At 40.0% G+C, this 72089-nt stretch overlaps 1 protein-coding gene across 1 annotated transcript; it reads right to left on the bottom strand.

Moving 5' to 3' along the window:
• Positions 1 to 25691: 25691 nt before the first annotated feature.
• SLC5A7 (solute carrier family 5 member 7) lies at positions 25692 to 58699 on the bottom strand (the record flags this gene model as incomplete). Its single annotated transcript, XM_079778370.1, has 8 exons — positions 25692 to 26321; positions 27306 to 27523; positions 31472 to 31625; positions 34766 to 34909; positions 41519 to 41667; positions 52949 to 53104; positions 53845 to 53958; positions 58522 to 58699. 8 exons carry the CDS (start codon positions 58697 to 58699, stop codon positions 25692 to 25694), a joined length of 1743 nt encoding a protein of 580 aa, XP_079634496.1.
• Positions 58700 to 72089: the final 13390 nt, after the last annotated feature.

Raw genomic sequence — 72089 nt, 5'->3', positions numbered from 1 at the left:
TCGATCAGCTGCCTCCTGCACACCCCTAGTGGGGATGTGCCCGCAACCAAGGTACATGCCCTTGACTGGAATCAAACCTGGGACCCTTTAGTTCACAGGCCGATGCTCTATCCACTGAGCCAAACCGGTCAGGGCAGGAACTTTTACAAGCTGTGGAGTTCCCACATGGCACTCAGCGGTGCTGGCCTGGGTGATGGGTTGATGCCATGAAGCTGTTTTTCCATCCCTTTTTGTTAATCCTCACTGGAGATATTTATTCCATTTATTTTTATTTTTTAGATAGAATGAAAGGGAGGGAGGGGGAAAGAAAGGAGAGAGAAAGAGAGACATCTACGTGAGAGAGACACATCGAGAGGTTGCCTCCTACACATGCCCTAATCGGGACTGGGGATCCAGCCTGCAACCCATGTACGTGCCCTTGACTGGAATCAAACCTGTGACCCTTCAATTCACTGACCGATATTCTAATCACTGAGAAATACTGGCCAGGGCTCATTCCCTTTTTGTGCAGTTATTCTCAGGCATTTCCACTGTGTTACTGAAATTACTTAAATGGACTCCTGAGCTCACACAAGGATGTTTTTGAAAAGGGATAGCTCCCTAACAATTTATCTTTGTTGGGGGATGGAGCCTGGGATCTTCTACTCTGCCATCTCCGTGATATTAAATCACCAATTTTTTTTTCTAGTGCAACTTACCAAATACGAATGCTCTGTTTCACAATAAATACAGTTAGAAGTATTACTATTACTTGATCTTTTAGTATGCCCCGCCAAATTGTTGCCCAGGCTCATAAAATTGAATACACAATTCTGTTTCCAATCCAAAAATACTCTTAAAGCCTCCAAGCCTTTTCCTTGGCTAAACAGTCATGGTAAGTGTGTGATCAGTAATATCTGGAATGATGGTTCTGACCCATGGACTTACTAATATCCCACTGAAGAAAGATATCTGAGGTCTCTGAGTCTCTAAGCATCTCTAAGTTTTCTTTGTATAATCACTGCATTAATATAGACACAATAGTGGTTTTAGGGCGTAGGGATTGGCTTTCCTTCCCATCTGTTTATCTATGATGAAGAGCCAGAATGGACAGTGTATACAGTGTTGTTTCTTCTGTATCTGAAATGAGCTAAAATACCTCTCATAAGGGAACTACAATGGGCAAAGGCAAGGAATCTCATGCTTTACTTCCATCTCTCTACTCAATTCAATTCTGGCATATTTATAAGGATCATAAATCAGGACATTTCCCCTGAATTATTTGAAGTCTTTTATAAGGTATGTTTGAAACCAACAGCATTTTCTACAGACAAGAGGACAGACAAAATAAGCAGACTCCACATAAATAATGGCGTTCACGTTCTCATGAAGGCTTTTCCTCCAATGGAGAGTGAGAGACTGTACACAGAATATGGTCTCTCATACCCACTCACATGATGACAGTCGTCTTGGATAAGCAATGCTTTTTGCTGCAAAATTAAAAATGTTCTCTGTTTTTGCTCTTATTTTAGTTTAGATTGTGTAGACATACCTAAATATGGTCTTAAAAGCCATGATAAAGTTATGCTGTTAGAATATTAGCAGAGTTGATATGCTCAAATATCAGGAACATACATTTTTATAAAAATGGAAGTGTGTATAGCATTTCCCTTCCTCTAATTCTCAAAAAGGGGCTTTTGTAGATTTGCCACATTTATTCTACTGACCCAGAAACAGAAGGAACACAGGACTGAGAAAGACAGAAATGACTGATCCCTCTTTATATAGGGAATGTCAAAAGAGGGTCACAGATAGACTCTGGCCAGAAACCTTTGGAGATAAATCAGAAGGGATACAGGTTAGGGCCAGGTACTGTGGGAATTACAGACATATTTTGATAAAATTTGACTATGTGTGAAGTGCTATAATTTTTTCTTTGTTACTTCTTATATTTGAATTTATATTTATCCTGACTGGAACATTATTCAATAACTAGAATACTCAACCTAAATACAGAATGACAAACTTTTAATTCTGAACTGCTATGCTGTCAGTTAGCCAACTCTCTACTACCTTAGCTACATTAAAAAAAAAGAAGAAGACAAAAGATGACAGGAATGCACTATCAGAGTATTTGCTACTACTCATAGGGATGTTATCCATAGCTGTTTGAGTGGCAAGAAGTGGTGCTCCTCTGTCACATTTTTCAATCAAAATTGGGGCATGGAAGGACAATTTTGCACTTTGTTATATAAAGTATTTTGTTTCAAGCTTAAGGGAAATACAGATTTTGCTTAATAAAATAAATGTGTCAAGTTGTAGAAACTTTGCAATGTTTAAGTAGGCTGACTCAGGAATTGGGGGCCTCCTTCACCAGTGCATTCAAATGTGCACTGAAGGATCACCTGATGGGAGGGAGTAGGCAAGCAGAACCTAGTGGTCCAGAAGTTTTTAGCAACTCTTGCAGGATTACAGTGGATCCCTTTTTCTGGGGGAAACTTTGAAGAGGAAAGCAAATGGTACGAACTACAGCTGCCACCACTGCATCTGGTTTCAAAGTCACAACGATTGCTCATTGTCTCCCTTCTCTGCTAACCGATCTAATTTCCTTCACCCTGAGCTAGCATGTCTTGATTTTAGTAGCTGACTTCATCCCCAAGGGCACTGAGAGTGAGCTGCCATGTGTCTTTTCAGGCTGATTTGTTGCTCTTGTCTATTTATCTTCCCAAATAAGCAAGGCAGTATCAAAAGGTGCCACAGTAATCACTTGAATGTCAAGTTGAATCGTTTCCTCTGAAGCAATGTCTCAGCTGAACGTTAAGCAGGCTGTCTCCATGCTCTGAGCACAGGCAGATTCTGGGTCACATGTTGTAAAATATGACCAAAGTATCACATCGTCACAGGTTTACTCCCTTGCATTCTTGGCTATAAAATCATTCTTGTGGTTTGATGTGAGGTTATGAGGGACCCAACGTTGGTGAAGCAGCACTCTATAAACCCTTAGATCAGTGGTTCTCAACTTTCCTAATGCCGCGACCCTTTAATACAGCTCCTCATGTTGTGGTGACCCCCAATCATAAAATTATTTTCATTGCTACTTCATAACTGTAATTTTGCTACTGTTATGAATCATAATGTAAATATCTGATATGCAATGCAGGATGTCTTAGGTGACCCCTGTGAAAGGGTCGTTCGACCCCCAAAGGGGTCGTGACCCACAGGTTGAGAACCGCTGCCTTAGATAGTAGTGCTATCAAGAGAGTCAACACATACCCAGAATATATGTATAGTCTGTTCTTGTCAGAACTAACTGCTTACTCTCCACAGTGAAAGAAGCCCTATGAAAAACTTGCCACCATGTGGCCTGTTGGTTTTCTCCAGGAATGATGCCATATCAGGACTCAATGTTGGTCTCTGTTACCAGCAGACTGAACATTTGGGGCAATAGTATCTATATTGGTCTTAGTAAGGAAGAGCTTGTGTTGTCAGTTTCATCTAAAGCCTCTATCTCTGCCAGTATGAAAGCTTCATTCATGCACTCACCATGCTTCACTTGAGTGGCCAATGACCAGGGCTGGCCGGTATCTTGTATACTTGATCATTAGTGTCTTTTCCAGAGTAAAAACTTTCTAATGAAGTACTCACCTGAGATACAGGATTTAACAGCCTGACAAGGTCCCCTGGAAATGGTAAGAACTCACTACTAGGATGGCTTCTAGAAAGAAAAAAAAGTTTGACATAACTCAATGAAGTTGAAATACTAGAACTGCCATGTGAGACAACCAAGGAAAGGGTTAAATCATTCTGGGAAGTGGCCTTACAGGGGTGAGCATACTAAATAGTGCTTGAAATTCAGTGGCACTTTCCTCTGTAGGCCAAGGCAGTGGTAGTAGGGCTCATTGATAGGAGATAGAATGAAAGGAGATAGCACTTAAGAGAAGATGCTTAACTATCAGAAGTCAGTAGACACAATTATTGTAATAAGCAGCGGGGTGGTCATGAAGGGGTATTGACTCACAGAGAGGTATGGAGGTAGTTAAGGCATACAACATTCCTGGGCACAGGACTTTCCTCAGGTGAAGGAGGCAGCTGACTCCTTATATCCTGAGTATCCTTGAAAAGATAACGGGCATGGATTTAATTCCCACCCTTTGGGTATTTTAATAAAATATGTCAAAATTCAGATAGTCCTGTGTATTTTCGTTTTTGTAACCTGGAGACTCCTCCAAGTTCTAAGTGTTATTGCTCCTGAAATATAAATATGTAGTAAGAAAACATTACAGTCTTCCTGACACCATTGGGTGACTAGAGCCCCATGCTGGGCTGTAGTCACTTGGTATAAAATAACTTTTATTATACTTTTGGATCAGATCAATTAACTAAAAAATGGCTACAGAGTTGATTTTCATGATATTGAGTCTCAGAAAATGTGGGTGGGCTCTCACAGGAGCACTGAGGTAAGTTTGTTTCCCAAACTCTACAGAATTGTGTCAGATGTGTAGATTTGCAAAACCACTGTCACAGTCGCAAAACAGAACAAATACAACCACAAGTTCTAATGCCATTCCCACAATGCTTCAGTTTACAGCCAATTCTACATTTGAGGTATTGGAATGCAATAATTTGAATAGTTTTTGAATGAGTAATGAAGTATGTCTCAACTGATATGGTGGGGAGATGTAGACTCATGTAGTTGTTAAATTCCAAGTCAGAGAGGTGACCTAAAGATAATCCTTAACAGAAAGTGACTTGCGACCAAGAAAGGTCAATTAGCTCACCTATGATCAAACAGGAGCAAAACCTGGAAAAAGGGGTAACATCTCCTAACTCTTCCCTTTGGGAGACGAATGTGAGAAAGTAGAATCCCTACTAGGTGTTCAGCATGAATGTTAATAACTTGATTTTACTTCAGACTTCATTGTTTAAAAGTATAAGTTTTGTTAAATTTGAAGGCAGAGTCAACTGAAGTTAAATTTAAATTGATCTCAGAATTATTTAATATAATAGGGATAAAATAATATAAAACTGAATCAAATATGTATGAAGCCATAAAAACATGTATTTATTTTATACTATGTTTTTTCAAGGTTTCCTTGTGTACTTTATTTGTGGTAGAAACACTTATGAGATCTACACTTCAAGCAACTATGAAATGCACACTCCACACTATGTTGTACAGGAGATCTCTAGAACTCAGTCACCTGATATAAGCAAAACATTGCATCCTTTGAAAAATTACTCCCCATGTTCCCCAGCCCACATCTCTGGCAACCACCTATGAGCTTGACTATTTTAGAAACTTCATGTAAGTGAAATCATGAAGCATTTGTCTTCCTACAACTGATTTATGTCACTTATCATAATGTCCTCCAACTTCATCCATGTTGTTGCAAATGGTAGCAGTTTCATATTTTTTTAAAGAGAAATAATGTTCCATTGCATGTATATGTCACATTTTATGCATTCATCTGTTGAAAGATACTTGGGTTGTTTCCATATCTTGGCTATTCTATCTAATAAAGAGGGAATATGTTAATTGACCCTCGTGCCATCACAAAGATGGTGGCGTCCACAGCCATTAAGGAGGGAATATGCTAATTGACTGCCCTGCCCTCAAATATAGCGGAACCCAGAGCCAATAAGGAGGAAATATGGTAATTGACCACCCTCAAAGATGGCGGTGCCCACAGCCAATAAGGAGGGAATATGCTAATTGATTGCTACACCCTCAAAGATGGTGGTGTCCACAGCCACAAGATGGTGGCGCCCAGTCCCCTCAGACCCCAGCCTCCCAGGGACAGCCCAAGGTGCAGGCAAGCCTCGATGGCGGCTGCCCAGCCACCAAGGGCCGCCCGAGGTTCAGGTAACCAGGGTCAGCTGAGGCTTGCGATGCCGGCAGTGGCAGCAGCAGAGGTGTGATGGGGCATCACCTTCCCCTGATTGCTAGGTCACCTCCCACTCCTGAGGGCTCCGGGACTGTGAGAGGCAGCAGGCTAGGCTGAGGGACCCCCCCTCCAGTACATGAATTTTCATGCACCGGGCCTCTAGCTATGAATAATGCTGCAATGAACATGGAAATAAAGATATATTTTTTGAGATCCTGATTTCAATTCTTCTGGATACATATACAGAAATGGGATTGCTGAATCATGGTTGTTCCAGTTTTAATTTTTTGAGGACCTCTATACTGTTTTCAATAGCTGCTTCACCTTTTTGGATTTTCATCAACAGTGTACAAGAGTTTCAATTTCTCCACATGCTTGCCAACACTTGTTATCTCTTTTTCTTTCCTTGAAGGCTAAAGCTAGACGTTTATCAACTTTATTGGATTTTTCAAAGATATGTTCATTTTCATCTCTCAATTTTACTTATTCTCTTTTTATTTTTATTTCTTATTCTTCTCTATACATTGGAAATTATCTAATTTCAGCCTAGTAACAGGTAAACACAATTCTGTTTCTAGTTATTTTTTAAATTAAATTTCTATTGTTTTAAAAGCTCTTGCACAAACTGACTTTCTGGAGTATTATAGTTCTCTCTGAAAAATGAAATATGAAAAATATTTACTAAACCTAGTGTTATTTAATAGAAGTTTTACTACATAAACTAAAATAAAATGAAAAGGATGTTGTTATAAAATGGAAACCTATATAGGTTAGAGTTTTTCTGAGGGCTAAATTTCAACTTAGTGTTGATTAACAGAAAATAGATCATGCGCATCCACTAATGCTATTCAAGCTCTGTGAACACAAACAAATGGGGTTGGGACTGCAATTTAAGTGCAGAGAACAACTCAGATTGTTCTCTGCACTTAAATCACAGCTTGTGCTTTATGCCCATGGCCAACTATGCCTGGGACATTTTAACCTATATAGAGTAATGTGTTTACAATGCTTTCTCGACCTTCATGTTTTTAAATTATATTTTAATTTTTATTTGCATTCGTCAGCACTTCTTCTCCACTCTCATTGCAACATATATAATTATGGGCTTTGAAGACCAGCTTTGGGTGGTTTTCAAATAAAATTTGATTTTTCAAACTCCTATACTTTTTACTACCTTTGTAAAAATTTTTCGAATAGTATTACACTTTTTTTTCTTTATTGATTAAGGTATACATATGTGTCTTTATCCCCCCATTGCCCCCTCCCACTCATGCCCTCACCCCCCTGGTGTCTGTGTCCATTATTTAGGCTAATATGCATGCACACAAGTCCTTTGGTTGATCTCTCCCCTTTACTCCCATCATCCCCTACATTCCCTCTGAGGTTTAACGGTCTGATTGAGGCTTCTCTGTCTCTGGATCTGTTTTTGTTCATCAGTTTATGTTGTTCATTATATTCCACAAATAAGTGAGATCATGTGGTATTTATCTTTCACTGACTGGTTTATTTCATTTAACATAATGCTCTCCAGTTCCATCCATGCTGTTGGAAATGGCAAAAATTCCTTCTTTTTTACAGCAGCATAGTGTTCCATTGTGTAGATGTATCAGGGTTTTTTAATCCACTCATCTGATGTTGGGCACTCAGGCTGTTTCCAAATCTTAGCTATGGTAAATTGTGCTGCTATGAACATAGGGATGCATATATCCTTTCTCATTGGTGATTCTAGTTTCTTGGGATATATTACTAGAAGTGGGATTACTGGGACAAATGGGAGTTCCATTTTTAGTTTTATGAGGAAACTCCATACTGTTCTCCACAGTGGCTGCACCAGTCTGCATTCCCACCAGCAGTGCACGAGGGTTCCTTTTTCTCTGCATCCTAGCCAACCCTTGTTTTTTGATTTGTTGATGATAGCCCTTCTGACAGGTGTGAGATGGTACTGCATTGTCATTTTGATTTGCATCTCTTGGATGATTAGTGACTTTGAGCATGTTTTCATATATCTGTTGGCCTTCCTTATGTCCTCTTTCTAAAAGTATCTACCTAAGTCCATTGCCCATTTTTTCATTGGGTTGTTTATCTTCCTTTTGTTAAGTTGTATGAGTTTCCTGTCAATGCTGGTGATTAAACCCTTATGAGTGATAACATTGGCAAATATGTTCTCCCATGCAGTGGGCTTTCTTGTTGTTTTGTTGATGGTTTCTTTTGCTGTACAGAATCATTTTATTTTGATGGAGTCTCATTTGTTTATTTTCTTTTTGGTGTCCATAGCCCTAGAAGGTGTATTGGTGAAAATATTGCTTCTTCTGCATATGTCTGAGATTTTGCTGCCTATGGATTCCTCTAAGATTTTTATGGTTTCCAGGTTTATGTTTAAGTCCTTTATGCATTTTGAGTTTATTTTTGTGTATGGTGTAACTTGGTGGTCTAGTTTCAATTTTTGCATGTATCTATCCAATTTTCCCAACACCATTTATTGAAGAGACTATCTTGACTCCATTATATGTTCATGCCTCCTTTGTCAAATATTAATTGAGCATAGTGGTTTGGGTCGGTTTCTGAGTTCTCTATTCTATTCCATTGGTCTATATGTCTGTTCCTGTTCCAGTACCAGGCAGTTTTGAGGATAGTGGCTTTTTAATACAGCTTGATATCTGGTATTGAGATCCCTCTTACTTTGTTCTTCTTTCTCAGGATTGCCACAGCTATTTGGGGTCTCTTTTTTTATTCCAAATTAATTTTTGGAGAGTTTGTTCTAGGTTTGTAAAATATGCAATTTGTATTTTAATGGGGAGTGCATTGAATCTATAGATTGCTTTGGGTAGTATGGACATTTTAATGATGTTGATTCTACCAATCCATGAACATGGTATGTTCTTCCATCTGGTTATGTCTTCCTCTATCTTTTTTTTTCTTTTTCAGTGTCCTGTAGTTTTCTGAGTACAGGTTTTTTACCTCCTTAGTTAAGTTTATTCCTAGGTATCTTAATTTTTTTGGAGCGATTGTAAATCAATAAACATGATACATCACATAAACAAATTGAGAGATAAAAATCAAATAGTCATATCAATTGATGCAGAAAAAGCTTTGGACAAAATTCAACACCCTTTCTTGATAAAATACCCTCAGCAAAATGGGAATAGAGTGACCATATCTCAACATAATAAAACATTATTCACACGTGACATAATACTGTACATACAAAACCTTAAAGACTCTATAAAAATTATTAGACATAATAAATGAATTTGGCAATGTAGCAGGATACAAAACTAATGCCAAGAAATCTATGGTATTTTTATATAGCAATAGTGAACTTACAGAAAGAGATTTTTAAAAATCCCATTTACCATTGCACCAAAAAATTAAGTGTTACATTTTTTAATGGAATGATCAGAAATCTACAAGGCAACTAAAGAAAATTTTACTGACTTTTGAAACCTGCAAAGCTTCTATATGCTTTCTATTTCTTACTCTCAGCACAAAGCACTCTTGGTAGATGGTACTGCCTGAAAACTCTGATATGAATAATGAGCCAACTTTTCCATAAACTTAGCCACTCCCAGTTAAGCTTTTCTTCATATATGGCCCACAATTTGGGTGCATGCAGAGCAGCACCAAAATTCTGTTAAATTAGGCCCTTGGAAAGTCAAATAGAGCAAATATGATCTATAGCTTAACATACTTTAAAACATGATTCCTTTTTCTTTATCCCTAATTTGGAATTCGCACTTAAAACTAGTTCAATATGACAAGATTTAAAGTAAAAATGATTTCCCCAAATAGCTAGATATGTTTTGTCATAAATTTCCCAGTTATAAAGCTGTGTTTATAGTCCTATAGCTTTACAATTAAGTGTGTTGGTTCCATGTAGCCTATTATGTATCATACTAGTAGCCCGTTTGCATGAAGATTCGTGCAATAGACCTTCGTTCACCTGGCTGCCTGCACCAGTTTTCTGCCGGCACCGGGGACCCAGGCCTTGGCTGTGGCCACCGCCTTCTGCCTTCTTTCAGGGTCAGGGCTTGGCCCCGGGCGGTGGCCTTGGGCTCGGCCGCACCCAACATCCCTGCTAAGGATCGCAGGAGCCAACCCCCAGTGGTTTCCTGCGATCCGTGCAGGCTCCCCGCTGGTGCCCAAGGCCGGGAAAGCCTCGGGCGGCTTTCCCGGCGTTGGGCTCAGCCGCACCCAGCATCCCTGCTAAGGATCGCAGGAGCCGACCCCCTGGTCATTGCCTGCGATCCATGCAGGCTCCCTGCTGGTGGCTTTCGGGCGGAGGCTTTCCCGGCCTTGGGCTCCGCCACACCCCAACGTCCTTGCAACGGTTTCCTGATGGGCGTGGTTGGTGGGCGGGGCTTGGGCGTAGCGAAGGTGCGGTCAATTTGCATATTTGTCTATTATAAGGTAAGAATCATACTAGAAGCCTGATGCACGAAGATTCATGCAAGAATAGGCCTTCCTTCTCCTGGCTGCCGACAAGCAAGGGGCTTGCTCAGGCAGCCTGTGCAGTGGTGGCGGAGGTGGCAAGCCCTGAATGCTCTGGCACTGCTTCCTCCTCTCCCTCCTTCTCTGGAGAGTTCCTCTGTGCAGTGCTGGCACTTCCGGGAGACTCAGAGGGGAAGAGGTGGGGGGAGCGAGGCAGGTGGGGAGGACTGGAGATGTTGGAGGCACTAGTGAGTTTCACTTTCCCATTGTGAAAGTGGGATGCAACTGGCCACCTTTCTCATCCTCTTCCTCCTCTGACCTCCGCCTCCTGCCTGCCCGCCCTCCCTCCAGGCCCATTGCCCCTCCCCTCTTGATTTGGCGAGATAGGGAGGAGGGAGATCTGATAATTTGGGTTAGTGTAAAGGTGGCCTCTTTTATCTATTCAAAACAAAGCTGAGCTACCTGCCGCTGCCGCCACCACCACCACCAGCGCCCCTTGGCTGGCCACGAGCTTCCGGGGTGGGCGTGCTAACTGTGCACCGAGCAAGCTCCCAAGCATATCCAAGCTTGTGGGGTTGCTCCAAAGCTAGGGTTTTGTTTACCAGAGCAGTGGGGCAGGAATGGGGTAGAGGGAGATGCCAGACACTGGAAGCTATGACCTCAGGCACCAGAGGTTTGCAGGGCCAGGGGCTGGGCCACAGGGAGGCTGCAAGGAAGGTTGACAGGTGTGGAGCATGGCAGGGAGGCCCTGAGGAGGCTCACTGTCCAAAGACCAAGAGTGGTCAGGGGGCGGGGCCACTGCCATCTTTGATGGGTTAATTTGCATACTCACTCCTGAATGGCTGTGGGTGTCATGAAGTGACAGTCAATTTACATGTTTCTCTTTTATTGGTATAGATAATTTCATCCTAGTAACAGGTAAACCCAATTCTTGTTTGGAGAACTGAATCCAGAGGTTGAGTGACATGGCTAAGATCATATGACTATGGAGACCCTCCACTAGAGGCAGATCTATTGGAAGATCTATGTGTCTCAGTCCACAGCCCCACTTTTATCTATTGTCTACCAAGTTATGCTACTGTTATCTAAATCAGTTTCCAACTAAGAGTGCAATAAAAATTTAGAGATATGAGAGACCTTAAAGATAATCTAAATCTGAAGCTTGCATTGATAAAACATATACCCAGAGAGTTTCAATAGTTCTCTAAGGTGCATTCTATTAGAGCCAGAAGCCCCCAAGTCTGATTCTGGAGCTATCCTGTGCTTTGGATCATGTCAGCTGGGTCATCGAGCACCGTCAGGGCTGCTTTTAATCATTTGTGTCTTTAACACCCTCTACTCAGTTCTATCATGAACCCTTAAGTCCCACCTGGTTTATGTTTTTAACTGCTTCTAGATAAAAACAATTAATCAACATAGAAGTTTGGCTTCAAAATACATAAAGCAGCCCTTCTTTTAAATAGTTAACCACAGTTTTTCAACAAAAAATCAAAACTAGTATAGTTTCCTCTTCTTTTTTCCTTCTATACTAGTTCTTTTAGCTTCCTCCTTGCTTCCATATAGACATTTTTTTGTATTATTCTTTTTCCCTTTATTCTTTATATCCAATCTAAGTTTTTGGTCACATATCTTTTAATATTCTTTTTATTTCGTTCTCCCCTTTGCTTTCTCTTCTTTTTCCTTCTTAGTCTTTCTCGTTGTTGCTGCATTGAGTAGCTTGATTTTCATGGTGGTTTTGGTTTGGCCCTGTTGTGTCTTATTCTGTTCTGTCAGCACCTGTATACCAGCAGGCTTGACAACAGTGTGGTTGAACTTCACTGGCAGCAAGTCAGAGGGGAAATCCCTCCCACAAACGGGACATCAACAATCAAGTCACAATTACAATAGGAGAGCCCAAATAACACACACAAGGGGCATTCCTAGAGCATATAGCTCATGTGAACAAAGAAACTACACCATTGGACCCCTCACACATTTTCTACATTAGGCCATCCCACAAAGACTGGGAGGCAAAATAGTTCTATGTAATACAAAGAGACAGCTAAAAAGGAGAGACAAAGAAGCAACCCCCAAATGAGAGCAAAGAAGAAATTTCAGAAAAATAACTAAATGGAATGAAAGCAAGCAACCTATCTGACAGGATTCAAAGCAATGGTTATAAAGATGCTTAAGGAACTTAGTGAAAATTACAACAGTATGAAAAGGGAAATAGATGCCATGAAGAAATGAAGAATGATATATCTGACATCAAGAACACACTGGAAGGTATTAAAAGTAGATTGTATTAAATAGAGGATCAAATTAGTTATTTGGAAGAAAAGGTAGAAATAAATACCCAATTAGAGCTGCAAATAGAAAAAAAATAATTAAAAAGCAGAAAGATAACTTAAGGAAGCTCTGGGACAACATGAAAACAACATCTGCATTATAGAAATACCATAAATGGTAAAGGGTGAGCAAAGAACAGAGAACCTGTTTTAAAGAAGTAATTTGTAACTTCCCCAGCCGGTGAAGGAAAATGTCACACAAGTTCAGGAGGCATATATAGTCCCAATCAAGATGAACCCAAAAAGGCCCACACCTAGACACATCATAATGAAAATGGCAAATGTTAAAGACAAAGAAAGAATCTCAATGGCAGCAAGAAAGAGACAGAAAATTACCTACAATGGAGTTCCCATTAGACTGTCAGCTGACTTCTCAATAGAAAAACTTCAGGCTAGAAGGGAGTGGCATGAAGTACTCAAAGTAATGAAAAGCAAGGGCTTAAGTCCAAGACTACAGTATCCAGCAAGTATCCTTCATTTAAAATTAAAGGAGAAATAAAAAGCTTTCTAGACCAAAAAAAAAGTTAAAGGAGTACATTACCACCAAACCAGCAATGTAAAAAATGTTAAATGGACTGCTTTAAGAAGAAGAAGAAGAAATGGAGAGAGAGAGGGGGGAGATCATAGGCATAAAGAAAATAAAAGTGGCAATAAATAAATACTTATTAATAACTAGAGGCCCGGTGCATGAAATTCGTGCACGGGGTGGGGGGGGGGGGCGCGTTCTCTCAGCCCAGCCTGCAACCTCTCCAATTGGGGGATGTTCCCTTAGCCCTCAGGGACTGGGCCTACACCGGCAGTCAGATATCTCTCTCGCAATCTGGGACCTCTGGCTCCTAACTGCTCACCTGCCTGCCTGCCTGATTGCCCCTAACTGCCCTCCCCTGCCAGCCTGATCACCCCTAACTGCCCTCCTGTGCCAGCCTGGTTGCCCCCAACATCCCTACCCTGCTGGCCTGATCTTGCCCTCAACTACCCTCCTCTACAGGCCTGATCTCACCCCTAGCTGCCATCCTCTGCTGGCCAATTTGGTTTTGATTGGTCGGTTTCAATACCAGTCAGCATCAAAAGCTCCACCACCTAGGCAGCCATTGGCTCCCCACAGCACCCAGATTTGGTTCTGATTGATCAGTTTCTATGCCAGTCAGCATCAAAAGCTCTGCCTTCTAGGCAGGCATTGGCTCCCCACAGCACCCAGGTTTGATTCTGATTGGTCGGTTTCTATGCCAGTCAGCGTCAAAAGCTCTGCCTCTTAGGCAGCCATTGGCTCCCCACAGCACCCAGATTTGGTTCTGATTGGTCAGTTTCTATGCCAGTCAGCATCAGAAACTCTGCCTCCTAGGCAGCCATTGGCTCCCACAGCACCCAGATTTGATTCTGATTGGTCAGTTTCTATGCCAGTCAGCATCAGAAACTCCGCCTCCTAGGCAGCCATTGGTTCTTCACAGCACCCACATTTGGTTCTGATTGGTCGGTTCCTATGCCTGTCAGCGTCTCTGAGCCTATCCACGGGGCCTGATCAGAAAGGTGGGGCTGGTCAGCAGCCCTGGTGGAGGCCTGGAGAGAAATGGAGGCAAGGCTGTTGGCATGACTGGGAGAGAAAGAGAGAGGAAGTGCTGCTCCAAAGCTGCCACGGAGACCATGGATCAGTCCCTGCTTCTCTCTTCAGGCCTCTCTTTGGGCCTGGTTCGCAGCCCCCTCAACAGTCAGTACTGGGGCACTGCACGTACAGTGGAAGCAGTCAGTGCTGGGTTGCCACAGCAACCCAGCGCTGACTGCAGGACTGACTTCTGGTTGGTTGAGCCTCGGTCGTTACTGGTCGTTATGACCCAGGGTTTTTATATATTATGATAACCTTAAATGTAAATAGATTAAATGTTCCAGGTAAAAGACGTAGGGTGACTGAATGGATAAGAAAACATGACACATATATATGCTGTCTATAAGAGAACAAAAGATACACACAGACTAAGAGTGAAGGGATTGGAAATGTATTCCATACAAATGGAAAGGAAAAAAATCTGGGTAGCAATGCTCATATCAAGTAAAGTAGACTTCAAAACAAAAGCCATAACAAGAGACAAAGAAAGTCACTTCATAATACTAAAGGGAGTGAATCAACAAGAAAACATAACTTTTGTACACATGTATAGACCCAATATAGGAGCACCCAAGTACATAAGACATCTTTTGATGAAAATTAAGGAAGAGATTGACAGCAATACAGTCACAGTAGGGGGATTTAACACCCCACTAACATCAATGGATATTCTTCCAGACAAAAAAATAATAAGGAACAGGCCTTAAATGGCATACTAGGTCAGATGGATCTATCTGATCTTTACAGAACATTTCACCCCAAAGAAACATAATATACATTCTTCTCAAGTGCATATAGAACATTCTCAAAGATAGACCACATGTTAGGGGACAAAATAAGTCTAATTCAAATTCTAGAAGATTAATATAATACCAAACATCTTCTCAGATCACAATGGCATGAAGTTAGAAATCAACTACAATAAAAAAAACTCAAAAACACTCAAATGCATGGACGCTAAATAGCATGTTATTAAACAATGAATGGGATACCAATGAGATCAAGCAAGTAATTAAAAACTTCCTGGGGGAAAAAAAAAATGAAAATGAACATACAACCACACCAAACCTATGAGACACAGTGAAAATAGTCCTAAGAGGAAAGTGCATAGCACTACAGACCCACCTGAAGAAATAAGAAAAAAGTACTAATAAACTATCTAACCCTACAGCTAAATGAATTAGAAAGAGAACAGCAAGAAAAGCCCAGATGAAGTAGAAGGAAGGAAATAACAAGGATCAGAGTGGAAATAAATTATATAGAGACAAAAAAAAAATACCAAAAATAAATGAAACCAAGAGCTAGTCCTTTGAAAAAATAAACAAGATTGATGAACCCCTAGCCAGAATCATCAAGAAACAAAGAGAGAGGACCCAAATAAATGAAATCAGAAATGAAAGAGGAGATATAACAATAGACACTATAGAAATACAAAGGATTGTAAGCAAATACTGTGAACAACTATATGCCAACAAACTGGACAAAGTGGGTTAAGTGGACAAATTTCTAGAAATATACAATCTTCTGAAACTCAATCATAAAGAATCAAGAAATCTGAGTAGGCCAATAACAACTGATTAAATTAAAGCAGTAAAACACACACACACACACACACACACACACACACAAACACAAAAGCAAACAAACAAACAAACAAACAAACAAAAACTTCCAGCAAACAAAAATTCTGGACCAGATGGATTTACAGGAGCATTTTACCAAACAGTCAAAGAAGAACTAACACCTATCCTCCTTTAAGAGGAAGGGACACTTCCAAGCTATTTTTACAAAGTCAGCATTACCCTAATTCCAAAAACTAGATGAAGACACTACAAAGAAAGAAAATTACAGGACAGTATCCATAATGGACACAGATTCTAAAATCCCCAACAAAATTATTTAGCAAATCAGATACAGCAATATATTAAAAAGATCATACACCATGATCTAGTGGGATTTATTCTGGGGATGCAATGCTGACACAATATTTGCAATTCAATAAATGTGATACATTACATAAATTAAAAGATAAAAACCACATTATCATATCAATTGATGCAGAAAAAGCATTCAACAAAATCAAACACCATATTTGATAAAAACTCTCAGCAATGTGGGAATAGAGGGATCATACCTCAACACAATAAAGGCCATATATGACAAATCTCCAGCCAACATAATACTCAATGGGCAAAAATAAAAGCATTTCCCTTAAGAATAGGAATAAGACAAGGATGTCTGCTTTCACCACTCCTATTCAACAGTACTGGAAGTTCTAGCCACAGCGTTCAGACAAAAAGAAGAGATAAAAGGCATTCAAATTGAAAAGGAGGAAGTAAAGCTGTCATTATTTGCAGATGACATGATATTGTACATAGAAAACCCTAAAGACTCCACCAGAAAACTACTAGACTTAATAAAGGAATTTTGCAAGGTAGCAGTATGAAAAATCAACACCCAGAAATTAATGGAATTTTTATATACCAATAATGAACTTTCAGAAAGAGAAACTAAAAACCATTCAATTTACCACTACAACAAAAAAATATGATACCTAGGAATAAACTTACCCAAGGAGGTAAAAGACCTGTATTTGTAAAACTATAGGAAATTGAAAAATGAAACAGAGGAAGATACAAACACGGGGTGTCTGTATGGGAAGCGCCCGCGACCCCACGCTGCCATCCCCTCCCAGAGGCCGCACGGGGTGTCTGGCTGGGAGGCGCCCGCGCCCCCACGCCGCCAACCCCTCCCAGAGGCAGCCCGGGGTGTCTGGATGGGAGGCGGCCAGGACCCCACACTGCCATCCCCTCCCAGAGGCAGCATGGGGTGTCTGGATGGGAGGCGCCCAGGACCCCACACTGCCATCCCCTCCCAGAGGCAGCACGGGGTGTCTGGATGGGAGGCGCCCTCAACCCCACGCTGCCATCCCCTCCCAGAGGCAGTCTGGGGTGTCTGGCTGGGAGGCGTCCGCGACCCCACACCCAACCCCTCCCAGAGGCAGCCCTAGGTGTCTGGCTGGGAGGCACCCGCGCCCCCCAGGGAGCGAGTCAAGTACTGATGATTCTACCAAAGGAAAAGTTTAGAGAAAGAGAGGATAGAAAAGGAATAGAAGTAGAAAAGTAAGAAAGGACAAAAGATGAAACATCAAGAAAAAGAAAGAGAAGAAAAAAAGGAAGGAACAACCACAGGATATCACCTTTCCAAGTCTCATGAAATTCCTGTTTAAGGAGTTTATTTTATGACTCTTTTAGTTTGGGTTTACATTTTTACTGTTTTGTCAAGACCACAGCAGGTACACTGTCCAATATGTTTTTTGAAAATAAATTTTATTGATTTTTTTACAGATAGGAAGGGAAAAGGATAGAGGCTAGAAACATCTATGAGAGAGAAACATCGATCAGCTGCCTCCTGCAGTATGTGCCCCCAACCAAGGTACATGCCCTTGACCAGAATCGAACCCGGGACCCTGAGTCTGCAGGCCGACACTCCATCCACTGAGCCAAACCAGTTAGAGCTGTCCAATATGTTAAAGAAAAAACCCTATCTAATAAAGAGAGAATATGCAGGGGAGGGCATTTGGGGGTGACCGGGCTGTCAGGGGAGAACAGTGGAGATTATCTGGCTGGCAGGGGAGCAGTTAGGCGTCGATCAGGCTGGCAGGGGAGTGGTTAGGGCAGTGATGGCAAACCTATGACACACGTGTCAGCACTGACACGCGTAGCCATTTCTGATGACACGCGGCAGCATGCCGAGGATGAAACATTTGCTGCTCCTGAGGATGAAACATTTGCGACTAGAGTCTTGGAGTTAGTTTTTTCCTCAAAGTGACACACTACCCGAGTTATGCTCAGTTTTTTGGCGAAGTTTGACACACTAAGCTCAAAAGGTTGCCCATCACTGGGTTAGGGGGTGATCAGGCTGGCAGGCAGAAGTGGTTAGGGGCAATCAGGCAGGTAGGCGAGCAGTTGGGAGCCAGCAGTCCCGGATTGTGAAAGGGATGTCTGACTGCCTCTTTAGGCCTGATCCCTGTCGGGCCTAAAGAGGCAGTCAGACGTCCCCCGAGGGGTCCCAGATTGGAGACTGTGCAGGTTGGGCTGAGGGACACCCTCCCCCAGTGCACGAATTTCGTGCACCGGGCCTCTAGTGAAACCATAAAAATCTTAGACAAAAACATAGGCAGTAAAATCTCAGACATCTCACATAGCAATATGTTATGGATACATCTCTTAGGGCAAAGGAAATTAAGGAGAAAATAAACAAATGGAACTACATCAAACTAAAAAGCTTCTGCACAGCAAAAGAAACCACCATCAAAATGAAAAGGGAATCTAATGTATGGGAGAACATATTTGCCAATGATACATCTGAAAGGGGTTAATATCCAAAAAATATAAAGTATTCATACAACTCAACAAAAGGAAGACAAACAATCAGAAAAAAAAAATGGGCAGAGGACCTGAATAGAAATGTTTCCAAAGAGGACATACAAATGGTTAAGAGACATATGAAAAAATTCTGAAAGTCACTAATCATCAGAGAAATGCAAATACTATATAATAAAGAGGTAATATGCAAATTGACCATCACTGCAACACACAAGATGGCCACCCCCATGTGGACACAAGATGGCTACCACAAGATGGCCGGCAGGGGAAGGCGACTGGGGGGACCAGGCCTACAGGGGAGGGCAGTTGGGGGACCAGGCCTGCAGGGGAGGGCGGTTGGGGGACCAGGCCTGCAGGGGAGGGCAGTTAACTGTGACCAGGCCTGCAAAGGAGAGCAGTTGGGGGTGACCCAGGCCTGCAGGGGAGGGCAGTTTGGGGGGACCCAGGCCTGCAGGGGAGGGCAGTTGGGGGGGACCCAGGCCTGCAGAGGAGGGCAGTTGGGGGGACCAGGCCTGCAGGGGAGGGCAGTTGGGGGGGACCCAGGCCTGCAGAGGAGGGCAGTTGGGGGGACCCAGGCCTGCAGGGGAGGGCACTTGGGAGGACCAGGCCTGCAGGGGAGGGCAGTTGGGGGCAACCAGGCCTGCAGGGGAAGGCAGTTGGGGGCAACCAGGCCTGCAGGGGAGGGCAGTTGGGGGAACCAAGCCTGCAGGGGAGGGCAGTTGGGGGCAATCAGGCCAGCAGGGGAGCAGTTAGGCGTTGATCAGGCTCGCAGGGGAGTGGTTACAGGCTGATCAGCCTCACAGGCAGAAGCAGTTAGGGGCAATCAGGCAGGCAGGCAGGCGAGCGGTTGGGAACCAGCAGTCCTGGATTATGAGAGGGATGTCTGACTGTCCGTCAGACGGGCAGTCAGACATACCTCGAGGGGTCCCAGATTGAAGAGGGTGTAGGCTGGGCTGAGGGACACCCCCCTCATGCATGAATTTTGTGCACAGGGCCTCTAGTTAAAACCTGTCAGATTGGCTATCATTAAAAAATAAACAAACAAGTGCTGGCAAGGATGTGGAGGAAAGGGAACACTAGTTCATGGCTGGTGGGAATGCAAATTAGTGCAGCCACTATAGAAAACAGTATGGAATTTCCTCAAAAAATTAAAATGGACTTCCATTTGACCCAGGGATTCCACTTCTGGGAATCTACTCTACCACCCTGAAAACACCAATCAGAAAGAATATATGCACTCCTATATTCATAGCAACATTATTTACAATAGCTATGTTTGAAAACAGCCCAAGGGCCCATGAGTAGATGAGTGGATAAAAAAGCTATGTGACATTAACACAATGAAATACTATGCAGCTGTCAAAAAGAGGGATCCCTTACTCTTTGGGCAGCATGGATGAACCTGGAAAATATTATGCTAAGTGAAATAAGCCAATCTGAGAAAGACAAATATTACATAATCTCACTTATTTGTGGAATTTAATGAACAAAATGAATTGACAAACAAAATGAGATCTGAAGCATGGAGGCATGGAACAGACTGACATACCTCGATGTGGGGTTGAGGGGATGAGAAGAGATAAACCAAAGAACTTAGATACTTATGTGCATAGGCCATGGACGTGGGCAATAAAGTATGAAGACATGGGGTGAGTGGGTAGGGGCTGGGAGGAGTGGGGTAAACAGGGGGAAATGGGAGATATCTGTAATACTATCAACAACAAAAAGTACATTAATAAATAAAACTAAAATAAATAAATAATATGAGATGACTGTGTTTACATTTTGGAGCTCTTTTCTGGGTAATTGTATAAAAATATAAACTATAGTCATTTATCATTATCTTGTAGCTCCCTGGATCTCTCTCAGAATATCTGTCTAAGGAGAATGCTAATGATCAAATTAAACTCTCTTAACACTATTGGGTAAAATAAAGAAAGCAAACACAGGCTTCAATATCATATTTTAGATATTCTTTTCTAGCTCCTAATAATTTCCCCTAGAGCATAGATTTGTAGTTAAGCAAAAATGCATGTTCTCCATAAGTGTGTCCACAATGGTAGACAAGTGATTGTGATGTCTCCTGCCACAACTACTTATGCTTCCCTTCATTCATCCTTAAGCTCTCTCTAGATCCAAGTTCCCTATAGACACCCAAAGGCACAGATGTTTATGATTAAGGTATACGAGGCTGCAGTTCACCCAAGGTTATATGTAATTACACTTTTCAAGACACCTTGAGAGTTTGGTAAGAGATATGAAGTACATACTTAAAGCCAAATGAGAACCAGTTTGTCATTTAGTGATTGTATATCCTACATCAATAATTATCAGACAGCTATTTGGTTTTTAACATCAGATCTTGATATTAGTTGAATATATATTATATCTATTGACTTCTTTGATTCAAAGAAAGGTTTGTGTATCATGGTTGCACTTCTATTCCAAGAAAAATAATTTACTTATCTTGAGATATTATATCATACTAGAGCCCAGTGCATGATTTAATTGTCTGTCCGCTGGTTGGCAGCTCCGAAGTCCCTGGGCCCCTAGGGCGAGGCGGGGCGGGGGCATGGTCCTCCTGCAGCCGGAGCCCAGGCCAGGGTCTTGCCTTTGCCTCCCACTCAGGAAGGCTGGGGCCGCCACCACGTGCTCCTGTGGCCCAACTGCCGCCAGACTCCTCCCCGGGGAGCCGCGCCGCCCGCCCACTGCCCTCCACCTCCAAACCTCCAAAACGCCGGCTCGCTGCCCCAGAGGCCCGTCTGTGCTGCAGCACAGCCATGGCGCAACGCGAGCTCAGCGTCCTGCCGGCCCAATCACCACCCCAGCCACCCCGAGTCCCGCCCCCTGTGTCTCCTGCTGGCCCAATCGTGGGCGTAGCGGAGTGATGGTAATTTAAATATTACCTTTTTATTATGTAAGATATTTCCCTGAGACTTACGTAGGTGCAACATTTCCATTTGGCATTTACACAAGTTCCATTAGTTAGATGGTTTATTTCAATCCCATTGTATATTTGTCTTGAAGCACCATTTATATTTGTTTGAAGAAAGGGCCCCAAAAAGCCAAACCTGGACAAGTATATCCTGAATTGCATGAGCACAATTTAATATAGAACCATCACATTTAAAACATTTACATGTAGAGTTGCAAATTTTCTTATTATGTGTTTTGACAGACAAAAATATATGTTTAGCAACATTTTATATATCTGTTCATTTAGTAGCAAATACAATAAATGAACTTATTTTAAGCTTACATTCGTTTAATATTCACATAAAATGTGTTGTTTACAAGTGTAGCAGTGAAGTTGGATTTTGACAATGGGTATTTGAAAGCTTGTTGGTGACTCTATAGTTGTGTTGCATCTACAAGTTTGATGTTTTGAAAAACATGTGTGAAGAAACACTAAAATTACCCAATAAATATATTCTAATAGCGTAAGAGTATGAATACAAAATGTTTTATTCTAATGCTTTATTACACAGGTATTGCCTCCGAAGTTAATATAGCCAGTGTCTAAAATGTTTCTGTTGCTTTATTTTTATTGAGAATGGATTTTTGAAAAGTTTGTCCACTGAGCAAAGCTGGAAGAATACAAAGCTGTCTCTAATACCTGTGATGTCTCTAATACCTGTTTTATGCTTATCACAGTGATGAGCATAAAACCCTGTCTTGTGCACTTCACAACTTTATTCCTTCCTTGGAAACTGGGGGAAATTTGTTTGTGAAGGTGCCTAATTAAAGACCCTACAATTATTGTTTCATTCCTTTTGATCTTTTACTATTTTTGTTCCTTTAAAAAATCATCTTTCTTATTTCACTTAGCATAACATTTATTATTGGATTTTCTAGTAACCTAGGTTTTTAAAGTCATCTAGTTTGAGAGTAGGTAGAAAATAATAGGTTTAATAAAATAGAACATTATGTGGTATCTAAAATGAGTTATCTAGTTTTTAATATTTTGGATAAGGTAAACTATTCCCCCTTCATATTTCTATTTTTACAAAATGAATGAAATGAAATAAATTTTCACTATTAATATTTATTCTTTTTCACTGGATTTCATATGATTGTTTGAACAATTATTGCCAGACAACACTGTAAAATGTCTGTAAAGAGAGTAAACTTCCCTCTTGTATTCTGTTACAATGTTGTACTCTGTTATCAAGATTTTCTGTGAATGCACAAGCCTAAATAGGTTGAAACAAAAATGTGTGGTGATATAATGGATACAAATATGATTTAGGTAGTAGGCTAGAAAACATGGTACATCTGAAGTGTCATGTTTTCCAGACACTGTAGCCCCATCAATTAATCACTTTTACATGTCAAATTATGTCATCAGTGTAGTTTTACTCTAATGTTTTTCCTAGCCCTGGCTCTTCTCTCAATCCATGTCTGAGAATCTTAGGACGCCCACTCTTACTGGTTCCAAAACTGCTCCTTCCAAGTGCTCCAGAGGGCACTGAGCATGGAGCAGAATCTGAGCAAATAAATGCGTAGAAAGAACTCTCTTTTCGTTTAGGTACGGATGATGTTCTGTAAAGATTCTGAGTGCAATGTCATAATCACCATCAATATTCGATAAAGCATTAAAAATATGGGATGTTACAACAGATAAAATTATTCAATTTCATATTTTAAAATTACACTGTAAATTTAACTCATGTTTAATAACAAAGAGATATAATATCTAATGCTTTTGAACAAGTACAATTAAAAACAGGAAGTCCAGCTTCTCGATCACCACTTTTATATAGAATGTCCAACACTGAATAATCCTCACCTCATCAAGAATCACAGAAAGGAAATACTTTTAGAAAAATTAGAATAATTCAGTCTGCCTTTCTTTATTGGATCAAATACTCAGGTAATTTTTCAGCTCAACAGTTTACTTTGCTCTGTTACACATAGCTTCAATTATTCCTGTTATGTCACTGGTGGGAAAGCATTTAGAATTCTATAATGGATACAAACCATTATACTATATACACACACATATTGTTCACTCTAGAAAAGGAACAAAATAATATTTAGTGACCCACCTCATGGAAGTTATGTAGACACCAAATGTTCAAATTGATGCTTCTTCCCTTTAGGACTTATTTTTATTTTATGCTTTCCTCCGCATTTTAAAATTCACTGGATACTTTTTGTAGTGGTGATTTGTCTAGTGCTTAAGACTGGCTTATATGAAAAAGCGCTACGGAGTAGCTTTTAAAAATGTATTTTTATTGAATTTATTGGGATGACATTGGTTAATAAATTATGTTTCAATTGTACTATTATGTAATACGTTAATTGTATATTGTATTGTTTATTCACCACCCAAATTCTAGTCCCTTCCATCACCATTTATCCCTTCGTAAGCCGCTTTTACCAGCCCCTATCCCTTTCCTTTTTGGTAATCACCATACTGATGTCTGTGTCTTATGAGTTTGTTTGGGATATTTTTGCTTAACTCCTTCACCTCTTTGGCCCAGGACCAGCCCCAGCACCTCTCACACTCTTAGAAATAAATTATCCTCATGAATACAGATGAATGAATTAAAAAGTACAAATTGGTAATCAGAATAGTCAGAGGGATCTGAAATATAATTAAGGAATAAATTCAGTAATATTGTAGTAACTATGTATGGTGTCAGGTGGGTACTGAAAATATCAGGGTGATCATCCTGTAAAATACACTGAGTGGCCAGATTATTATGATCTCTGAACGCATAATAATCTGGCCACTCAGTGTATATCCTATATAATGAGAGGCTAATATGAAAATTGTCCCCTCGACCAGGAGTTTGATCAGCAGGCAGGCCGGCCAACCGCCCATGTCCCCTCCCCCTGGCCAGGCTGGCTGGACCCCACTCATGCACAAATTCATGCACCGGGCCTCTAGTATATATATATATATATATATATATATATATATATATATATATATATATACTGAGTGGCCAGATTATTATGTGTTCAGAGATCATAATAATCTGGCCACTCAGTGTATATGACTGTCTAAATACTATGCTTTACACCTGAAAATAATACAAAATAATGTTGAATATAAAGTGTAATAAAAATTAAAATAAAAATAAATAAATAAATAAATACATAAATAAAATTGGTGGGTTTTATTTTTCTAGTTTTACTCCTGCCAGGACTTGCAGTTTGTCTCTCATTAGCCTTAATTGGTACTATGGAGCTACCTCACCTTACATATGGCTCAAGTTTACTTCCAAGCCAAGACATTACTTCTTTAATCATGAATCAGAACTTTATAAACTTAAGATGAAGATAAAAATCCACTGTTTTTCCTGTTACTTTTTCTTAATGACCTTTTGTATTTATGGTTTTAAGGTTGCCCACTAGCCATGTCTTCCTTGCCCCAGGTACTCTCCTCAGTGCATACAGTGGCTGGGGACACACTCAAAGAAGCCAGTGCTCCTCCACACAGATGAATTCTATTTTCCTATCATCCTACACATAAAAAATCACCATAAAATAGATTTTGTGTTTGCTTTGCCTATGCTCAGAGTAATACATGCCGCTTTTAAAAGAAAAACACATTGCATATTCAACATGTGCTATAGTTAAGAACACGAGTTAAGGGATACATAATTCTTCAAGAAAATCAGCTGGCTCATTCGTTGCATCATTCATTGGTGTAACTGCGTTATGCTCATAGCTTCTAGCGGTGATTAAACTACATTCACCAGTGTATTAGCAGACAAGGTCTGGATCAAATGACCTAATTGCCTTGGTTCCTTCATCTCTATTTCATTTTTTCATAATAAAGATACTCCGTTTGGCCCTCTGTTCTTTGAGTGGGGCTTTACTTATTACTGAATATTTGGGAAAACTATCCAGAGACAAAACCAAGTGGGATTGAGAAACAGCAATGAGAAACAAAGCTGATGCTTTCATAGGTACTTCTTCTAGCGTGGCCTGTACTTGTACAGGTGCATTTTTATATGGATTTTTGTCTTCCTGGATGTTATTTTTAAATATATATTTACATGCTGCACACCATCCCTCCAGCATTAGCCTGCTACATAAGTCTTAGAAAGCAGTGTTTTGTTTAGATGGGCTATTGTAAATTATCCTCAGCCCCAGACCCTTCGGGACTGGAATCCATGTGAAGGAAGGCCTCTTTATTGGTGAAAGTTGAGCTGCGAGTTATGCTCTGCCGGGGCTTCACAGGTGTAAGTTCATCTAATTTAATATTTTCATTTTTGACCAGAATGGTCTTATCCATGTTTTCTTCACTGTGCCTTGCAACAACAGCATCAAATACATCTAATTTTGGTGGCAAGGTTCCACTTTCAAATAGGTATTTGGCTAGATAAGAAATGCCAATGTTGGTTAAGAATGAGGTCACCATGGCCAGAGTTTTAAAGGGGAACCTCTGATTGTATATGCCATTCTTATCAGAGTAATAGCCGGGGTAAAAGAACAAGGGCTGCAGGTACAGATACGGCTCCCCGCCAGTTATTCTCAGGAAGAGGCCAGAAACATAACCTGCAGCGGCTCCATACGTGTTGGTTCCCTTGACGAAGAGCACACAGAGAAGCTGCGGGAAGATGATGATGTAAACGAGGTCTGAGCTGAGGTACCAGAGCCCGTAAACGGTCTTTGTGAGCAGTGCCATAGCTGTTGCAGAAGCTCCAAACACAAACACTGTGATTCGCATGACCCACACGATTTCCCTGTCTGATGCCTGCAAGAAATTACCACAGCTGGTCAAACAATTTCCTGCTTTCAATTGGCTCAACCTATGGGAAAAACCAACCTAAACCACATCCTATGAAGCAAGCAATCTAGCTGGCCTCCCTGGTGGGCCTTAGGGAAGGTTGCTGAGCACAGCATGCAGGAACAGACCACCCACACCTTTCCCAGACTGTGCAGGGACAGTGGTGAACTGAGCTAACCTGCTATCATAGAAGAAGAGCACAAAGGTAGGGGTTTGGGGATTTGCTCATTTTACATATTATGGAATAGTTATTATGTGGCAGTGAGGAGGCATGGTTTATCCTTGCTTCTTCTCTCCATAGGAACCCTACCATCTTTAAGGCTACCACCTTCAAAAACAAGTGGGAACATTTTGTTAACAGTGACCTAGAAAATCTAGAGAAAGGCAAAGCCTTAGTCAAGGAAGAAGGTGGAGAAGGGCTGAGGGGCCCTCAGTAGCCCACAGTAGCATGATGTTCTACAGCCACTAGATGTAGCAAAGAAACCAAATTGGGAGACTAGTTTTGGACAAAGGTGGACTTGAGAGTCAAGTGAAGAGTAGGACAGATGTTAACACAAATCCCCATGAAATAATTTACTATGTTCTACTTCTACTAGGGTTCTCAAGTTTCTTAACATGTTTAATTAAACTCAAAGTTATTCTAAGATATTTTAGGTTTCATTACTCTTTCACTAGACAGGAGGGTTTAAATTGTAACAATGTAACTGAACATCTTGGGAAATAGTTATATTGCTTTGTTTCCTTCCTTATTAACATGAATGATAACATGCATTAAAATATCCATATATAGCATAAGTAAAATTCATCATTATTTAACCTTATGTGCTTAATGAAAGTAGGGTCAAATTTTAATATATAATATTAATAAGTATGTAATATTAAATACATAATAAATTTACTAACAAAGACAACAACAAAACAAGAATGTAATATTTAAAACATCCTTCTTACATTTTGTCTGAATGAGAGCTGGTAGATGTTTCGAGCAAACATTGAACTTGCTGACAAGATAGAAGAATCTGCTGATGACATAACCGCAGCAGAAACTGCACCAAGACCGAAGAAAGAAATGTACACAGGGCAGAGATACTGCAGAACAATCGGTAAAATCATGTCTGCTTCTTCGTTGCTTTTGGGATCTGGCATCCCATATGCAGTCTGGTTCCAGTCTATTGAATAGAAAAAAAAGCATAAGAAGAACCAAAAGTCATATGTTCTTTGTCAATCTGGGGTCATCCTATTTACTAGATAGTTTTTAAGACAAATTCAGAATGTATGAATTAGCTTAATTAGGTGGGAAGTCTAATTACTCTAACTAGGTATTTTAGTCTAATTAGGTGGGACATCCATGTACTGGTCAAGTGAAATTATCTTATAGGCCCTGGCTTGTAATGGGTTTTGGTTATATTTAGTCTTATTCAAAAGACCAGCACAGAATATGATTGTGATAGATCTACCTACATTTATCTCTCTATCATCTACCAATCTATCTTTCTATCTATCTATCTATCTATCTATCTATCTATCTATCTATCTATCTATCTATCATCTATCTATCTATCTATCATCTATCTACCTACCTACCTACACACATACCTATATCTTCTGAAATTGTGGCATTCCATTGTACAGAATCATATAAAAAGTACTAAACTGAAACATAGATGATTTTTTCAATCATTTGATCAGACACAATGTTGCATTCCTTAGTCTTCAGTTATAAATGCATAAATGGATGAAGACAATACGAGGGCTATTCGCACTCATCCTCTTTCTGTATATAAACTTGGGTTTGGAGCTTCCTCAGCATTACTTCTTCCCAATTAAATTCCTCTTTGCATCAGCTTTCAGCTACTACAAATAGGAAGTATGATAGATAAAGGAAATTCCCTTTTTATTGATTAAAAAGTGCAGATATGCCTGGCCTGTTTGGCTCAGTTGGTTGAGCATCATTCTCTGCAGGAAGAAGGCACTAGTTGGATTCCTGATCAGGGCACATGCCTGGGTTGCAGACTGTATTTCCAGTAGTGGGTGTGCAAGAGGCAGCTCATTGATTTTTCTTTCTCATAGATGTTTCTCTCCCTTTCCCTTCCTCTCTCTCTAAAACCAATAAAAACATATTTTAAAAATAGTGCAGACACCAGGCTGAAATTTTCAGAAGGTTTTTGGACTCTGTGGTAAAAGGATTTGAAACATAAGTATTTCTTAATAGATAGCTCCTTTAATATTTAGTTATACAGTAGTTCCCCATCTATGGATTTGCTTTCACTGCCTTCAGTTACTCACTATCAACCTCAATCTGAAATTAGAAAATTCAAGAAATAAACAATTTATACGTTTTAAATTGCACCACATTTTAGTGTGTGATTCAGTCTTACATGGTCCCACCCAATCTGGCCAGAGATGCATACATGGTATACACGCTCCTACCCACCCATCACTGTGGTATCAGTAGCTGTCTGGTATCACAGTGCTTATGCTTAAGTAACCCTTATGCGGTGTCACTGTGCCTATGCCAGTCACCTCACTGCATCTCATTATGTAGGCATTGCATCATCTCAGCTCATCACAAGAAAAAGAAGGATGAGTACCACACAATAAGATATTTTGAGAGAAATAAAAACCACATTCACATCACTTTTATTACAGCATACTGTTATAATTCTTCTATTTTATTATTAGTTATTGTTGTTAATCTATTACTGTGCCTAACGTATGTTAAAGTTAATCATAGGTACCTATAATAATAAAAGCATAATATGCTAATTAGACCAGATGTCCTTCTGGACAACCTTCTGGAAGATGCTGGGGCTGCGAGGGCTGAGCCCCTTGCACAAATTTTGTGCATCGGGCCTCTAGTGTATGTATAAAATAAAACATAGTATATACAGCGGGTCTTTGAATAATGTCATTTCATTCAGTGTCATCCTATATAATAAAAGCCTAATATGCTAAGTGTCTGGTCATCCGGTCATTCATTCAACCAATCAAAGTGTAATATGCTAATGATATACCAAGGCTGCTAAACCACTTGCTATGACATGCACTGACCTCCAGGGGGCAGACACTCCAACTGATAAGTTAGCTTGCTGCTGAGGTCCAGCTTATTGGGACTAAGCAAGATGGGCCAGACATGCCCTGGAGCCCTCCCGCGGTACCTCCCCAGCTGGCCAACCTCCCACGTCCCTCCCCGGCCCCAATTTTGCACCAGTGGGGTCCCTAGGCCTGGCCTGCATCCTCTCACAATCCATGACGCCTCAAGGGATGTCAGAGAGCCAGTTTCGGCCAGATCCCGCTCAATGGAGGAGCTGCCCTCTGGTGGTCAGGGCGCTCCCAAAGCAGGAGCACTGCTCAGCCAGAAGCTGGGTTCATGGCTGGTGAGCACAGCGGCGGTGGCTGGAACCTCTCCCACCTCCATGGCAGTGCTTAGAATGTCCCACTGCTGTCTTAAGCCTGCTCCCCATCAGTCAGACATCCCCTGAGGGCTCCTGGACTGCGAGAGGGTGCAGGCCAGCCTGAGGGACGCCCCCTGAGTGCATGAATTTTGTGCACCAGGCCTCTAGTTTTGTTATATTATTGATGGGATCTTATAGGAACCTAACTCTTGCTTGTTACCAATTTGCCTATGGTAAAGTTGATTTCATTATACATCATTTTGCTTAAAGTCACAGTACCTACCAGTGATGTTAAGTGAGGACTTACTATATGAGATTTGGTACTATCTTCAATTTCAGGCATTCATTGCATGCCTTGGAATGTATCCTCCGTGGATAATGGGGTGCTTCTGTACTAGCATATGCTAAAGAATACAGGTACATTAAGATAGTTATTTTTTATTTGTTTAACTTCTGTAATATCATGATTACAGAATCAAATGGGAGTCTTTTCCCTTGGATCTTGCCATTTTTTCTTCCCCCCATTTTCCATTACAATTGTTAAAGCCATGATTTGATGAAGCCAATTTTATAGCATTAACTGATATGTCATGATATCAGAAATAACAGCAATCAAAATGTATACTTAATCTATAAAAAAATAAGCTTTATATTTTTTCAGTAGATTGTCCTGCAACACACACACATACACTAATTTCCAGATCTGTCTTCTGATTGTGACATAAATGCTATATTTTATTCAAAGGCACTCAGTCACCATTATCAGATATTGTTTTAAGTGTTTGCTTATGTCATGGATGTACAACTGGAATAAAGAGCATGTGATATGAACCATAACTGCTCTCTTAAAATGTGTCATCCAATAAATAGCTCTACAAACTGTGGGTATCATCCTGGATAATATTTACAAGCACAACAGACTAAAAGGTCAACTTCTGGAGTCTATTTTAATTAGCTGAACCTACAGGGCGAATATGACATATTTGTGTAAAATACTCAAAAATCTGTATAACATGGGAACATACAACTCAGGAATAATCAATAAGTTCAGTAAAATTAAGGGTGAGATTTAAAAAAATGTTCAAGATAGAGTCTGACTGGGAGACAAACATTTTATAATGCTCTTTTTACCAGTTTGAATAGGTTATTCTCTAAGAGACTTAGTGCCTTAGTTTATCTTTATCTACACACTTATTGACTGATTTCTCTAAGAAGGAAAACTTAATTAACAAACAATTAAAAGGTAAAGCAGCACTTCCTGGTTTAAAGTGGTCATGGTAATGGCAGGCAAACTTCTGGCTGTACTTTACTCATCAAGGGGATTTTAAAAACCCTGGTCACTGGCTCTATCTTAGATTATTAAAGTAAAATCCCTGTGGGGTGAGACAGAAATTGGTATTTTTTTAAAGAGTCCCTCTCCTCCTCCACACATGATGTGAAGTGTACCTTGATTGAGTAGAACTGCTGGTAGGATTACATATACACAGTTGATAAATATAACAATGCCTGGGGAGGGGATGATTATAAATATTTTATTGTTGGGATGAGAAGTTGAAAAATATTTGGAGACTACGAATGTATAATGCAATTTGTTGAACACTATAACAATGGACTATGTGGGGATAAAGAGGAAAGTGGGAGAGGGAGAGTAGCTGTAGACTGTGGTAACTGGTAACTTTGCTGGAGCCTGAATGGGTCAATGTGAAGCTTCAAGAGAGGTACCTGTTGATGCTCCAATGGCCCCGATGAGTATAGATGGTATAGCCATCACCAGGCATCCAAAAGCTGCCAGGAAGGATAGTACCTGAGCGTAGGTGGCTGAGGATGAAGAGAGGACTCTCTGGAAGTAGGCTTGCCATGGGATTCCACCCAACATCTGCATGGGAACCAAAGGGACTCAGAATTTTATTGGAGGCAAATAGCATGTATTAGATACTTTTATCATGAGATTACATTTATGCAATTACTTTCAGAATAACTGTATGTATATCACTAAAGTATAAAGAATGGTCCTACATGCCACACACCTCAATGGTTATTATTTTGTTATTATATTTACAATTGTGCAGAATTTCTTCCAGTTCTTTTCCTTTGTAATTACACAAGACAATCTTTTCCTAAATCTACCTCCTCTAAGCTGAATTACAATGTCCTAGAAGTCTCTTTGTTCTTATCTGGAGGTCCTAACCACAAAATTGTCTCAAAAAATTAAGATTCTGAAAACATGGAGTTTTAAAATCTGAATCAGTACAGCCCAATGAATATTTCTGAACTCCGGTATGTGCCCGGCAAGGTAATGGTTGTCAGAGCACAAAGATGAGCAGGGATGGCTCTGCTCTGGGTCGCTGTCCACCAGAGAGTCAGCGCAGTGCAGGGTTCTCCAAAGCGGAGTGTGCAGAGCCTCCAGACAATGCATTTGGCATCCAAATTATCAGAACTTCTATTTGTACTCATTTTACCTCATGCCTAAATCTCATATGGCTATTATTAAAGTATTTATACAATGTATCAGTAAAGTGTATATAAATAGTTTATAGTACATTTACCTACATTGAGAGTGTATTTAAAATTCATATTGAGGAAATACTGTGAAAAAAGCTTGGTGACATTGAACTATTATATAATGCATTGCCTGCTATCAGAGGTGTGTATGGAAACAGAAGTGAGAAGCAATTACTTACTTGGGGGTAACTAAGGGGTAGAAAGGCACAATGAAGGACAACTGCCTGGTAATTAGGGAAACCTACAGAAATGATATCTGAATAAGTCCTTAGGTACTGGGAGAGTGTCACTAGATGGAGATGGAGAGAGAAGAGAGTACCTGGCAGAGAATCCAATAGAAAAAGAAAGAAAAAGGATGAAGCAGCTATGAGAACATTATGTGTTTTGTGGAACTGGAGGTCAGGGTATGTGGGAATGGCTAGAGGGGAGGTTGGGAAAATACCTTCCCATTCATTGCTGTCACATTCCTCTGACTGGCATAGAGTTGGTATTTAATAAATATATATCATATGAATGAATGAATGAATTGATGAATGGGTTTCCCATATCACAGCATATTGAAGTTGATTCTATAATTGCCTGTTTCTCTCACCCAGCTCTCAATTCAGGAAAACCCATCTAGTTAGTCATTATCACATCTGTGCCAATTTAGAGTGCCTGGCACATACTGATTCCAGAACAATTCCTTTGTCATAAAATCCATACATATTTAAAAGTAAAAGATAAAAAGGTAAAAAAGTTCTAAAATTCATTATCCCATGTCTCAAGTCTATATTCTTTCTCAACTTTTGTTTTGCAACCTGTAAATCAACATATTATTAACCTCTTCCATGTAAATGAATATTGTTCAATAATATCACTGATTCTATAAGTTGATATATAATAACTCACATACCAATCTCTCTTGATATTTAGGTCACAAGTAGGGTAAAATCTGATCTCCACCGACAAACAGGAGCTCTGAGGGCAAGGTGGAAAATGGGCTTGGAGGAGTGAGAGGTGCGAGGGCTGACTTCAGGGAGACCACTGATGGGATATCACAATAGGCCAGGTGAGAAAAGCTGTCAGCCTTACCTTATGCTAGTCCAGGGACAGTGGGCAGTTCAGAATGGGATTGAGAGAGACCCTGAGAGTATCATGACCAGGATCTGACAGCCATTTGTATGAAAAGTGGAAGAACAGAGACCATTGCTGAGACATTTCAAGGCTCACTTCTACAGTTTAGTCATTCATTCATTTCAACTTATTTTACAACTTAAAGAATGAATATGACTTAACTATATGACTTTTTGAGCTGGAAAAACTTTAGCAGTCATTGGATATAATGCTTTATCTTGAAGGTTAGCAAACCTGAGGACTAATTGGTATAGAAGAAAGGACCTTGGGGTTTTGCTTCATCTCTATTTCAATGTCTTACTCAGACAATGGTGTTATTATTATTTTTTATTTTTTTTTCAATTTTTTAATTGATTAAGGTATTACATGAGTTCATACCCCCCCATTTATTATTAACAAATTGCCTACCATTTCTGAGTCTCCTCATCTCTTCCATATACCATAACATACCCACCGTGCAGGTACAGTTACATACACATATAATGTTTGATACTTTCTCCATTAAATTAAAAATTGTGACCCATTTAAGAATAACTTTAGCTAATACATTTTGTAACAATCCTTGGAAAAGAAAACCCCTCACCTCCATAAGAAACATTTTTTGTTCTTGTTCTCCTGCCTTCTTACCAGGATATTCTTTACTGAGACAGATACATCTAATTTCAGTGCTAAAAGTTAACAAGTGCCACAAAGACAAAGTGCAATCACAATAAATTGTGAACCACCTAAAGAGAAAAAAATAAACAATTTCCCCTTAATTTTGATATAAAAATTGTTTTATTTTACACAAAATCCTCCTAATTAGCAAAGTCACAAAATCTGGCAGGTAGGTCCCTTTGTTTTCCCCTCTTCTCTTAATCTGTGATCTGCCTTTATTTCTTTTGTACTCACTTCTCACTGACAGCACCTCTGCCCCAAGGTTCTGTCATTCCCAGGTCGCCTCAAACTGCCCAGACCTTCTTCCCTGAGGATGCCTTTCCTAGTTTGTCTCAGACACGTAAGACTGTAGGACCACTAGTTTACTTACTATGTAGAGACTAAATGAGTTAATTATTTCAGAAGAATTTGACTTTTAAGGCCTAATTCAAAATACAAGTGAAAATTTTAGCTGGCTTGGCCCTCACATTGAGGAGGTATCTGGGAGTATGGCATGGGGTTCCTTCATTTACAGCACAACAGAAATGTGTACAAACAATCCCATGGCCATTATCCTTTAGGGTCTCACTTGCTCTCCACTTTGACACCAGTCAGCTCCATCCTTCCATAGAAAGTAGTAGATTCAGAAATGGTCATGAGCCAGTAGGTGAAATTTACATAGAAACATTCAAATCTTAAAAATGCATTTGATTTTAGGAAAAAAAAATTTAGGTTGCGTTTATCAGATAAGACACCACTTACCAACAACAGAAAACTGTCAAGCCAAGTGTAGACTTCAAATGATTCAATGGTACCCAGCCAAGGAGCCTGGTATTTGGCATGTGTAGACGTAAACCCAATGTCGGTAACTGCAGGATGTGACAGTGCAAAAGGGACGCTGATCCACTGTAACCAGTGACATAAGATTGTTAGGCAAATATTTTTTAACTGTTTAGTATGTGCAAGACTTAGCCACCTAGTTCTTGTTTTTTTCTCATAGACCACATAGCTCAGTAGTTTCTCTTGTTCAGACAGAGAAGAAACTGGAATTATGTTCTCTGGGGAACATCATGAATACTGATTTAGAGAAGTTAAAGTAACATATTGTTTACTTCTGTGTTTAATTGTACCAATAATGTCAAGTAGAGAAGAAGTCACTAGAAACTTTGGAGAGAGAACATTAAACTTGAGAATATAATCCTATCTAATAAAAGAGTAATATGCAAATTGACCGTCACTCCAAGACACAAGATGGCCACCCCCATGTGGTCAAAGATAGCTGCCCCCGTGTGGACACAAGATGGCCGCCAAAAGACGGCCTGCAGGGGAGGACAGTTGGGAGGGACCAGGCCTGCAAGGGAGGGCAGTTGTAGGTGATCAGGCCAGCAGGGGAGGGAAGTTGTGGGCAGTTAGGGGTGACCAGGCCAACAGAGGAGGGCAGTTGGGGGTGACCAGGCCAGCAAGGGAGGGCAGTTGGAGGGGACCCAAGCTTGCAGGGGAGGGTAGTTAGGGGCAATCGGGCCGGCTGGGGAGCAGTTAGGCGTTGATCAGGCTGGCAGGCAAAAGTGGTTAGGAGCAATCATGCAGAGGCAGGCAAGCGGTTGGGAGCCAGAAGTCCTGGATTGTGAGAGTGATGTCCAACTGCCCATTTAGGCCCAATCACCCCCCTCTCCCATGTACGAATTTCATGCACCGGGCCTCTAGTATAATATAATATAATATAATATAATATAATATAATAATAAAAGAGTAATATGCTAATTAGACTGGACAGCCAAATGACCTTCCGGACATCATTCTGGATGTCCTTCTTTATGAAGCCATTGTGGAAGGGGCCAAGGCAGAGGTGGTTAGGGCGATCAGGCAGGCAGGCGAGTGGTTAGGGGTGATCAGGCAGGCAGGTAAATGGTTAGGGGCAATCAGGAAGGCAGGAAAAGTGGTTAGGGGCATTCAGGCAGGCAGGAAGGTGAGCAGTTAGGGACAGCAGTCCTGGATTGCTAGAGGGATGTCTGACTGCTGGTTTAGGCCCCATCTCACAGGTATCGGGCCTAAACCGGCAGTCAGACATCCCTTGAGGGGTCCGAGATTGCGAGAGGGTGCAGGCTGGGCTAAGGAACCCTCACCCATCAATGCACAAATTTCATGCATTGGGCCTCTAGTATAATAGAATCCTATATAATAAAGAGCTAATATGCAAATGAGTTGTCACGCTCTCATGCCATCACATCATAACAACTCAGACACTCAACACTGGGGAGACAGGAATGGGGATCAGCCAGGCACAAATGAGCTCACGAGAAAGGAATGGGGACCAGCCAGGCTGCGGCGTGGGGAGGGACAAGCCGCCTGCCCTGTGGTCCCGGGTGCCAGAGGCTGCACCTGTGCCTGTGGCCCAGCCTGGCCCAGGAGAGGGACAAGCTGCACACCCCATGGTCCTGGGTGTCAGAGGCTGCACCTGCGCCTGCGGCCTGGGAGAAGAACAAGCCACCTGTCCCATGGTCCTGGGCATCAGCACCTGTGTCTGTGGCCCAGGAGAGGAACAAGCAGCCTGCCCTGCCATCCTGGGCTCCAGCACCTGCAACTGTCACCCAGGAGAGGGACAAGCTGCCTGCCCTGTGGTCCTGGGCACCTGCGGCTGTAGCCCCGGCGAAGCCGGCCTGGGTCCTGGGTGCCTGCAGCCATCCAGAGGGAAGGAAGCCTGGGTCCCGGGTGCTGGCAACCAGCCAGAGGAGGGAATCCTGGGTCCTGGGTGCGGAGCGAGGCAGAGGTAGTTAGGGGCGATCAGGCCAGCAGGGGAGCAGTTAGGGGCAATCAGGCCAGAAGGGGAGTAGTTACAGGCAATCAGGCAGGCAGGCAGAGGGGTTAGGAGTGATCAGGCAGGCAGGAAGGCGAGTGGTTAGGAGCCAGCAGTCCTGGATTGCGAGAGGCAGTCAGACATCCCTCAAGGGGTCCCAGATTGGAGAGGGTGCAGGCCAGGTTGAGGGACACCCCCCCCCGCATGAATTTTGTGATTTTGTGCACTGGGCCTCTAGTATAATATAATGTAATGTAATATATATGTGTATATATATATATATATATATATATATATATATATATACACATATACATACATACTAGAGGCCCAGTGCATGATTAAATCATGCACGTGTATGGTCCCCTAGGTCTAACCTGCCGTCCTGGTGCCGGAGCGGACAGGCACCCAGCTCCCACACTTTCGCTTTCGATCGCGGGGGAGCTGGGTGCCTGTACGCTGGTGCACCAGGCCTTTCAGAAGCCTCCGGTGCGGCGAAGGCTTCTGAAAGGCCTGGTGCCTGAGTGGACAGGCACCCAGCTCCCACACTTTTGCTTTCGATCACTGGGGAGCTGAGTGCCTGTCCGCTGGTGCACCAGGCCTTTCGGAAGCCTCCGCCGTGCCTGGTGCCGGAGCGGACAGGCACCCAGCTCCCCCGCTATTGATGGTCCATGGTGGGACCTGGGCTCGCTGCCCCAGAGGCCCCTTCTGTGCCACAGCACAGCCATGGCGTAGACGCTGAGCTTGCGCCGCCGCTGGCGACACGAGCTTAGCATCCTTCCGGCCCAATCAGCCTCCCCGGCCACCCCGAGCCCCGCCCCCCCATGCCTCCTGGCCAATCATGGGCATAGTGAAGGTACAGTCAATGTGCATATGTGTCTATTATTAGGTAGGATATATATATATATATATATATATATATATATATATATATATATCCTATATAATAGAAGGCCAATATGCAAATTGGTCAAATGGTGGAACGACCAGTCGCTATGACGCGCACTGATCACCAGGGGGCAGACTTTCAATGCAGGAACTGTCTCCTGGTGGTCAGTGTGCTCCCACAGGGGGTGCACCGCTCAGCCAGAAGCCCTGAATGGGGCTCATGGCTGGTGAGTGCAGCGGGGGTGGTGGGAGCCTCTCCCGCCTCCACAGCAGTGCTAAGGATGTCTGACTGCCAGCTTAGGCCCACTCCCCAGGCCTAATCTGTCAGTCAGACGTCCCCTGAGGGCTCTCAGACTGTGAGAGGGTGCAGGCCGGGCTGAGGGAACCCCTCCCAAGTGCATGAATTTCGTGCACTGGGCCTCTAATATATATATATATATATATATATATATATATATATATATATATATATATATATATATTAGAAAAAAGATAACCATTCATTAAAGTGACAAGCAAAGACTTGATTGAGAAATTGGTAGATGAAACAAACCTTCATGAATGATTCCAGTACCTAATTTGTAGAAGAAGAAGCAAGTAAAGGGACAGGTGGTCTATGTGGAGCAAGGTAAACAGCAGAATATAGTGTGTGTGTGTGTGTGTGTGTGTGTGTGTGTATGCGTGCGTGCATGTACACACTGTTGGGTTAGGAGCTTTGCTTGCATGGTGGTGGCTTAGGGAAATGGGATACATAGAGATAGATATGTGGAGAGAACCTTGAATTGCAAGCTAAGAGATTTTGATTTTGTTTTGTTTCAACTAGGAGCTAGAGGAATTCCTTCTGGATTTAAAAAATATTTTAGTAGAATGTCTTCTTCATTTTTTATCATAGACATGAACAGTGAGTTTAGAAAAAGGGAGAAGTCAGAAAGAGTTATAATGTGGCACTGATATAACCCATATAAAGCCCTGAAGCTGAGTAATGATATTGGAAATGAAAGATATTGTTACAAAAAATAATTATAAAGAAAGATTTAACAGTCTTCAATTACAATAAGAAAAAAGAGGTCAGAGGGGAAAATAACTAACATATGAACCTCTAGTTCACAGTTGTAGGATGATGATAAAATCAACAGAATTAAAGAATCTGAGAAGAAGAGATGGTTTATGCTGTAAGTTGATTAATTATATATGTACGTATAGCACTTTGAAGCTTAGAGAAGAAATTGTATTTAGCCTTTTATTCCACCAATTTAATAATGCCTGAAGTAGTAACCAAAGAACTTGATTTCTTATCAATTAGATACATTTTATAGCAGAAAACCACTCTAAAATGCATCCTTACATATATTTGCCCTGCCATGGTTTTACTAGCACATTTGATCTATGAACTTAGGCATTTTAAGTTCTGGTCTCATACAAAGCAATATATCATGAATAAATAGATTCATCCCTGGAGCTGTGTTCATTAGAAGACCAACTGCATCTTTTATGAGAGCTGTCACCTGCCAAACTAACCTCACCTCCAACATTCATAAAGGAGCTTTATTTCTGGAAGTTTAAGATGATGCTAAGAAAACTCAGAATCTCAGCACTGTCACTTGCTTTTGGATATTTAAAAATAAAAATGAGAAGTCTTTGAGCTAGTTAAATATTTCTGGATTTAACTAAAATATAAGAGAGTAAAATTCTGGGAAATGGAAATAAAACATCTAGAAGAAAAAGAGGAAATATTGTAATCATTGCTAAATATTATCATCTTGTAAATTAATGGCTAAACTGTAATTCTAACTGTAATTCATTCTTTTACATCTTCCTTCTGTATATTAGAGATGCAAGGAAGTAAAGAACAAAAGAACCAGATATGAGTATAAAATTCATTCTTCATTTTTCCTTTTTGAGTCTCTAGTGTAAACACTAATAGAGTCAAAAGCTTTTCATGATAAGAAAAAGAAAGAAAACATCCAGGAGAACCAAGGGTGTTTAGATCACCCACAGGAAATGAGTCATGATCAGTAGTCTTAGCTCAGTCCATAGCCTTTGCAGAAGGGTGTTGCTCTTATGGGATACACACCTGAGGTCATGTACATGCACAAATCATCACAGCTGCCAGCACAGAGTGCATATTCCATTTACTTAAGATTCAGTATCTCTTAGGTGGTGGATATTATTAAATACTAGAGGCCCCATGCACAAAGATTTGTGCAAGAATGGGCCTTCCTTCCCTAACCGATTTGGCTCAGTGGATACAGCGTCAGCCTGCAGACTCAAGAGTTCCAGGTTCGATCCCGGTCAAGGGCATGTACCTTGGTTGTGGGCACATCTCCAGTAGGGGGTGTGCAGGAGGCAGCTGATCGATGTTTCTCTCTCATTGATGTTTCTAACTCTGTATTCCTCTCCCTTCCTCTCTGTAAAAGATCAATAAAATTTATTTAAAAAAAAGAAAAAGAGAATGGGCCTTCCTTCCTCTGGCTGCTGGCACCACCTTTGCTCTGGCCAGAGCTGCCTTTTTGCTCAGGCCTGGAGCCACCTTTCCGCCTTCCCACACTGCTCAGAGGCCGGGAGTGGCTAGGGTGGTGCGGCATGCCTGCATCGTCGCTATGGCGATGACGCAAGTGTCCCACCCCGCCCTTCGCCCTCCACACCTGCGTATGCAAATTAACCCACCATCTTTGTTGGGTTAATTTGCATACTCACTCCTGATTGGCTGGTGGGCGTCATGAAGGTACAGTCAATTAGCATCTTACTCTTTTATTAGTTTGATGCAATTACAATAATCAATTTTTTTTATTTTTGTTAATCCTCACTCAAGGATATTTTTCCATTTATTTTTAAAGAGAGTGGAAAGGAGTGATGGAGAGGGATAGAGAGAAAGATTGATGTGAGAGACACATCAATTGGTTGCCTACAGCACTTTCCCAGACCAGCGCTGGGGACTGAACCTGCAACCCAGATACCTGCCCTGGACCTGGAATTGAATCAGCAACCCTTTGGTGCATGGGCTGACACTCTAACTACTGAACCACACAGGCCAAGGCACAATGGTCACGTTTTAAGATTTTAGTTTGCAAAGGATGGACATTGACTAAAATATGTTCAGAACAAACAAAAGTGCTTTTAATAGGATATTAATAATGTTCATATCTCATAATTATACAGTACATTTTATTTAATAAAGCATGAATATATTACCTAATTTAACCTAGGATGTATATGCAATACATAATAAATATTTTTAGTGTCTTACATAATAATTAAGCCTTTTCTTTGTTTTTAGACGGCAAATAGTGATGATTAATATTGAAACCCACAGTATTTCCAAGAGGAGTATTTCTATGCCCTATGAGGCGTTTATAGATTAACTGACACTAATGTAAGGGAAGGATAAGAGACTCATACAGGTTAGCATCAAGGTTTAAATTTTCAGGTTGAGGAAAGTGTGTTGCCTTCAAACTTAAAGGAACATCACACATAAGCTTCCAGCAGATGTAGCCTTGAAGGAAAGAAAGACTTAGACCTTTCTAAAAAGTAAACTGAGGGCACACTTCTCTGGCAAAATCTAACAAAACAACTAGAAATTTTTTTAAATTAAATTATAAAGAGATTTAACATTTAATGGTATGTGATTTACTATGTATTACTCTAGATGAAAAATAACATTTCTATTAGATTTTGCTGAGTTAGTATAAAATTCCAAATAATCTTTTACAAAAGAAAAAGAAGAAAGGAAGGAAGTAGGAAAGAAAAGAAAGAAGAGAGAAAGAGAGGAAGGGAGGGAGGGAGGAAAGAAGGTGAGGGAGAGAGAAAGAATATCTGCAAATGACCCCACTTACCAGTCCTATGAAAATACAAAAGAGCTGTACAACGTCTGTGTAGGCCACAGAATAGAGACCACCCACCAGGGTGTACAGAATGGCAATGAGTGCAGAAACGATGACAGAAATATGTACATTGACGTCAATAATCACACTGATAGTGGCTCCTGAAAGAACACAAACAAGAGAAGGCTCTAATCAAGGAACTAAAGTGGATTCAGATTTTTGTACAAAAATAAATTGAATGTTCAGTGACAGCAGCAGATGTTTTTCCCAGTGTCATATGAAATGTGAAAGCTAAAGTTAGTTTTCATATTGAAAATTCTAAATCTCAGTAAATTGATTATGCATATCTATCTATCTATCTATATATCTATATCTATATCTATATCTATATCTATATATCTATCTATAACTATCTATATCTATCTATCTATATACATATATATGTATATATATGTGTGTATATATATACATATATATGTATATATATATACATATATATATACATATATATATATACACACACACACACACACATACATATATATATATTAGAGGCCCAATGCATGAAATTCACACAAGAGTAGGCCTTCCTTCCACCGGCTGGTGCCCAGGACCTGGGTTTCCCTATGGCTGCCGGCAGGCACCCTGGACCGGGCTTTCCTTGCAGCCCCGGCTTCGTCCAGAAGGACATCCAGAAGGATGTCTGGTCTAATTTGCATATTATGCTTTTATTATTATAGATATATATGTATATAGATACAGATATATATTAAAATTCTTTCTAACTTAAAAATTAGTGCTTTACTAACTTATTTATGTGAGGACACCTGAAATTCATGATGTGATTTTAGAATCCCATAAACTATATTAAATTTAATTCTACCATAAAAACTTACATTAATTCCACCAACTGTTGGAAACTCTACTTAATATTAAATATATGCAATATATGTACTCTCATCTATGAGAAAAAACCCTTTATGATAAGCATAATGATTGATTTATACATATTACAATTAATATTCACATTCTGTTTTATATTAACTCTGACCCCTGCTAGCTTTTATTACATAGCAGATGGTCAAATTTCTAAGCAAAAAATAAATAAATAAATAAATAAAATTGGCAAATTGCATTTATTTTGAGACAAATTTCTAAGCAAAAAATAAATAAATAAGTAAAATTGGCACATTGCATCTTTTAACATTTTCTTTTTCAGCTTTGTTAAAGTTCTATTTTATCTTATCTTATTTTATTGGTGGAGCATTCCTGTCCTGTTCCTGGGACAGCAATGCATTGAATGGCCCCACATTTCAACATCACAGTTTTAAATAATATTCACCATCAAAATTTTAAACCTACCTTAGAAATCAAGTTTATGTTTTTCTTACTTTATGACTTTATTTATTGTGTTTGTTTGTGTCTATGTTTCCATTCAGGGTATTATGATATGGACAGTTGGACTACCTTAGACTGCCAGATCTGGATTTATTGATTTACAGAACTTTTCCCCATTGTTCTCAAAAGTTGTAGTTTATATTTCATATTATTAAATAGAGCAATGATATCAATGCTAACATACAAACAACAAACCTGTGATTTTAATTGTAATCTTATATTCTATTATCCCTCTTCAATTGCAAACTAATAGTGTATGCAACCCACCAGAGATAAAAATCCAATATCTCAAAGAGAAATATAAAATATTTTGATCTAAGATAATACAAAATATTTTTTAAACAAAATTATCTTAGTGTTTTGGATTTGGTAACAAAATTAAATTTCTTTTCTAAGTAAAAAACAATTAATAAAAGGAAAAGCCTGGTGAGGAACTGAAAAATGACGACAAGATTAATCTAGCTTATCTAATAAAGAAGGAATATGCTAATTGACCATCCCACCCTCACAAAGATGGCGGTGCCCACAGCCAATAAGGAGGGAATATGCTAATTGACTGCCACGCCTTCAAAGATGATGGTGCCCACAGCCACAAGATGGTGGTACCCAGTCCCCTCAGCCCTGCTGTGGCGGCAGGCATGGGGCATGGCTGGGCCCGCCCCCAGGTGAGCCTGGCCACACTCCGTGTCTGCCTCTAGATTCTCCCAGTCCCCTCAGCCCCACAGCCACCCAGGGCCAGCCCGAGGCACAGGCAAGCTTCAAATGTCAGCTGGCCAGCCGCCAGGGCCAGCCCGAGACGCAGGCAAGCCTCAGATGGTTGCTGCCCAGCTTCCCAGGGCTGCCTGATGCTCGGGTAACCTGGGCTGGCCGAAGCTTGTGCTGCCGGCAGTGGCAGCAGCAGAGGAGTGATGGGGGCGTGGCCTTCTCCTGATTGCCAGATTGCCTCCCACCCCTGAGGGCTCCCGGACTGTGAGAGGGGGCAGGCCGGTCTGAGGGATCCCGCCCCCCCCGTCCAGTGCATGAATTTTCATGCACCAGGCCTCTAGTATATATATAAAACCCTAATATGCAAATAGACCAAATGGCAGAACAACCGAACAACCAGTCGCTATGATGTATACTGACCACCAGTGGGCGTGCACGGAACATGGCAGTCATTGGCAGCAGGTGGCAGAGCATGTAACATGGTGGCATTGGCCATGGCGGGATGGTGGAGCAGGTGAGCAGGGGCACCAGAACAAGGCGGGGCACTGGTCGCTGTCATCAGGACGAGCCTCTGGTGGTTATTGAAAATTCTTTGCTCCCGTGCGCCACAGTCCTGCACAGTCTTGCACCTGCTGCTGGCAACAGAGCTGCTGCTCATACCCGCTGCCAGCACCCAGCGCTGGCCCTGACTGCTCAGCACCATCAGCGGGTGCGAGCAGCAGCTGCCAGCCCCAATTGCCCCTCAGGACTTCTCCACCTCCCCCTGCTCCTGAGGGATGATTGAGGCTGGCAGCCGCCTCTCACACCCACTGCAGGCAACGGCCCTGCTTGCACCCACTGCTGGTGCCAGCCCTGCTCACACCCGCAGCTGGTGCCAGAGCCGCCTCTCACATCCGCTGCCGGATCCCAGCACCAGTCCCAATCACTTGGCATCGTCAGCGGGTGAGAGAAGCAGCTGCCAGCCCCAATTGCCCCTGAGGGCTTCTCCACCTCCCCCTGCTCCTAAGGAGTAATTGGGGCAGCAGCCACCACTCTCACCCACTGATGGCACCGGCCCCGCTCACACCTGTTCCTGGCACCGGCCCCAATCACTCTGCGTCATCGGCAGGTGCGAGCAGGGGCAGCACCATCAGAGCATGGTAGCGGCAGCAGTGGCAGTGGAAGTGGGGCTGCCAACAGACAGGGGACCGGGGGCCATGGCGGGAGGGGCCTGGATGGAGCATGGAGGATGGGCCGAGATCTGCCCCTGTGCCCACCGCAGCCTCGTGGCACACAGTTCCTTTCAAGGTGCACAAATTCATGCACTGGGCCCCTAGTTATTTATAAGTGATGGGATAAATGACTTATTTTTTGTATAGATATTAAACAAATTATTTTTTCTCAAATTATTTACTTCATGTTGAAACTTTAGTTGCAACTCTTGGCCATTTTTCTTTTGATCTAGTTCTCTATTTTAATAACAAAATTTTAAAAGTTATAGTCCATGAGTTATAAATAGTGTAATTATTACCCTACCTCTTTTCAATGCTGTCTGTATGTTATAAAAGTAAGATCACTGGACTAGAATCAGAAACATTTGGGATACTGGTAGATGCTGCCATCTGGTTTTAACTCAGTGGTTGTAAAGAAGTCACCTATGCTTCCATCATTATTAAGATTGGGATGAATTTTTCTCTAAAATATTTTCTGAATATTTTCATCATTTAGAGTGAGTAAAATCACTGAAATATTAGTTTGTTTTCTAATGCAGTCATAAAAATAAATATACTGTAACTAAAGTTATAAAAATTCACTGAATTTGAACTGTCAAAAATGTAAATACTATACCTTTCTTTAAAAAGTTATAAGGATGTTGTTCATTTATACCAAGAAGATATTTTAAGATTCTCCTAACTTTCAGTGGTGAACTATGTACATTCATGATAAGGTGGCAATGGATCTTATGCTTGTCTATTCTTAAGTATTTTAACTTGTTTATAATAAATATTAACTTTGAATCATTTCCAACTATTATTTTTGAAGAAAATCCAGGTGTTAATTTAAAATTAGACATATATTCTCTTTATCATAACATATATTTCCAAAAATAGCAGTAATGTTTTAATATACACTGTTCATTGTATATATGTACAGTGAGAGAGAGAATACATACTTTACATGTATATTGACATACACACATAGTAGATACATATATACAAAAATAACTACAACAAAGTTTAGTGTTTAGCTGTTGTTTTATATTTCTAAAATACTTTAGAAATATTAACTTATTAATTCTATTCTCCCTTAATTGCTCTGTTATATAAATTGATCTTTATTTAGTGAGAATAAATATTTTGTATTCTGTCACATATTCAGCCCACTCCTTTTTGATATTTTAGCAGGCAGTTTGTCTTAAAACCAAAATTTTCTGGTGTTGAAACCAATGACAAACAAACTATTGCTTCCTAGCTAATGAGAGCAAGGTAGCAAAGGAGGTGCATTTTCACACATTTTAATTAGAATGTACTAGTAAGTGCTGTGGTAGTTGTGGAGTATTGTTATCCAACACCAGGAAAGTCCAACATTTCTCACTGAGTTATTATAGTATTTTATAACTAGCAAATTCTCTTCTTTTTTTATCTCAAGTCATTCCTTTATTTTAAGTTGGGGACCAAGAAAACAAGATAAGATTATACAGGAGTTTGAGAGAGAAAGGAGTAAAAGGTAGTATAAACTAATATCCGATATTATAGTGGCCAGGTCTGATGGTAATGCTGAAACCATAAGACAAATTTGTCTAGAACATATAACATAGAAAGAAATTCATCTTATCTAACTTTTGTTTTGACCACTGAAAGTCCAGCTGTAGATTTCTTCTCTTTATTTCCATTTGTAAGAAGAGATGGAGAGTAACACAACAAATGCCTGTATATCAAACACTGACATAACTCACTGAGGAAAATAGTGGAACTTCCAACTCTATTGATCTTTGGAAAGGACCCCAGTGCTTAGTAGAATGGCTTAGATTTACCCTTGATCAAAAGGTAGGGTATTGACTCTGAAGATTCTCCATGATTTCACTGAAATCTTTTGCTTTTTAAAGCTTATAAGGGGGCAGGGAATCCAAGGGGCAAGGGCAAGTTGTCCTTAGCAATCATTAATCTTGGTAGTAAGTTAGGCCCTAAAGAGCCAAAGTTCATTTTATAGATCCCTAAACATATATACAATCCAATACTTTGCAATGTTAAGGGATCACATTGAGAAAGGATGTTACATTCTTTTTCTTTTTCTCTTTTGAAGAAAGTAGCAGAGCTAGGGGATTTCAAATGGTAGCAGAATAGGTGGAAGCTATAATCACCTCCTCCCAGGACCAAACTGGATCACAACTAAATTCAAGAACAATCATTCCAAATAACCAACTGAAGACTAGCTGAATAGGAGTCTTATAAACAAGTATTTACAAAGGAAGCTCTATTGAGATTGGTAGGAAGGGCAGAGTAACCAGAAGAGCTGTCCCCATTCCCATGGGCAGCAACTAAGGTTCTGGGGAGATATCTCAGCTACAGGGGGATCCCTGTTAGAAGCATGGGTGTAAACCCAAAGCCTGGTTCCCAATCCCACAGCACCGAGCCAGGAAGAAGCTCACAAGTAATATCCGGCTGTGAAAAGCAGCAGGGTTGCTATCTGTCAGAAAGAGACAGAGTCCGCTGGAGACACAGGCATCCTGCTAAAGGGCCAATGCACATGCATCATCCCTTATGCCAAAAGGTTGCAGGTTCAATTCCCAGTCAGGGTACATACCCATGTTTCAGGTTTGACCCCTGGTGGGGGTGTGCACAGGAGGCAACTGATTGATGTATCTCTCTCTCTCTCTCTCTCTCTCTCTCTCTCTCTCTCTCCCCCTCTCTCTCTCTCTTTCTCTCTCTCTCCATCTCCCTACCTCTCTTTCTAAAATCAATTAAATAAAAAGGGCCAATGCACAAAATTTCATTCTCAGTCACTCACCCTGGGTTCTGGCAGAGGGAGGGTGGAGTAGACTAGAGTAGTGTAAGGAGAGCCTGGGGTTTTAGGCTTTGGGGAGGGAGCTGTGGGAGCCATCAGGGTCTCTTAGCTGAGTCATTCTCCAATTCTTGTCTCCATCATTCTTGTGTGGACACTCCCCTGCATATGGCATCAGCCTGGGAGAAAGCTATTGCCCCACACTCCGGACTCCCTTTTGTCCCACCATGAGAACCTTAGACCCTTCTGAAGATTCAGCTTCCTTGGCCAGGGTTCAGAGGTCTGGGCAGACTCTGGAGATGTCAGGGACTGAGTTGTCTGGCTTTGGGGTGGGGCCATTTTCTCCACTTTCCTGTGAACCTGATTGGCATTTCCCCCTCATGAGAAATCCAATAAAAACACCCTCCCGACTTCTGGCAGACCCTTCCTCAGGGCTCCAGAGGCCCCATCCATCCAACTCATAATGGTTCTGCCATTTCTAGGTTGGGGAAAAATCCAGGAGAGACTGAATACTGTGGATCTGGGGCAGGTATTACACCTACCACCTTCTCTGAAGCCTGACTGACACCTCCCCAATGGAAGACCCACTAAACCTTCTCCGCAAGAGGTTCTTTCAATAACTGAGCTTGACAGGCAACTGGCAGGCAGAAGCAGCAGAAGGCAGATCTCATCGGGATGCCTTGGGACTTTTGTGGACTTTTTTCCTGAACTGGATGTTGGTAAAAGCTGGCCTTGGTGCTTATCTTGGTCCTTCCTGCATGCACACAAGCCCAGCAGATGCAGCCACAATTATGGATCACTTGTAGATCCAAACAGGTTACCAAGAACCAGGTACAGACTGATATTGTCCTGCTCGAGCCTGTCCCAAGAGGCCCAGAAGGAATACACCCAGTTACCAGCTTCAGACAACATCAGAGCAAGACCCAGTAAACTTCACAATATCCAAAGGGCAATCTCAGCAGGCACTAAACCCTGATGAGGGAAATTCTGCTTCATGCAGTCAGCACCTGCACAACAGCTCACATGCTATGGTTGGTGTTTGAGCCTCACAGTCAGCCACCTTAAGGTTCAATCACATGCACAAATAGGGCAATAGCAATCAAGACTCAAGTAAAAGGGAGGGGCCACATAACCGACACAAGTGATATTTATAGAGCACCCAGCTCAGGTGATCAAGGAGACTGCACCAGTGGGTTACATAGGACACCTACTATACAAGGCCACTCCACAAAAAAACTGGGAGTCATAGCAGATCTATCTAATATATAGAAACTAATATAAAGAGGCAGCCAAATTGGGGAGACAAATAAACAGGCCCTAAATGAAAGGACAGGAGAACACTCCAGAAAAAGAGCCAAATCAATTGGAGGCAAGAAATGTATCAGCGAAATAATTAAAAGTAATGGTTATTAGAATGGTCAATAAATTTAGTGAGAACTACACAGCATGAAATGGGACATAGAAACCATGAAAAGGAATCAGTCAAAAATGAAGAATACCATATCTGACATCAAGAATACACTGGAACCTTGGCTGGTGTTGCCCAGTTGGTTAAGTGTCATCCCATGAGCCAAAATGTTGCTGTTTCAATTCCTGGTCAGGACACGTGGTGCCTGAGTTGTAGACTTGTTCCCAGTGGGGGGCGGGGGTGTGAAGGAGGTAGCAAATTGATATTTCTCTCTCTCTCACTGATATTCCTTTCACTCTCCCTCTCCCTTACTCCTCTCTAAAATCAATAAAAAACATTTTTAAAGAGGAATATACTGAAAGAAATAAAAAGTAGGTTGGATGAAGCAAAGAATCAAATCAGGAATTTAGAAAATGAACTAGAAAAAAATCCACAAAATCAGAACAGAAAAAAATTAGGAGGAATGAGGATATTTAAGGGAACTTTGGGACAACATAAAACATAGCAACATTCTCATTATAGAGGTTCCATAAGGAGAGAGTCAGAGCAAGGGATAGAGAATTTATTTGAAGAAATAATGACCAAAAACTTCCCTAACCTGGTAAAGAAAAAAGACACACAAGTGCAGGAAGCACAGAGAGCACCAAACAAGATGAATCCAAAAAGGCCCACACCAAGACACATCATAATTAAAATGGAAAATATTGAAGACAAATACAGAATCATAACAGCAGCAAGAGAAAAGCAGTTATGGGAGCTCCTAAAATGGAGCTCCATATGACTGTCAGCTGATTTCTCAACATAAATACTTCAGGCCAGAAGGGAAGACATGTAATATTCAAAGTGATAAAAAGCAAGGACCTACAACCAAGGCTACTTTACCCAGCAAGGCTATCACTTAAAATTAAAGGACACATAAAATATAAAACTAGGCATCAATCCCAAGGGGAGAGGGGAAACACCCTGAAAAATACACAAACACATCAAGGCTAAATAATATGTTATTAAACAATTAATGGATTAACAATGAGATCAAGGAAGAAATCAAAAGATACCTTGAAATATATGAAAATGAACACAGCAACCCCAAATATATAAGACACAGGGAAAGTAGTCCTAAGAGAGATTCATAACATTACAGACCTACCTCAAGAAACAAGAAAAATCTCAAAAAAACACCCCAAAACTAACTTTACACTTAAAGAAACTTATAAAATTACAACAAACAAAGCCAAAAGCGAGTAAACATCAGAACAGCAATAAATGAAATAGAGTTAAAACACACACACACACACACACACACACATACACACACACACACACACACACACAAATAACCCCAATGAAACCAAGAGCTGGTTCTTTTAAAATATAAAGATTGACAAGCCTTTAGGAAGACTCATCAAGAAAAAAAGACAGAGGAGAAATAACAACCCATACCAAAGAAATACAAAGGGTTGTAAGAAAATATTGTGAACAACTATCCATATGCTAAAAATGTGGATGAAATAGACAAAATCCTAGAAATATACAATCTTTCAAAACAGAATCAGGAAGAATCAGAGAATCTGAACTGACAGATTACAATTAGTGAAATTAAAGCAGTAAAAAACAAACAAAACAAAAACAAAACAAAACAAAAAAACTTGCAACAAGAAAACGTCTTGGGCTGGATGGCTTCAGAGTTTAATTTTACCGAACATTCAAAGAAGAACTAACACCTATGTTTCTCAAACTATTCCAAAATTTCAAGAGAAGGAAAAACTCCCAAGCTCATTTTATGAGACCAGCATTATCCTAATTCTAAAACTAGATAAAGACACTACAAAGAAAGAAAATTATAGGCCAATATCCCTGATGAATATAGATGCTAAAATCCTCAATAAAATATTAGCAAACCCAATCCAGCAATACATTAAAAAGGTTGTAAAACATGAACAAGTGGGCCTTATTTCAAGGATGCAAGGTTGGTACAATATCTACAAATTAATAAATGTGATACATAAACAAAATGAAGGATAAAAATCATTTGATCATATCAACAGATGCAGAAAAACCATTTGATAAAATCTAGTACCCATTTATGATAAAAACTCTCAGCAAAGTGGGAATAGAGGGAACATACCTCAACATAATAAAGGTCATATATGACAAACCTATTTGACAATACTTCTAATAAGGAGTTAGAATGCAAAATTTTTAAGTAACTTATAAAACTTAACACTGAAAAACAATCTAATTAAGAAATTGGCAAAGGACCTGAATAGACACTTCTTCAGAGGACACACATATGGCGAATAGACATAATGAAAAAATGTCCATCATCATTAATCACCAGAGAAATGCAAATTAAAACCACAATGTGATATTAACTCACATTTTCCAGAATGGCTATCATTAATAAATCAACAAACAAGAAGTATTGACAAGGATGTGAATAATGAGAAACTGTGCACTGTTGGTGGGAATGCAGATTGATGCAGGAACTGTGGAAAGCAGGATGGAGTTACTTCAAAAAATTGTAAATGGAACTGCCTCATTACCCAGTTATTCAATTTCTTGGAATATATCTAAAGAAACCGAAACACAAATTCAAAAAAATATATGAACTCCTATGTTCATTGCAGTGTTACTTATAATAGCTAAGATTTGGAAGCAGTCTAAGTGCCCATCAGTAGATGAGTATATAAAAATGTAGTACATTTACACAATGGAATACTACTCATTCGACTGTAAATAAGAAAATCTTACCTTTTGTGACAGCTTGGATGAACCTGGAGAGTTTTATGCTAAGTGAAATAAGCTAGTCAGAGAAAGAAAAGTACCATATGATTTTACTTATATGTGAAATCTAATGAACAAAATAAACTAGCAAAAAAGTAGAGACAGACTCATAGATATAGAGAACATACTGACAGCTGTTAGAGAGGAAGAGGTTTGGGGTAGATGAGAAAGGTGAAGGGATTAAGTAAAAAAAAAGAAAAAAAAAGAAGAAAGACCCATGGACACAGACAACAGTATGTTGATTGCCAGAGGGAAGAGTAGTAGGGGAGTTAGAAGAAGGTAAAGGGAGGATAAATGGTGATGGAAGGAGACAAAATACAGATGATGCTCACAGAATTATATACCTAAAACCTATGTAATTTTAATAACCAATGACACTCCAATAAATTGAATTAAAAAAGAAAAAAGTAACTAAAGGACAAACCAAATCTATCTATCATCTATCTATCTATCTATCTATCTATCTATCTATCTATCTATCTAGATGGTTTATTCATTCATTTGTGATAGGATTACAACTGTTAACAAAACATAAATCCGGCTTTTAAGAAACTTATAATTTTTTATGAGATTGAAAATTGAGCATGAAATAAACAGGCCACAATCACACAAAGTGGTAAGTCCATTGAAAACAAAATTTTGGTGTGTCTAAAGAAGTCACACACACACAAAAAAAGCATCCAGCAAGTTTAGGATGACTTCTCTGAGGAAGTGGCATCTCTGAGAAGCTCTAGAAGACACTTTTTGGTTAGCAAGGCAGATGTGAGAAAGGAAAGAGGAGAGAGGAGTCCAAGGCAGAGGGAACCTGGGCTTGCACAGTGTCAGAGGCAAGAGGGGACTGTAGTTATGAAAGAAGAAAGAAGAAAGGAGGAGAGGGGAATGATGAGAGGAGAAAATCAGAGGCTAAGTTATATAAAGCCTATGGACCTGGTTACAAAGTTTGATTTTAAGCAGAAAAGGGATATAATTACATTTGTAGTTTAGAAGGATGAGTCTGGCTACCATGAGGAGACTACAGGAGGCGACAGAACTGTAAGCAGGGAGATGGTTGTATTAATCCAGGAGAAGGAGGCAGGGGAGGCCTAACCTGTGGCTGAAGAAAGTAAAGTTGTATATCTGATGGTGAACCAGAGAGTCCAGTAGAGCAATGTTTCATTCGTTCTTACCTAAGGCAGAGAAGATGGCTGCTGCCCAGAACATTTCTCCCATTAGTGCAGGAATAAATAGGAGGCCGCCCATGCGTTTGCCATAGATCTGCTGAAATGGGTCTAACATGGTCACATAGCCCCTGGAACGCATAGGTTTTGCAAAAAACAGACCACCTAAAAGGAATGATAAAAGTGTTTATGACAAAATTACTAATTCCTAATATAATAGTCTTGGCCAACCTTTTATTATGCTACAATTTCTCAAGAGAAATGATTCTTTAAAGACACATATGTATTAAGGAACCAGTCTAAAATATGAATATAGAACCAAGAAATAGTCAGCAACCAAAGGCAAATTTCTTAATACTTTTGTTATTGTATGTATCCAAAGGACAATTGAGTGTGTATCTGAGGCATGTGGATTAAAAAAGATGGACAAGCACAGCACCCACTAAAATGCCTTGATGCATCGCCGAGCACAGCAAATATTCAGATATTTTGATTAAGCACAAGATTTAATTAAACTATTTTAGGTGCAAAAATAAGTTAGGAATACTCTGTTACATAATATTCGTGACCTTTTATTAGTGTGATTTACACAGAGAAATTCAGGTACAATTCAAGTTGATTCATTTTAAATTATATATCCATGCTATTTTTGAAAGAAAAAAGAAATATCATTATGTTAAAGAAAACACTGTTCTGATAGCTATAACACCAAGGGATTTTTTTTTATGTATTCCATAATCAAGAAATCTAATAATCTATACATGTGCTACCAATTTCTGTAGTAGCTAAAGATTTCTGGTAACATTTTCCCACAATAGTTATTTACATTGTTTGACTTATTTCACTTGTTATTTATATTCCTGCTCTTTACTGAGTAGGTCACTGAGGTTTGAACTTTCACTTACCTAAAATCAGACTGAGAGAATATCCAATTGGTGCCTGAGCCCAAGCTAGACCATAATCTGGTACATACACTGCTTCAGCTGTCCCGTTGATGTAACCTCCTCCAACCCAAGTGGCTGAAAGAGAATGAAGAATGAGGGAAAGACACTCTCACACCTGTCACACCCTAGGCCTGCTCAGTCTAGCACATTGGCCATTAGCCTCATGTGGCTATTTATTATCTTAAGTGTGGTTAGTCTATATGAAATGCTCTACGAGTGTAAAATACACATGGATTTCAAAGACTTAATATGTTAAACAATTTTAAAAAGACTTAGTATGAAAAACTAAATGTAAGATATCACAGTGATGAAAACATTTACAATGTATTGAGTTAAATACATGCTATTATTTACATTAATTCAACTATTCTTTACACTTTCTAAAGTGGTTTGTAGAAAATGTAGCATTACATTTGTGGCTCTCATTATATTTCTATTGAACAGGGTTGCCCCCCAGATATTTTCTAAATCCATTTAGTCATCAACATTTTTAAATGATATTGTTAGTACACAAAGTTTGAAATAATACGTAATATGGTACATGATTATTTCTATTCTCAATAAAACTACAACTTTCCCCCCCAGCCTCCATAACATGGGTCAAATGTCTTTATTTCAAGGTTCTTGTGTTTTAATTGTGTTGATCTATTCCTATTGATGGTGACTATTGTCCTCAAGGGTGTGTGTGTGTGTGTGTGTGTGTGTGTGTGTGTGTGTGTGTATGCACATGTGTAGTTGTCGGTGTGTATAATTTTTGTTAATAGAATCAGTTTAAATCATAATTAAGTTGTACTTACTACCTTAAATTGTTAAGAGAGTGAAGGGAGGAAAGATATGTCACTTACTCCGAGGTGTCCTAAAGTGAGTTTAAGTTACCTTTTCCTACTCTCTTTTCAAGTACCCAACATACACTTAGAACCTAGACAAGCATTCAGAAAAATTTACAATCAATGTTGACTGCATATCCATTTGCAATTCTTTGTTCTAATATGGCTCTTCTAGTGAGACATTTGATATTTCATAGATAATAATAAATATTTTTAGATGTTACTTAATACAATTTCTGTAGCATAATAGTTGAAGAAGAGGTAAAGGAAGTCCCCCACCCCCCCAAAAAAAGAACCCTGCATTTTGGTTAAACAGTTCTGAAGATGATGTACAAACTGTTATTTTCTGTGAGAATACAATATAATATTTTATTCTTGCTGAAAAACTAATATTAATGGAACACTTAAATTTCTGCAGTTTATATATTTTAAGAGTATAAATAAAATATTTAAAATAATTTCTATGGAGAATTTGTGTAAAATTATGAGGAACATAGGTTGCAAGAAGCTTACAAGATATGAGACTGAATTCTAAGCTGTATCATCCAATTTGACTCTAAAAAATTCTCTAAAATCTCATAGAATGTAAATAAAATTTCTAAAATATATATATGAAGCTACAGAAAACAAGCATTTCTCTTGTATTCACACCAAAATCTATGTAGCTTAAAAAAATCCAAACACAAAACAAAGAAGAGAGAATATTATTTTTAAAGGGCTAACATAAAAAGACCTCCCTGAAAAGGAACTTTAAGTATACGTAAATGGGAAGTTTAGTACAAAACCCTACAATGGACCAACACCCAGTTGGCAGCCACTGTCATCTTCATAGTAGCTTTTGCATGGGAGTTAATAAATAACCAAAGCGTTCATTTGCTTTTTCATTTGAAGCCCTGCTGAAATTTTTAAAAAGGTTCCCTCTCCCCGCCTCACTGTATGTAACTAGGACCTGAAAAGATGAATCCTCTCAGGCACAGGACCGGAGACTATCTTCCATCTTCCTCCTAGCAACTACTACTGGTAACACCACACCAGCAATGTTTCATTGCACAAAGCAAATGGCCTGATGGTCTTACGAGCAAAAGTTTATTAGTAATTATTTTTCATTGTGTAGGTCTCCTTCCATTATCCAAAAAGAAAATTGGTGCCTGAATAATCACAAACATTATAACATAGAAGTGAAGACGTAGTTACTTGTCATAGGTAGAGTCCTTCCTTTTTTATCAAGCTAGCACCTTCAAGGACAGAGTTTGTTGTGCCTGTTTGTAAATTTCATGTCAGATGCATTTTTATTTTCGATTTTTATTCTTTATCAAAAATATAAAATCAATTAAATTGACAAAGGTTAGATAACATGGTTCATATTTTAAAAGAATTAAGATATTGATCAAGATTCTTTTCAGTTCTGAGAGATTAGAAAATCTTTTAAAACTGAGCTAAACCAGGATTCTTTATAAGAAACATTATAATTCAATTTTTTTTCTATACAATTTAACAGACTATAGGTGAAATAAGCCAGTCAGAGAAAGACAAATGCCATATGATTTCACTTATATGTGGAATCTAATGAACAAAATAAACTAACAACAAAAAATAGAAACAGACTCTCAGAGAACAGACTGATAGCTGTCAGAGGGAAGGAGGTTGGGGGCTGGGTGAAAAGGTGAAGGGATTATGTGATTATGCAAAAAAAAACCGCACACCACTTCCCAAAAAACTCATAGACACAGAGTATGGGGGTTGTGTGGAGGGAGGTAGGAGAGGGTAAAGGGGGGATTCATGGTGATGGAAGGAGACTTGATTTTGGGTGGTGAACTCATAATACAATGTACAGATGATTTATTATAGAATTGTACATGTGAAAGCTATATTATTCTATTAACTGATGTCAAACCAATAAATTCAATAAAAAGAAAAGAGAAAAAGTGGAAAAGGTTAAGAAAACAAGCTATTAGATTGAAAAAAATCACTGTAAATGATAAAAAAAATTCTGAAATATCTTTATGAGCAAAATAAATAGAATATTAAACTAGAGTAATAAAACATTATAATAATTTATAATAAAAACAATGCTTTGATATACAACAGCTTATTTATTCTTTCCAACTTTTTTTATTTAGTGAAATCAGACACCTTTGTTTTATTTTCTTCTCATTTTCTTTGTAATAGGAGAAATCTGAGGGAAATATAATCACAATTTTTTCAATGCTCTTCAAAAATCAGTATCAGATATGGATCTTTAAGGGAAAGAGGAAATGCTATAATGAAAACTGAAGATGAAGATATAAAGTTGTGTTCACTGTTCATCAATAGGTGGATAATAAGAGAACATAAGTAAGAAAATCCATGCCAAAATTTCAGTGAATGATTTTTATTCTTAGTGATTTTGTATTTATCTAAGTTAGCATATCAGGCATCATAGAAAATATTTTGCACAATACAATTTGTTCCAGATATGTGTGTATGTAAAAAGAAAAAAAAAACACAGGATAAAAGACCTCCTTACAACTGTGTACATTTATAAAGAAATAAAGAGGAACCAGTGAGAGGGTTAAGTGTGATGAGATCATAAAAAGGCCCTGGGCGTGGCTCCCAGAAGACCTGAGTCTTTGTTAACCATGTAAATCTGTGTATTCACTTAACCTCAAACCCTTTTCAGAGTTCTGAAATATAAAGATAAAGACATTCATAAAGACCAAATGAAACTACATATACTTGGCCAAGAGTTAACAAAAGAAAATGTGAATATCTGAAAGAAAAACCTATAGCACACAAATTATTATAGAACATTATAGATTTCAGATGGCCAAACAGAGATATAGTCTTCACAGATCGGTCTGGTGAAGTATTTCACATAGAGAGAAAATAAATCCTTTTTAAATAAGACTTCAGGACTGAAACTGGGCATCATTTGGATATGATTTCCAAAGGCTTCTTTTCCCATGAGCACTCAGAGTTGCTGTTAGTATGGGTTATATTGCTGATGTTTAAAAACTAATGAGATTCTAAAAGAAAAAGTATTTTTAGTAAATATGTATCCAATAATATTAAAATTTTAATTTTTTTTTCAGAAATATTGTCAATGACCAAAAAGAACATAAAAGAGAAATAAGCCACCACTTAAACAGGACCACCTCTGGGCAAAAGAGGACAGAATATCAGCCCCTCCTGGCACAGAGAAGGTTCAAATGAGAGAGAGAGCTGCTGGGGATTCCTGTTAAGACATGCCCTGAATGAATTTTTGTCTTTTGTTTCAAGATTTTTGGAAATCTTTTCCTTCAGTGCTGTGGATTCCTACCATCTGATTGTCCTCCTGCAAGGAAATTAGTTTATCAAATGGGATAATTAATTTCAAATCAGGGCATCAATTTGGAATTTTGTTGCCCCTGAATTTATTGTTTAAAGCCATCACTAGTTATTGTTTTACTGATACTCATCATTTCAGACAGTGCAAAGTCACAACTTCCTACCCAAGTTAGTGAACAAGATGAGATGCTGACCTTATCACGTTAATTACCAGATACAGAACTTGTAAGACTAAGACACTTTTGCACTTTCACCCACCTCTTTGTTTTCCCTGTTCCCACCCACTGAACAGCCCAGGTTTGCTTTATTCAGATTCTACATAGTGGTTAATTATAAGATCACTTTGTTCAAATACTACTGAGTTGAACAGTTTTATTTTTGTTTAAAATAAATGTAAAATTATTTTTAAAATATATATGTAATGAACACAAAGAGTAACATTTGCTTTGTCACTCTGAGAGGCCAAGGAGGGGCGGGCAGCATGGAGCTGGACATCTGAACCTACCTGTCATGGTGAAGCCGCCCACCAGCAGGCCAATGTCTCGGCCACCGACTATGATGGCCTCCCTGCGCTCCTCTGCGCTGCCACTGTTTTTGGTTTTCCAGGCAGCCCATATTCCAACAGCCAATATTAGAAGGTAGAACAGGATGATAGCTATCAGTCCTTCCACATGGAAAGCCATTTTTATCTAGAGGTCTGGAATCTTCCACAGCTGGCTACTTCATTAGACTTCTGAAGAAAATACAGTAGCACATTATAAACCAGCCACATATACATAGCCAGTCGGAAGTAAATCAATTGGCTCATGAGAAATCCTTTGCCACTTGAAGAAAAAGTACATTGAAATCACATGTTAAACTAGTAGTTACCAACAGGTGCCTATTATATTATTCTATTTAACAATATAACATTGTTTTGAGCACTCAAGGAAAAAAATGAAAATGCTTTGTAACCTTTATAACAAATGTAATCATGATCATTCTGTGTTTAATACATTCTTTCAATATAAAATTAACCTTTTCCTGTACCTTCACTCAGTAATTTAGTCAAGAAATCACTTAGAAAGAGCATGTATCTGCTTGCTTTTGAGAACTAACTTACTATTCCATCTAGAATTATTCAGTAAGGTAAGTATACCATAAAAGACTGCTCTGAGAATTATAACATATTTGTTCATTTATTCATTCTTCTATCCCTTCCTTTATCAGTTTCAGGGAATGGTCCAAAAGCAATGTGAGGTGAAAATATCTTAATAAAAAAACAAAAGAGCTTTAGGAAAATCTATTCCTAAAACACATCAACTCCAATTTTCAACAAGTGCCTGTGGTTCAAGTTTCTGTAGCTACTAACGATGTTGTGTGTAACATCCTGATCCACCTTCTTCCCATCCAACTGTCCTTTGTTCTTTCATCTCGCCCCTCCCCCTCAGTGGTATACACAAGAAACCATTTAAAAATTACATTAAGTCCTTAAAAATGTAAAAGTGACAAAGACATTAAAATCAAGACTCTCAGAAGACAGATGTCAACTTCTAACGTCTTCACTTTTTCTTTGCTTTCCCCCCCCCCCCCCCCCCTCATGACCACAGCTATTGCACGCACCCATTTCACACAATCACGTTTCTGGAGAAAACTGCTATTTGTGCACGCAGGTGGGTAAGGAAGAAAATACAGTAACACACTATAAACCAGCCACACATACTTAGCCGGTAATTTCTTCCTTGGGAGAAGAGCTAGCTCCCCTAAGACTCAGGAGGAAGGGAAAGAAGCCAGCCTAACCGGGAAGTTCTTTCTGGGGCCCCAGCGGGGTGCTCCCCGACCCTGCTGTCCTCCCCGGACCCCTCTGCCCACCGCTGGTGCGAGGACCTTGTTGCTTCTCTAACCAGACTTTCTAGCCGCTGGCACCTGAGAACCACGAGTGCCAGGGAGTGGACGGCCCGCACATCAGCACACCACCACGAAGAGGCAAAATACCCGCACCCTCGGGCTCCGAAAACGCCCTGCTCCGCGCCTACCTGAGGGGTCCTCACGCGGAGAATCGCTGAGCCTGTCTGGCTGCTCCGGGACCGCTGCCCCAGGAACCGCGGAGGCGGGGTCTGCAAGGGTGCAGTGGAGTGTGTGTGTGTGTGTGTGTGTGTGTGTGCCAGGGTGAGTGGGAGGGTGTGGCCGGGGGTGCAGGGGTGGGGGCAGGGCCAGGCGCCTGGGTCAGGATCCCCGCGCGGCTCTTCGCCCCGATTCTCCAAGAACCTGGGCGCACGCGGAGTTGACAGGTGTGGGCGCCGGCGGAGGGCGTGCGGCACGGGGCGAGGCGGCCTATCATCCCAGTATTGGCAAAAGTCCCCTTTATAAAAACGGCCGGCGGGGGCGATCGTCAGATCTCAAGATCGGACGTCAGAGGAAAGTGGTGCTGGGGCGGGTGCTGGGGACAGTGCCCTCGGAGCAGGGTGGGTGCCCAGGAAGCACAGCCCGAAGAACTGGGGCGCAGCCTGGGCTCCGGGCCAGTGCCGCCGTGACACCCTGATCCCTGACAGTTGCAGGGAGAGTCCTACCAATCCCCCTTCTCTCCTCCAGGAAAGAGGGCGTGATTCCCTAGGGTCATTACCAATTCTAATTTGCCTGGACTCTGGTTGGAAGCAGGGAACTGGGAGGGTCTCAGACAATTATATGTTCAGGGAGCAGCTGGAAGTGCAATAGAGAAGAGGGGTCGGTGTTCTTCCAAGACTTTGTCCTATGGTGTCTTGAGGCTTCTCTCACTGAGAGCCAGGAGGCATGCATTGCTCCTACTGCCTCCCTGGCCTCAGGGAGCCTGATTCTGGCTTCCCTGGAGATGGGTTCTATCCAGCAGACATTTCCAGAATGTTTCAAAAGTCATTTAAAAAGTCCCCTTTCACTTTTAAATAGAATCAAATGAAAGACTCTAGCAGTTGTCCAAAACAAGTAGTTACTACCTAAGACAGGCAAGACAGCTTTCCTTGTAGAGCAACTAGGTTGCTTGCCCACAAAAATTCATTCCAGAGCTCCAAAGAATTTTCTATAGAAGTTTAAAATGTCTATCTGTCCACACTTAGATAACTATATTTATGTGCTACCTAGATTACTTAGCTATTCATGGATATAGTTACATATCCATAGTATACATAGCTATCTATATTATTTCCATAGTTCACCTAGCAGTGTATTAAACAGTAAAATATGAAAATCTAAACTGATAGAACAAATAAGAGTATTTTTTTTAACTCTTGTCCACCTCTTTCTAGGCAAAATTTCTGATGATCCCAAATTTTTTTTACACTGGATATGGAAATGAACCCTCAGGTTTGTATCACTACTCCTTTTCTTTGTTCTTGTACAAAGAGGAACGGCATCCACCCCCATGTGAGAGATAAGGAAGCCTCCAGGAGTTCAGAGGGAACAGACAGGGAGAAGGGCCTGCATGGACAGCTGTGTCTTTCTGCTTTTCTGAAAAAGGCTGAGACAGCTTGTCAATATAGCCCTTTTCACATGAAAGGGTTATACATTGAAGCAATTTTGAGTAAGGGACTCTGGACTTTGGCCACAGGTTTAATTTATGTCTTACCTACCAGAATAGAGTTACGGTGACAGTGACAAGCAGCTAGTCGTGTCACAGGACTGGCATGTGCTATGGCAGTGTGTGAAATCTGCACAACGCTTAGGTCAGGAAACTAGACTCAAGTCCAAAGAGGGACAAAAGAGATGGCTGTCCTCACAGACATACCGCTAAAGCTTTTAGGTATATGAATTGGGAATGCAGCCACGACAGGACTCTCTTTGGGGCCCACCTAATCCACTTTAAGAAGCCAGACTTGCCAGACTAGATTCAGTGCCAGATCTGGGAAGATGCAATGACCTTGAAGGTGGCCAAAAAAAGTTCTGACCTGGGAGAACAGCTATTTTCATGACAAAAAGCACCAGTTGAAAATAACAACTGCTAATGCACTGAGTCTACTCCTGTAAGGACATTTCCTCATTTGCCAAGTCTTTTGAGCTCCTGTGTCTGATCTAAGGATGACACTGCAGTGAATTTCTGCTCCAGGACGTACCCTCCCAGACACCTACTCTTTTGTCTCCAGTGTGTACCTCTGTCTTCAGTCTCCTGAGAATATGTGATCATGCTTGGAGTTAGAGAAATATATGTCAGTGGAAGATCCATTGCAGCTTTGGGGGATAAAAAGCAGGTTTTTCATTTCCAAATCATTTATTTATTTCAGATACATTTTCTAAATGGCTTTTATGTTCCAAGCACTGTCCTAAGTACTAAGAAACATGTAGAAAATTATATAGACACCCTGCCCTTAAGCAATTTATCTTTTTTGAAAGGAAAGAAGGAAAAAATAAACAAAAGCTCTACTTCAGTAGGCTATTTTAAATGCCATGGAAAGATGTATCATATCTGTATATAGATGTTAGGCAAAGCACAAACTAAAGTCCTAAATCAGATGGGACCAGAGGGAGATTTATTCATTCAACAAACACATGGTAAGCATCCACTATTTTCCAGGAATTGTCATATGTACTAGGTATATACCCAAGTGACTGAAACCAAATTAACCCTGTTCAATGAGCTAATGGTGTACAACCTCGCTACTCAAAGTGTGATCCGGGGAGCAACAGTGTCAGCAGCATCTTTTTAAGATAATACTGGTGATTTGAGAAGAACATCACTTGGCATACATGTATTGAACATGAATATAAATGCTGATGAGATTTGGGGGATCTATTTTAAGTCCTTATCCTTCATAATGTTCTAGTTTCCTCATACAATTTTTACTTGAACCTTTCTTAACTTTAATTGATTACATTTAGCTTCAATTGAAACTTGGCCTGTCATTTCAAAACCAGAGTGATCATCACAATCATGAGTGCTTTGTAAACTGCAGATTCTACGGCCCCATAGCTAGAATCCTGATTCACTAAATCTGGGCAAGAATTAAAAAATCTTTTTTAGTAGGCCATTATTTTAAAGAGCAGCTTTAGGTTAGCAACAAACTTGGGCAGAACTTATTGTCAATATACTGCCTCCCTCCATGCATGCATAGCCTCATTAACATCCATCATTAATATCCCCCACCAGAGTGGTACATTTGTTATAATGGATGAAGTTACAGGGACACATCAGCACCCAGAGTCCACAGTTCCCATTAGGGTTCATTCTCAATGTACTTTCAGTGGGTGTGTACAAATGTGTAATAGCATGTATATTTTATTATAGTATCATATGGAGTAGTTTCATTGCCCTAAAAGTCATCTGTGCTTCATCAATTCATCTCTCCCTCCCCACTATCTCCATAGTTTGCCTTTTCCAGAATGTCATAGAGTTGGAAACAAACAGTAAGTAACCTTTTCAGATTAGCTTCTCTCAATTAGTAATAGCATTAAAGTTTCTTTCATGTCCTTTCATGGCTTGATAGCTCATTTTTCATTGCTGAATAATATTTAATTGTCTGGATATACCAGTTTACTAAAGAACATTTTGGTTCCTTCCAAGTTTGAGCAATTATGAATAAAGCTGCTATAAATGTCCATGTACAGGTTTTTGTGTGGGCATACATTTTGACTCCTTTGGATAAATACAAAAAAGTGTGATTGCTTGATCCCATATGGTAAGAGTATATGCCCAAGTGATTTTATATATATATATATATATATATATATATATATATATATATATATATACTAGAGGCCCGGTGCATGAAATTCATGCACGGAGGGGGGTTGTCCCTCAGCCCAGCCTGTACCCTCTCCAATATGGGATCCCTCTCACAATCCAGGACTGCTGGCTCCCAACTGCTTGCCTGCCTGCCTTCCTGATTGCCCCTAACCGCTTCTGCCTGCCAGCCTGATCACCCCCTAACCACTCCGCTGTCAGCCTGTTTGCCCCCAACTTCCCTCCTCTGCCGGCCTGGTCACCCCTAACTGCCCTCTCCTGCAGGGTTGATCACCTCCAACTGCCCTCCCTTGCAAGCCTGGTCCCTCTCAACTGCCCTCCCTTGCAGGCCGGATGCCTCCCAACTGCCCTCTCCTGCTGGCCATCTTGTGGTGGCCATCTTGATCCTGGGGGCAGGATCTTTGACTACATGGGGGCAGCTATATTGTGTGTTGCAGTGATGATCAATCTGCATATTACTCTTTTATTAGATAGGAGAGAGGCCTGATGCATGGGTGGGGGCCAGCTGGATTGCCCTGAAGGGTGTCCTGGATCAGGGTGGGGTTCCCTTGGGGCGTAGGGCAGCCTGAGCAAGGGGCCTGTGGTGGTTTGCAGGCCAGCCACGCCCCCTGGCATCCCAAGCGGAGGCCCTTGTATCTGGAATTTATTTTCCTTCTACAATTGAAACTTTGTAGCCTGGAGCGGAGCCAAGCCTGGGGCTCCCTCCGAGGCTGGCAGCCATTTCTGTTGGGGTTATAATTGAAACTTTGTAGCCTTAAGCGGGTGGGCCCGGACAGGGTGTGCGGAAAGCTTTGCTTCCCCTGTTGCCGGCGGCAACCCTGGCCTGCTCTCTCAAGCTCCATTCTGCCGCCATTTGTTTGAATTTGTTTACCTTCTATAATTGAAACTTTGTAGCTTGAGTGGAGGCTTAGGCCTGGCAAGGGCAGGTGGAAAGCTTGGCTTCCTCTGTTACCTAGGAAACCTTGCTCTCTGTGGCTGTAGCCATCTTGGTTTGGGTTAATTTGCATGCTTGCTCTGATTGGATGGTGGGCGTGGCTTATGGGTGTGGGTGTGTTGGAGGTATGGTCAATTTGCATATTTGTCTATTATTAGGTAGGATATTTGTTTGTTTGTTTGTTTGTTTGTTTGTTTTTTTACAGAGAGGAAGGGAGAGGGATAGAGAGTCAGAAACATTGATGAGAGAGAAACATTGATGAGCCGCCTCCCACACACCCCCTACTGGGGATGTGCCCGCAACCAAGGTACATTCCCTTGACTGGAATCGAGCCTGGGACCCTTCAGTCTGCAGGCCAATGCTCTATCCACTTAGCCAAATTGGTTAGGGCCCAAGTGAATTAGTTTTTAATAAAGTGTCCAACTATCTTTCAATGTGGCTGCAGCATTTTGAATTCCTACTAGCATTGAATGAGAATTCCTATTGTTCCACATCCTCATTGGCATTTAGTGTTGTCAGTGTTCTAAAATTTAGCCCTTCTAATAGATGTGCAATGGTATTGCATTTTTATTTTAATTTACATTTCCCAGTGATATATGATGTGGAGGGAGTATATTTTCATGTGTTTATTTGCCATCTGTTTATTTTATTTTTTTTATGGAGATGTCTTTTAAGGTCATCGTCCTATTTTTTAAACCAGGTTGTTTGTTTTTTATTAAGTTTTAAGAGTTCTTTTTATATTTTGGATAACAGTATTTTGTCAGATGTTTTGCAAGTATTTTCTCCTAGTCCGTGGCTTGCCTTTTCATTCATTCTCTTGGCAATGTCATTTACAAAGCAGAAATTTTTATTTTAATTCCAGCTTATCAATTATTTCTCTTATGGGTTGTGCCTTTGGTATTGTATCTAAAAAGTCATCTTCAACCCTGGGTCATCTATATTTTCCCTATATTATAATATCAGAGTCGAGTGTTGTATTTAACACTTAGGTCTGTGATTCATTTTGTATTAATTTTTGTGAAGGTTTTAAGGTCTGTGTTGAGATTTTCTTTTTGTTTTCTTGCATGTGGATATCCAGTTGTTCCAGCACAATTTTTTAAAAAGATTGTCTTTGCTCAATTATAATGTCTTTACTCCTTTGTCAAAGATCAGTTGACTATGTTTATGTGGTTCTATTTCTAAGTTGTATATCCTGTTTGCCTTTTTCCCCAGTGCCACACTCTCTTCATTGCTGGAATTTAATAGTAAGTCTTAAAGTCAAGTAACATCTGTCCTCTGACTTTGTTCCTCTCCTTTAGTATTGTGTTGGCTATTCTGGGTCTTCTGCTTCTCCATATAAACTTTAGAACAAGTTTGTCAATATTCAAAAAATAACTTTCTGGAATTTTTACTGGAATTTCATTGAATCTACAGATCAAGTTGGGAAGAGCTGGTATCTTGACAATATTGAGTCTTCCTAGACTATCCATGAACTTGGAATATCTGTTCATTTATTTAGTGGTTTTTTTTTTTTTATTCATTTAATCGGGGTTATATGGTTTTGCTCATGTAGATCTTATACATATATTGTTAGATATATTCCTGTGTCATTTACTTGGGTGCTATTTTAAGTGATATTATATTTTTAATTTGTTTCCACTTGTTCATTGTGGGTATAGGAACACAGAAATTTTTAAAAATTTCTCCATTGATCCTGATGATCAGTTAGATTGGAGGAATCTTGCTGTGTTTCAGATAGAAAGAGTTTTGAATTTAAAACAGACAACTCTAATTCATATTTGCTAGTTATGGGATCTTCAGCAAATTATTTTGTCCTCCTTGAGTTTTAATTTTATGTTCTGTAAAATGGCAATAATAAATGTGCACGGTTAGTATTGATAGCAAGGGAATGTGAAGATTAATGTGAATGGCAAATGTTAAAACACTAATGCTCAATATATGGCAAGCAACTGCTGCTGCACTGGCTTCTGTAGTTGCTTTGACTTTTCCTAGAAGCCTGCTGGTGTTTCATCCCTGTTGGTGGTTAAGTTCACAACCAGTGGGAGAGTAAGTGTCCAAGCCTATTTTATTATCTGATGGTAAAGAAGTATTTTGCTATTAATTCAGAGGTGCTTCATGAGTTCCCATGTTCTGTGAACCACTTCATAGGTTAATAAATAACTTCTGATTTTTGACCAATTTTTAACTAAATCCAATGTAGTTTTTTTATTTTTTTGTAGCTAGAGCTAGAGCAGTGGCAATAATACACTTTCAGAAAGATACATGTGGAAGAGAAACAGCTTCTTCTTCTTCTGCCTGACACTCAGCCTCAGCAACAGTTCCTGGCAACTTTTCTTTCTTTCTTTTTTTTATTGTTTAAGTATTACAAATAGTAGTACATATATGTCCTTTTTTTCCCCATTGACCTTCCCCCAGCCTCCCCTAACCTCTGTGGCATGCCCTCATCCCACCACTCAAGTGTCTTGTGTCCATTGGTTGTGCTTATATGCATGCATACAAGTCCTTTGGTTGATCTCTTTCCCCCCATCCCCAACACTCCCCAGCCTTCCCACTGTAATTTGACAGTCTGTTCGATGCTTTACTGCCTCTGTATCTATCTTTTTGTCCATCAGGTTATAATGCTCTTTATTTTCCATAAATGAGTGAGATCGTGTGGTATTTTTATTTCATTGCCTGGCTTGTTTCACTAAGCATAATGCTCTCCATCTCCATCCATGCTGCTGCAAATGGTAAGAATTCCTTCTTTTTTATAGCAGCATAGTATTCCATTGTGTAGATGTACCATAGTTTCCTAATCCACTCACCTGCTGATGGGCATTTAGGCTGTTTCCAAATCTTAGCTATGGTGAATTGTGCTGCTATGAACATAGGGGTACATATATCCTTTCTGATTGGTGTTTCTAGTTTCTTGGGATATATTCCTAGGAGTGGGATTACTGGGTCAAATGGGAGTTCCATTTTTAGTTTTTTGAGGAAACTCCATACTGTTCTCCACAGTGGCTGCACCAGTCTGCATTCCCACCAGCAGTGCACGAGGGTTCCTTTTTCTCCGCATCCTAGCTAGCACTTGTCATTTGTTGATTTATTGATGATTGCCATTCTGACAGGTGTGAGATGGTTCCTCATTGTTGTTTTGATTTGCATCTCTCAGATAATTAGTGACTTTGAGCATGTTTTCATATGTCTCTTGGCCTTCCTTCTGTCTTCTTTCAAAAAGTATCTATTTAGGTCCGTTGCCCATTTTTTTATTGGATCATTTATCTTCCTTTTATTAAGTTGTATGAGTTCCCTGTAAATGTTGGAGATTAAACCCTTATCAGTGATAACATTTGCAAATATGTTCTCCCATACAGTGGGATTTCTTGTTGTTTTGTTGATGGATTCTTTTGCTGTGCAAAAGCTTTTTATTTTGATGTAGTCCCATTTGTTTATTTCCTCTTCAGTTTCCATTGCCCAAGGAGCAGTATCGGTGAAGAAATTGCTTCGGCATATGTCTGAGATTTCGCTGCCTGTGGATTGCTCTAGTATTTTTATGGTTTCCTGTCTTATGTTTAAGTCCTTTATCCATTTTGAGTTTATCTTTGTGTATGGTGTAAATTGGTGGTCTAGTTTCATTTTTTGCATGTATCTGTCCAATTTTCCCAACACCATTTATTGAAGAGACTGTCTTGACTCCATTGTATGTTCATGCCTCCTTTGTCAAATATTAATTGAGCACAGTGGTTTGGGTTGATATCTGGGTTCTCTATTCTATTCCATTGGTTTATATGTCTGTTCTTGTGCCAGTACCATACTGTTTTGAGAACAGTAGCTTTGTAATAGAGCTTGAAATCTAGTATTGAAATCCCACCTACTTTGTTCTTCTTTCTCAGGATTGCTGTGGCTATTTGGGGTGTTTTTTTATTCCAGATGAATTTTTGGAGAGTTCGTTCTAGGTTTGTGAAATATGCTGTTGGTATTTTAATGGGGAATGCATTGAATCTATAGATTGCTTTGGGTAGTATGGACATTTTAATGATGTTGATTCTACCAATCCATGACCATGGTATGTTCTTCCATCTGTTTATGTCTTCCTCTATCTCTTTGTTCAGTGTCTTTTAGTTTTCCACATATAGGTCTTTTACCTCCTTAGTTAAGTTTATCCTAGGTATCTTAACTTTTTTGGTGCGATGGTAAATGGGATTTCTTTTTTAGTCTCTCTTTCTGTAACTTCACTATTTGTGTATAGAAATACCATAGATATCCTGGTGTTAATTTTGTATCCTGCAACATTGCCAAATTCATTTATTAATTGTAATAGGTTCCTAATGGAGTCTTTACAGTTTTTTTAAGTACAATATCATGTTATCTGTGAATAAGGACAGTTTTACTTCTTCTTTTCTAATGTGGATGCCTTTTATTTCTTCTTATTGTCTAATCGCAATGGCTAATACATCCAGTACTATGTTGAAGAGGAGTGGTGAGAGTGGGCATCCTTGTCTTGTGTCTGTTCTTGGGGGAAATGGTTTTAGTTTTTACCCATTGAGTATGATGTTTGCTGAGGGTTTATCATATATAGCTTTTATTATGTTGAGGTATGATCCTTCTATTCCCACTTCACTGAGAGTTTTTATCAAAAATGGGTGTTGGATTTTGTCAAATGTTTTTTCTGCATCAATTGATATGACTATGTGATTTTTATCTCTCAATTTGTTTATGTGATGTATCACGTTTATTGATTTGAGGATATTGTACCATCCTTGCATCCCCGGGATAAATCCCACTTGGTCATGGTGTATGATCTTCCTGATGTACTGCTGGAGCCGATTTGCTAGAATTTGTTTGAGGATTTTGGCATCTATGTTCATGAGCGATATTGGCCTGTAATTCTCTTTTATTGTGTTGTCTTTATCTGGTTTTGGTATTAGGGTGATGCTGGCTTCATAGAACAAGCATGGAAGTGTTCCTTCCTCTTGAATTTTTTGGAATAGTCTGAGGAGGATAGGTTTCAGTTCTTTCTTGAATGTTTGGAAAAACTCCCTTGTGAATCCTCTTGCCCCGGGCTTATGTTTGCTGGACGCTTTTTGATGACTGCTTCAATTTCTTCCATAGTTATTGGCCTATTGAGATTTTTAGATACTTCCTGATTGAGTTTTGGAAGTTAGTATTTTTCTAGGAATATGTCCATTTCCTCCAGGTTGTCCAGTTTGTTGGAATAGAGTTATTCATAGTATTTACTAAGAAACCTTTGTATTTCTGTGGGGTCTGTTGTTATTTCTCCTCTTTCATTTCTGATTTTGTTTATTTGGGTCCTCTCTCTTTGCTTCTTGGTGAGCCTGGCTAGAGGTTCATCAATCATGTTTATCCTTTCAAAGAACCAGCTCTTGGTTTTGTTGATCTTTTGTATTGTTTTTTTTTTTTTTTTTGGTCTCTATGTTGTTTATCTCTGCTCTGATCTTTATTATTTCCTTCCTTCTGCTTACACTGGACTTTTCTTGTTGCTCTCTTTCTAACTCTTTGAGTTGTAGTGTTAGGTAATTTATTACCATTGTTCCTTGTTTTTTGCAGTAGGCTTGTAGAGCTATGAACTTCCTTCTCAAGACTGATTTTGCTGTGTCCCATAGATTTTGGATTGTTGCCTTTTCATTATCGTTTGTTGGCATGATGTTTTTTATTTCTTCTTTGATCTCTCTGGTAACCCAGTCATTGTTTAATAGCATGCTATTTAGTCTCCATGTGTTTGATTTTTTTGGATTGTTTTAATTGTAGTTGATTTCCAGTTTTATACCATTGTGATCTGAGAAGATGCTTGATATGATTTCTATCTTCTTGAATCTGAAGAGACTTTGCCTGTGACCCAATATATGGTCTATCTTTGAAAATGACCCATGTGCACTTGAGAAGAATGTATATTCTGTGGCTTTGTGGTGAAATGTTCTGAAGATGTCAATTAATTCCATCTATTCTAGTGAGTCATTTAAGACTGATGTTTCTTTGCTGAATTTTTGTTTAGAGGATTTGACCAGTGGTGATAATGGGGTATTAAAGTCCCCTACTATGATTGTATTGCTGTCAATCTCTCCTTTGATCTCCTCCAGAAGTTTTTTTATGTATTTGGGTGCTCCTGAATTGGGTGCATATATGTTTTCCAGAGTTATATCTTCTTGTTGAATTGATCCCTTTAGTATTATGAAGTGGCCTTCCTTATCTCTTTTTATGTCCCTCACACTTTGAGATCTACTTTGTCAGATATAAGTATTGCTACCTCAGCTTTTTTTTTTCATTTCCATTCACCTGAAAAACCTTTTTTCCATCCCTTCAACCCCAGTCTGTGTGCGTCTTTTATTCTGAGGTGGGTTTCCTGTATACAGCAGATATATAGGTCATGTTTTCTTTTCCACTCAGTTACCCTATGTCTTTTGATTGGGGCACTTAATCCATTTATATTTAAAGTTATTAATGATAGGTACTTGTTTGTCACTATTTTTATTCTTTACCCCTGTGTTCCTTTTTCTCTTCCTATTTCTTCTTTTTACAGCAGACCCTTTAGCATTTCTTGCATTGCTGGTTTGATGGTAATAAACTCCCTTAGTCCTTTTTTGTCTGTGAAGTTCTTGATTTCACCCTCAATTTTGATTGATAGCCTTGCTGGGTACAGTATTCTTGGATTCAGACCCTTCCTTTGCGAGACTTTGTATATTTCATTTAATTCCCTTCTTGCCTGATGTGTTTCTGTTGAGAAATCAGTCATTAGTCTGATGGGGGATCCTTTGTAGGTAACTTTCTGTCTCTCTCTGGCTGCTTTTAAAATTCTTAATTTGTCGTTGGTGTTTGCCAATTTAATTATAATGTGCCTTGGCATCGGTCTTTTGGGGTTCATTTTGTTTGGGACTCTCTGAGCTTCTTGGATTTGTGTGAGATTTTTCTTCCCTATATCAGGAAGTTTTCTGTCATTATTTCTTCAAACAGGTTTTCTATTCCTTGCTCACTTTCCTCTCCTTCTGGAACCCCTATTATTCAGATATTGTTTCATTTCCTGTTGTCCCAACGTTCTCTTAGGCTCTCCTCCTGCTTTTTAATTTTTTTCCTAGAAGCTGCTCTGCTTGGGTATTTTTTCCTACCTTGTCTTCTAGCTCACTGATGTGGTCCTCTACTTCTTTTAGTCTATTGTTGATGCTTTCTATTGAGTTCTTTATAGCACTGATGTCATTTTTCATTTCTTCTTGGTTCTTCTTCATTTCCTCTTGGTTCTTACACATATTTTTGAATTTGTCTTCCATTCTTGTCATCCACCTTATGAGCATTTCTCTGTATTCTTTCTCTGACAGCTTACTTGCCTCCATTTCATTTACTTCCTTTTCTGGTGATGCCTGCTTTGCTTTCATATGTGGGCTGTTTCTTTGTCTCCTCATGATCTCTCTCCTCTGGGTGTGTGGTTATGTAGTTCTCACTCTCCTGCATTGATTTAAAAGCT

This window comes from Cnephaeus nilssonii (genome assembly GCF_951640355.1).
Source record: "Cnephaeus nilssonii genome assembly, chromosome: 7".
In the NCBI taxonomy this organism is placed as follows: Eukaryota; Metazoa; Chordata; class Mammalia; order Chiroptera; family Vespertilionidae; genus Cnephaeus; species Cnephaeus nilssonii.
This window is presented reverse-complemented; position numbering and strand designations above follow the sequence as displayed.